Source organism: Nyctereutes procyonoides, unplaced genomic scaffold, assembly GCF_905146905.1.
Source record: "Nyctereutes procyonoides isolate TBG_1078 unplaced genomic scaffold, NYPRO_anot_genome, whole genome shotgun sequence".
NCBI lineage: Eukaryota > Metazoa > Chordata > Mammalia > Carnivora > Canidae > Nyctereutes > Nyctereutes procyonoides.
Genome location: NW_026575046.1, coordinates 52,276,134 through 52,331,482, shown reverse-complemented (window position 1 = coordinate 52,331,482; position 55,349 = coordinate 52,276,134). Strand labels below are relative to the sequence as shown.

Genomic DNA, 55,349 nt, shown 5'->3' with positions numbered 1-55,349 from the left:
TGTGGGCAGGGTGGTAGATGGGCAGAGGGAGAGGGAGACAGAGAATCCTCAGCAGGCTCCATGCTCAGCTGCCCCAACTCAGGGCTGGATCTTGTGACCCTGAGATCAGGACCTGAGCAGAAATCAAGAGTTGGGCTCTGAACCCACCCAGCCACCCTGATACCCCATAAGACTGAGGTTCTGTTCTCGAGGACCTCACATTCCAGAGGGAGATAAAGCAAGTCTCTTGAAGACTGTAGTGCCCTCATGGTAGTCCTGCCACCATCCCTGAGGCCTCCATGCACAGAAACATCATGCCCCCAGGAATCTTGCCCCCAGCCCCTTGACCACAAGTCTGCCTTAGCAGTCCATGCCAATAGCACATCCTGAACCTCTTTATGACAGTGCCACTCCGTCTTCACCATCTTATTTCCCTTTTTTTTTTTTTTTTCACCATCTTATTTCCAAGCATTCACCTCTGGCCACCTCCTTTATTCCTTCCAGCCTACTTCTTCTAGCTGGCCCATAAAGTTCCACCTCAGCTACACTGACCTCCATGACCCTTTCCTTCCCATCGGTGCAGTTGCTGTCTGCCATACCATCCTTGTCTGACTTCAATTCTTTGCCCCACCAATGGAGCAACCCCCTGATGTTCCTCTCTTCTTCTGTCTTATCTGTCTGGCAAAGTGCTCAGCCTCGGGTGAACCCAGCTCCCCTCCATGCCTGCACCCTGGCAACGGCCATGCCCAGAGAACTTCACATAACCAGGCTGACCATATTCTCTCAAGCTGTGATCTTAAAGCTCAGATAAACAGCCTCTCCCAAGAGACCCTACATCCCAGAGTGGGTTTTTCCCTTCCCGAGACCTTCTCACTTTCTCCTCTCCATCCCTACCCGTTCTCATCTCAAAGAAATCCTGGAGAAATCACAGCTGACAGAAGTGAACACCCACAACCTCCCACCACCACTTCACTGACTAGTGCACCAGCAGCCACACTGTCTCCCTCCAGCCAGACAATGACAGAAGTGTCTGCTCCACAGCTGGCAAGCCCTGACCCCAGTGCCTCTCCCAGTTTAGCAAACTGAGCCATCCCCTCCCCTCAGCCCATAAATCCCACCACCATCATCCTTTCCAGCAGCATGCAAACATGCTCCATAATTTCACATCTATTTTTCTAAGATTTTACTTATTTGATGGAGAGCGAGAGAGCAAGCAGGAGGAGAGGGAGAAGCAGACTCCCCGCTGAGCAGGGAGCCCAGATGATGCAGGGGCTCGATCCCAGGATCCCGGGATCATGACCTGAGCCAAAAGCAGATGCTTAACCACCTGAGGGCCCCCCGGCCCCCCAATTTCACATCTTTAAAGGAAACTTTTGACCTCTCCTGCTTCAGCCATCTCCCTGTTCCCTTTTCCTCATCACAGTGAAACTCCTCAAAAGAGTCGTTGATTGCTTTCATTTCCACTTTCTCCTACTCTCCCTTTAGCCAACTCAAGTCTCCCCATGGTCCCCACTGATCCATTACATCGCTCTTATTGGGATCATCAACTTGCTTCGTCCCCAAAACAAAAGCAACATGGCCTCCCCAACTTCTCAGCAGCTCCTGACATCCCTTCTTAAAACACCATCTTCACCTGATTTTCCTCCCTCCCCACAAATCTCTCCTTTCCAGCTTCTTCTGGCTCCTTGCCTGCTAGAGTTCTGCCTGGGGCTCTGGCTTCAGACACAGTGCAGCTCAACCCTGGCTCCACACAGAATCACCTGGAGCTTTTTTAAAAATACTCACACCTGGGCCTGCACTCAAGGGCTGAGATTTCATCAGTCTAGGTGAGGCCTGGGCACCAGTGTCCAGTTTTTCAATCTCCCAGATGATTCTGGCATGAGTCCAAGGTGGAGAACCATTGCCCTAAGCGAGGCAATTCTGTCTCCAGATCTCACAGACCATCTAAATGCTCACAACTCCCAAAGGTATATCTCAGCACAGACCTGTCTCCCTGAACTCCAGATTTAAGAATCCAACTGCACACTAGACTTCTGGAGGTCTGAAAGACTTCTCTCCAAATGCAATGTGTGAAAGGAGGTTGTGGGCAGTGGGGTTCTGTGCAGTGCTGACCACAGAGAGAAAAGTCTGGATGGATGTTGTTGTTAGAGTCATGGGAAGGTAGATTTTGGCCCCACTTAAGCGGGGGAGTGTCTTCTCTATGACAGGGAGAGTCTTCCCGTGATCTATCAGGCTGCCTGCCATAAAGCAAGCTGAGATCAGGAGGCTCCCCAGTCAGGTTGGCTGCAGCAAGGACCCCACTACCCCACAGGGCAAGCCAGCCCTTCACAGCCCAGTAAATCCCAGGACACACCGAAGGTCACCCAGAGAATTAGGGTCATGGCCAGAACTGGAACCTAGGACTCCGGGTCTCTGGTCTGGCATGCTTTTGTATTACAGATCTAAGCCCCTTTGGTTTATGGCAGTTTTTGTGAGATTCCAATCAGCCTATAAAAGAGAAAGTCTGCGGGGCAGCCTCGGTGGCCCAGCGGTTTAGTACTGCCCTCAGCCCGGGGTGTGATCCTGGAGACCCAGGATAGAGTCCCACGTCAGGCTCCCTGCATGGAGCCTGCTTCTCCCTCTGCCTGTGTCTCTGCCTCTCTCTCTCTCTCTCTCTCTCTCTCTCTCTCTCTCTCTCTGTGTGTGTGTGTGTGTCTGTCATGAATAAATAAATAAAATCTTAGAGAGAGAGAGAGAGAAAGTCTGCAGATCTCCAGGATTCTAGGGCCTCATCCTGGAGGTGCAGGTGTTGTGGACACTAGAGGGCACTGTGTCCTAGCCTGGGGCCTATTCCTCCCCTTGGGCTACTGTTGCAGGGAACATTGGTGGCTTCATTCAGGCCTGAGCCTTGCACAAGCCAAGGAATGGGACCCTAGGGTCATCTGCTGGAGGACTGCCAGGACCCCCAGGCTGCCACTTGTTCCTTATTCATTTGCTGTTTCACTTTCTCCATCCTCCCTTCATCTATTATTCACATCCACTGTGTACAGGCACTGGGGAAATGGCGGACAAGACAGACAAGTCCCTGTTCTAATGGGACTGACATTCTAATGAGGACAAAAGACAATGAAGAAACAAGCACCTGATATGTCAGATGGTGGTAAGTGCTACAGGGAAAAATAAAGCAGGGTAAGGGACTAAGTGCCCAATGTGAGTGACGTGTCAAGGGGCTATTGTTTTAGATAGGATGATCAGGGAAGGCCCCTTGGAGGAGGCAACACTTGAATAAAGTGAGAGAGCATGTTGTTCAGATATCAGGGGAAACTCTTCCAAGCAGAAGGAGCTACAACTGCAAAGTCCCTGAGGCAGGAACAGCAAGGAGACCAGAGTGACTGGAGTAGAGTGACCAAGGAGGAGAGTGGTAGGAAGTAGATCCAGCTTATTAATGTCATGTACATCTTAAGGACCTTAGTTTTATTTCAAGTGCAACATGAGCCCACTGGAATGCTAAAAGCTGAGGGTGTCGTGGTGTGATCTCCGCTTTAAAAATATCACCTTAGCTGCTGCATAGACTCTGGATTAGGTAAGGGTGGAAGGAGGAAGATCTTTTAGAAGACTGTTAAGGTGTCCAGCCACAAGACAAATGGCTAAGACAACAGTTTACAGCAGTGACCAGATATGGAACATATTCTCTAGGTAGAATTTGCAGAATCTAGGGTAGAACAGAGAAAGGAAAGATAATGTCATAGTTGATGCTGGATCAGGTGGATGGATGAATGGTGATGCCATTTACTAAGGTGAGGAAGAAGTTAGGGAGGTGGAAAATCACAGGTTTAAATTAGGATATAATGAATCGAGGTATCTAGACCTCTACACAGAGGTTGGATAGGATGTCGGATATCAGAGCCTGGAATTTGGGGAGAGAGGTCAAGACTGGGCATGTAACTTGGGAGTCCTTAGCATATAGATGTTATTGATAGTCACAGGACGAGATGGAATCCCAGTGAATGAATGTAGTCAGGGAACAGAACATCTCATGGTCACGTCAGGAGGCAGATGCGGAGCTGCCAAAGGAGGTGGAGAAGGAATAGCCAGTGGCACAAGGAGGTCTGAAGCCAGGGGCAGGGGAAAGGCACCTGAACCAGTGCTACTCCCAGGCAGGGTAAAAGGACAGCTGAGAAATCCCCACTGACTTGGTACCCTTGAGGTCACTGGAGACCCTGAGAAGAGGGAATTAATTCAGAGGACTGGTGGAATCAATGGCCTGACTGGAGCAAGTTCAAGAAAGAGCAGGAGGAAAGCAAATGCATACAGGGCTATAGACAACTCCTTTGAGAAATTTTACTCTCAAAAGGAGTAGAATAAAAGAGCAATATTTGGAGGGGAGGTGGAGTCAAGAGAGAATTTCTTTAAAGATAACTTTTTAAAAAAGATTTTATTTATTCATGAGAGACACACAGAGAGAGGCAGAGGGAGAAGCAGGCTCCCTGCGGGGAGTCAGATGTGGGACTCAATGGGTCAGGGACTCCAGGCAGGATCAGGACCTGGGCGGAAGGCAGAGGCTCAACGACTGAGCCACCCAGGCGTCCCTTTAAAGATAACTTTTCCAGAAGTTTGTGTAGTGGGAGGAATGACGCAGGAGGAGAGGATAATGTGATGACGGCAGAGTGGGGGGAGAAGAGCAGCAACCATGCCCTAGAGGGAGCTGAGGGGTCGACGCCCACTCACTCACCCACACCCTGCCGTTTCTGCTCAGTTTTCCCTGTCACCTGTGCTAGCTGCCCGGGATGACCATAGGGACAAAGTGGGGACTCTGACACCCCTGCTAAAGTCGTCCTGTTACATCCGCACTGCAGGCGCTGCCTTCTCAGGAATAGAGTACCGGGCAACAGACCATTTCAAGAGTGTGGGGTCGTTGCAGGGCTGCCCGGAGTCAGGAAGTGGAAGGGCCCAAAGGTCAGGCTCAGAGCCAAGCCAGGGGCTCCCTGCAACTCTGTCTGCCCCTGCCATTATTTTCTGCCTTCTGTAGAGGGTTCTACAAACCTAGCTTCCAGATTCCCCTGTCCCACCTCAACGGACCCCACCTCGAGACGCTCCACACCCATAAGTCACTCCGATTTAAAAATTCTGGAGTCGCGGATGGCTTGCACCTTATGCCAACCAATGCCTATCTTCACGAGGGACCTGCAAGGCGAGTATTATTGCCCCATTTTTCCGAGGAGGAAACCAAGATTCAAGATGTCCAGGTCTGTTTGATTTCCAAGGCCGCTTTCTTTCGGCTCTGCCAGAGGAGGCGCAAGCGGCTGGGCTCGCTGCTCGCTGACTCCCAAACTAGGCGAGCAGCAGCCCAGACCCCGCCCCACCAGGGGTCCCGGCCCGGGCCTTCCAGCTCGAAGCAGAACGGGACTCGGTGATTGGGCGGGGCGGGAGGGTTGGGCGGGGCTTCGCCGCCGCAGGAGGCCGGTCGCGGGCGGGACTTCGGCGGGGCGTGGCCTCCGACCCCGCCCCCTTCCGCGGGCTCAAAGCGGGCGGCGGCCGCGGAGGCGGGGTCAGAGCCCGGCGGCGGATCCCAGCGCGGCTCCTCGGGGCCGGCCACCGAGCGGCGCCTCGGCGGGGCGGAGCAGGTACTGGCGACCGCGCGGGGCGTCTCGGGCTAGGCCAGGCCGAGGGCGGGAGCCTGCGAGGGACCGCGAAGGGCAGTGGAGTCGAGGCCGCGCCGCGCTGCGCTTCCTCCCGCGAGCCTGGGCCCCCGCCCCCGCCCCCGCCCCCGCCTTCCTGTGGCGAAGCCCGCCGCGGCCCGGGCTGGCTGGCGCCTGCGCTGCTCCCTGCGCCCGGGACTCGGCCAATGCAGGGGCCTGGGGCGGGGGAGGGACGGGGGAAACTGAGTCACGCCGGGATAGTGTTGGGCCTGTGTGGGAGGGGCCACCCCCACAGGGCTCCTGATTGAATCCCCTCCCTGGCCACGCTCTGGGGTCCTAGACCTCACCGATCTCCACGGGGGCCGCGGCCCCGCCCGGTCGCCCCCAGAGCACAGGAGCCCTCATCAGCTTCCACCCGCCCGGGAGTGGCTAGGACCCGCTCCAGCCGCCTCCCTTCCACCCCTCCCCCTCGCGTCCCGAGCCCCCGAGCGTTCCCTCCGCCGGCTCCGCACAGTGTCAGCTTACACGCCTTATATAGTCCGAGCGGGCCTCGGCGCGGCCTGCCTGTCAAGCCCCGGGGGCGGGGGAGAGGACCGCCGGCCGACTCACGGCCGACTCACGGCCGACTCACGCGCTGTCTGTCCGAGGCTTCAGACGGGCTTTGAGGGGAGACCGTGTCAAATTAGCCCTGCAGCCCGTTTCTGAATGAAAAGAACTTCGACTGAATGAGGGGAACCCCTCATCATACCAGTCCCCGGGGAAGAGGGGTTGCCCCGACTTTTCCAGATTGAGGTCTGCCAGCCAGAAACCCAGCGACACCTGACAAGGTGCCCACCTACCGATGCCCTGGCTGTGTCCAGCGGCCGCTCGTGCCTGCCTGGCACCAGTCCAAGGCTGGTGTCTAGAGCTGGGCCTGCCTGCACACCCATCATGCTGTTGGCTTACCTTTTATTTCCTCCTAGGGGCAGGCGCCATGGATTCCTTCAAGGTGGTGCTGGAGGGGCCCGCACCTTGGGGCTTTCGGCTGCAGGGGGGCAAGGACTTCAATGTGCCCCTCTCCATCTCCAGGGTGAGCCAATGTTGGGGGAGGGGCTCCCCCGGGAGTCTTTGGGTGCTCAGGTCTCTAGTGGGGGATTGGAGGAGTCTGAGCAGGAGTGAGGCAGGTACAATAGAGCAGGAGATATCTAGGTCCAGAGATGTGCTGGACCTGCCACAAGATTCCCAACTAGGTTTGTATGGGAAGAGGAGTTCCCCACCACTGCCCCATACTCGATGCCATTCCACAAAGCTCGTGGGGCCACCTCTGAGGCCCTAGGGAGATGCCGATTCTGCAGGAGGTGAGCCTGAGGTCTCTGGGAAGTATCTAAGCTGCCTGAAGGAGCAATGCTTGGAGCCAAGCCCCAGCCAGGGCACTCCTGACTGCAGGATCTCACTTCAGTCTCACTGCCACCTAGGGAATAGCAATTGTCATCTTGTTTTTCCAGATGAGGGAACTCGGGGCTCAGAGAGGTAGAGGGACCTTTTCAGTGATTCCATGGCAAAACAGGGATTTGAATTCAAGCACTGGGATGGCCTGCAGTTTGGTGGGGAGGGCAGCACTTTCCAGCTTCTGTGAGATTTCTCCATCTTCATCCACTGGTCCTATTCAGGATGCAGTGGCCTCTGACCCAAAGCAGGAGTGTGGGATGGGGCTCTAGGGTTCTAATGTCAGCTCCTGAGGGCCTGCCCTGGTAGGGGCGGAGCTAGGGGCTGGCTCCTCCTTGTGTCAGGGGATTGCCTTATAAGCCCAAGAATGCAGCCCCATGCTGGGATGGCCAACTGGTGAGCAGAGTCCGAGGAGCCGAGAAAGGCTGGCTGTAGGACTCTGAGACTCAATTTCTTCATTGGTGGGTATGAGCAACATAGTAGCCTGAGGAATGGACTTTAAGATGTGGCCTGTTGGGGGCACTCTGGTCCTGAGCACCCTTGTCAGCAGCCCTAGCTGTGGGTGGGGCCACAAGCTGAGCCCAGCCCTGGAATTGGACCTAGGCCCTGGTGGGTGGGTGGGCGGGTGGGGTGGGTTTTTCTGAGCTGGTCAGCTCCTCCCTCTCCCCTGACCCCAGGAGGGAGGGGCTAGGGCTGGCTGTGGGCCCAGGCCTGGGAGATGAGGTAATGTCTGAGACTTGGGGGTTGGGCTGCTTATTAGAGCCCTCAGGCTGACTCACCCCTACCCCATGCAGCGTCCAACTCTCTGGCTTTCCCCCTTCTTGACTACTCAGGCTGCCTTGCTTCTCTCTCCAGCCCCCCACCCCACACCCAGGGTTTTCTCCTGCTTCTCTCTCTACCTCTCTGACCACTCCTCTATCCTGTCCTCCTCACTCAGGAAAGGAAGTCATCCCCAAATCCCTACCCCTCCCTTGGAGCCAGCTACTCCTGCCCACCCCCCAAGACCTCTACCTCAGGCTTAGCCCACACCTCCCAGGAGCCAGCTTGTGTGGGTAGGGAGTGGCTGGACCAGGTTTCCCTTCTACTGACTCAGCATGACCTTGAGTAAGTCACTTCCTTTCAAGGGTATCACTTCTCTATGCTCGTTATAAGGGGTTGTTGGATTGAACTAAAAGTGATTAAGATCTATGTCCCAGACCCAGCCAGGGGTTTAGGGAGTTGTCCTAGGTGGGCTGACCTCTGACTTGGGTTCCAACACTCAGCAGAGGTAGCCTAGTGTAGTGGAGCTTTGAGATTAGGATCAGACCTAGCCTTGCGTCTTACTGAGCAGCTTGAGGCAAGTTACATAACCTCTCTGTTATTCTTGTGTGCAAAATGCATATAACCTCAGACTCCATTTCACTGGTTTTTGGAAGATTCAGTATCAGTATGTGACAATACTAGGTGCTGAATAAATGTAAGGTGCTCTTATCATTTAGCAAAGAAGGAGGCACCCAGCTGGTTTGCCCTTCTAACCTCCCAGGCATGAAATAGAGCCAGCTCTCCCTTCTTGCCCTAGTGCTGTCAGTCTCTGCATCTGGTTTCTCTGCCTTCTGGAGATCTCTCTAGAACCTCCTATCTCCCCTCTCCCAGCCTGTACAGCTCAGTCTGTAAGCCTGAGGAGCCTCCTGAGGTCATGGACAGACAGTACCTTGCAGTCCTACCCCCAACCTACGAAATGTGAATTTGCCTTCCAGCACTTCCCCATAGAAGTCTACTTCATGCCAGGCCCCTTGCCAGATGCCGAGGCAGCTCTGTGGGCTTAGACCCATGAACAGCTGCACCACCCCTTTCTAGATTGCTGCCTCTGGAGTAGAGGGCTGAGAGCGCCCAGTGGGGTTGTCAAGGTTAGATCTATCAGGGGTCTGGGAAATACCCCACTGGGACTTTCAAAGGGCTGGTGGCCAAGTCCTGGTTCTTTCATGACAATCTCACTTCATGCTGGTGGTGACCATTACTGCCAGCCCTATTACCCCTCATTTGCCACAGGAAGCAGGGATTCCCAAGGCAGAGCCCAAAAGACTGGGGGGAGAGGGTGATGTGGCAATTGAAGGCTTCGGGGTGACACTCATTGACAGCCCCAGCTGACACCATGGGTCCTCTTCAAGTGCTTCACAGGGTCCCTGGAGATGACAGGGGTCTATTCCTGGCTCTCAGAGGGTCCTGGCAGATCCCTGCAGATGGCCACAGGACAGGGTGCTGGGAGTATGAGGTGAGAGCACCTAGCAGTATCATGGAGGAACTCGCCATTTACACAAGCCAGAGGATGGGTGAAACAGCTTGGGCAGGAGGCCAGCAGGGGGCTCAGAGGCTGTGGTTGGAGCTGAGCAGCTTGGGGCCCAACCTGAAGGTGGCTGCTTGGTGATGTCATAGCATTTTCTGCACTGTAGGGAGGAGGGTCATGGGAGGTGAACAAATGACTAAACAAACGGGGAGATTGGGGTATTTGTGAAATTCAGGTGAACCCCACCCCTCCCGGATTGTTTGAGTATTCAGCAGCTGCCCAGAGATTACGTTGAATGAAGAGGCCTCCAGGTTCTAGAAGTGGAGCAGTTTAAGCAGGGTTGACTAATGTTGGCCTCAGTTTGGTCTGCAGAGGCTTGGGGTCCCTGTGACCTTCCATCTGTCTGCAGCTCACTCCTGGAGGCAAAGCTGCACAGGCCGGTGTGGCTGTGGGTGACTGGGTGCTGAGCATAGATGGCGAGAATGCAGGGGGCCTGACGCACATTGAAGCCCAGAACAAGATTCGTGCCTGCGGGGAGCACCTGAGCCTGGGTCTCAGCAGGTACAAGGGCGCCAGCCTGCTTGGCGGGTGGGGGCACCCTGAGGCCTGGCCCACTGTTACCTCTTCCCCTTCTCCTCCAGGGCCCAGCCAGCTCAGAGCAAACTGCAGAAGGTAGGCCGGGGACATCTGAGCAGTCCATCTGGGCGGTGGGAAGGGTGGGATTGGACTGCTGGACTGACTAGGCCTCCCCCGGAGCAAGGAGCCTTGTTACCCCTATCCCTGGCCGGAAGTAGAGGGTGGAGGCCAGAGCTGGGAGAGTCTGGGAAACTGGGGGTTGGGCTGGGCTCTGCCGCACGGTCTGGGCACCACGCATGTCTGCCTGTCTGTCTGCTGCCTTCCGCTGGCCTGTGCTACAAGCCTCACTCATCTTGCCCCAGTTAGTCTGCCTTTTGGCCCGCGTGGGCTTAGATCATCCCTCCCAAATGGGCCCCTTGAAACCTGAGTCCTCCCTCCCCCATGCCTCCAGCCAGATGTGTGGGTGTGGGGGTTGGAGCACCGCTGTCCTTCCCACGCGTGGGGGGGATCCCCCTTGGGCCCAGAGTTCCCTTCGCACCCCCCCACACCCCCCGGCCCCCTGCCTGCCCCCACGTCCCCCCTCCCCCGCCCTGCCCGGCTCTGTCTCCGCCCAGGCCCTGGCCCCCACCGCAGACCCCCCGCGGTATACCTTTGCACCCAGCGCCTCCCTCAACAAGACAGCCCGGCCCTTTGGGGTACCCCTGCCAGCTGACAACGCCCTGCAGCAGAATGGGTACGTCGGTCCTGCCCACCCACGCCCATGCCGCGTGCGCGCGGCCCCCCACCCCCGCCGCCCCCCCCTCCCGCCCCTGCTGCCCACTGCTGCTCAGTCTGCATTGTGCCCCAGGCTGGCTGGAACCGTGCGGCAGCGACCCCTGGTGGCCGGGGTGGGGCTGCAGGCACTGGACCCCTCTGAGGGTGTGGCTCTTGCGCAGGCGCAGCCTTCCTGGGTGCTCCAAGCCAGGCAGCGCCCCCCAACTGGTGGCCTAGGTTTGGGGTGTGGTGTCACGTAACTGAGCCCCAGACACTCAGTGCAGCCTTGCCCCTGGCTACTCTGACCCCTTACCGTTTTTCTTCCTGTGTCTGTCCCTTTGTCCCTTTATCTGTCCATCTGTCTATTTCCTTCACAGGTGCAGACCCCTGACAAGTCAGTGAGCCCCCTCTGCCTGTCCTTCTCTTCCTTCTTTTTGGCATTCTGGGCGGTGGTCCCTCCCCACCCTAGCCACCCTCATTTCCTCTCATTTAGCTCCCTCACCCCCCCACCCCCCACCCCACCCCCCTCCCAGCAGGGCCCTGGCCTTGCCCTCTCCCACTCTCCCGGCACCATAACCCACATGCACCAATCTGGGGAGGGGCTGCCCCCACTGCCCACTCCTGCATGAGGTTCTGAGCCACACCCTCCCCACAGACAGCCGCTCCGGCCGCTGGTCCCAGATGCCAGCAAGCAGCGGCTGATGGAGGACACAGAGGACTGGCGGCCTCGGCCCGGGACAAGCCAGTCCCGTTCCTTCCGCATCCTTGCCCACCTCACGGGCACCGAGTTCAGTAAGTGCCAGCCCAGGGCAGGGCAGACTCTCCTGCTGGCCCCTGGCCTGGGCCTAGGCTCAGCTGGAGCCTGCTCTGGTGCCCTGTGACCTTCTGCCAGGGCTCAGGGCTGGGGTGGCCCTCTGTCTTCTCTCGGTCAATGCCTGCCTCTGCTCTCTCAGTGCAAGACCCGGATGAGGAACACCTGAAGAAATCAAGGTAAAAGGATGGACAATAGCCCTTCTTTCTCACCTCCTGCCTCTCCCATTCCAGCCACTGCCCTGTGTCTGCACCTGAGGGTCCGCCTCCAGGGCTATTTTCCTCCTTTCCTTCCTTCCTTCATCCCTCCCTTCCTCCCTTCAATCTCTCCTTCTACTTCTTCCTCCTTCTTTCTCTGCCCCCCAGGGAAAAGTATGTCCTGGAGCTGCAGAGCCCACGCTACACCCGCCTCCGGGACTGGCACCACCAGCGCTCTGCCCACGTGCTCAACGTGCAGTCATAGCCCGGCCCTCACTGGCCGGCTACCCTCTCTGCCTCTCTCTTTCTGTTCCTCCCACCGGGGCACCCCCTCCCCTGGCCACTGCAGCTTCTGCCTACCTCACCCACTCTTTTCCTGCCCCTGGACTGAGCCTCTTGCTGGCCTGGCAGAGGGCCTGGCTCTGTCTGACACTGCCTCCCCTCCTTGCCCTACAGTATTACTGTCTGCCAGGTCTGTGCTGGCTGAAGCATGGAAATAAACATTCTCAGCCTCGCTTTCTCTGCCTCTGCCTTCTATCTTTGTGGGCTTGATTTGTTTTGGCTCTGGGGGTATTACATGGTTCAGACCTGGTGTGGGCCATGCCAGTCTGGGTCTCAATGAGGGGTGGTACCTGACAAAGGGGACCCTGCCATCAGAGCTAGATCTCTGGGATGAGGAAGCCCCAAGAGCTGCCCCAGAAGGGAGCACACTCCCTCCATCTCCCAGCTCTGTACAATAGACCTGCCGGCTGGTCTAGGAGACACTGCCCTACCCCTACCTACTCCTCTGGGACCTGGAGTCCAGCCCAGCAGCTCTCATGCACCCAAGCATTTCCCATGGGGCCAGCAGGCCCAAGGTTGGGGGGTGGGGCCATGCCAGGAGCTTCAACCATACAGGGCCTTGAACTGCAGATCTTGCAGCCAGGTGCCCAGGACAGAAGCCCCAGCCCCAGCCTCAGCTACACCCCAGGAACCCTGGCCTGGTGAGAGAGAGTGGGCTTGGGCCTGGGGAAGGGTGGGTAGCCTCCAGGGGCATGCAGGTGGGGGAGGCCCCTCCAAGCTGACCCTGGCTCAAACCCTTGGCCTTTGGGGTCGCTGGGCACCTCCTTGGAACCACTTTCCTTGGCCTCGGCAGGCCCTACCACCCTCAGCCCCACCAGCCGCCCACCCTGGGCCGTGGATCCTGGATTTGCTGAGCGCTATGCTCCGGACAAGACCAGCACGGTGCTGACCCGGCACAGCCAGCCAGCCACACCCACACCTCTGCAGAACCGCACCTCCATCGTGCAGGCAGCCGCCGGAGGGGGCACGGGAGCAGGTGGTGGCAACAATGGCAAGACTCCCGTGTGCCACCACTGCCACAAGGTCATCCGGTGGGTGGCCTGTTCCTTTGCTACTCTGACCTTTTCCATCCTGAGGCCTGGCCCTGTCATCTTTCCGACCTCTGCGCCCCAGACTCTCTCCCCACTCATCTCAACTGTCACTGTGGGAGGATAAGGATTTAGTTTCCAGTTGCATTTGGGGGCAGGGACCTGGCCTAGGTCCTCAGATTCTGCATCGTTTCCCCCATCCCACCCCACCCCACGTCGGCCTCTATCAGTATTTGCCCTGCTGAAATGGAGGAAGTGCCAACAACACACCCAAGCTGCACCCCTAGAATGGCCGCTCTCTGGGCAGGGAAGGGCCTGTGTTCCCCCCCCCCCCCCCGTCCCCGCTCTCCCTCCTGTTCACCTGTTCTCTGCCAACCCTCAGCTCTCAGAGCAGACAGGCCAAAGGCCCCTCCCTCTCTGCACTATTGCCTTAGACCCATCAGGGTCATACAGTACCCCCGGAGTCAAGTGTGCTGGCTCCTAAGAACCTTGCTAGTTCTCAGCTATGGTCCTGCATGGCTCTTGACTCCTGTCAGCTCTTAGGCTCTGCAAAGAACCCCCTTCTTGAGACACCCTCATTTATGTGGGACCTGCCGGCCCCTCCCCAGGCCAGATGGACTAGGCAGGTGAGATAGGGTGGCACCGGGGTGGGCTCAGTTACCCCCTGGTGTTCAGATCCAATAGGCACTCTGGGCCTCCTGCCCCAGGGCACCAGTTCCTCTGGTTTGTCTCATTAGGCCCAAGTCAGCAGCCCCCACCAAGTGTAATCCTCCTTATTCCAACACTGCCTCTGTCACTCATTTCTTGTCATCAAAGCAGTGCAACTACATCACTGTGTCAACACTCGGGTCACCTCCCAAGCCTATTTCTCCTTTATTTGGAAAATGGGGAGAATGCATTTCCCTTCAAGGCTTCAAAATAGGTGTTCCCTAAACCCACTTGGGCTCTGGCTTGGCCCCCTCCCTCATTTGCCTACACTCCCTCTTACTGCCCTCACCTCCCCCTCAGGGGCCGATACCTGGTTGCACTGGGCCATTCGTACCACCCCGAGGAATTTGTGTGCAGCCAGTGTGGGAAGGTCCTGGAAGAGGGCGGTTTCTTTGAGGAGAAGGGTGCCATCTTCTGCCCACCCTGCTATGATGTGCGCTATGCACCCAGCTGTGCCAAGTGCAAGAAGAAGATCACAGGCGTGAGTGGGGCTGGTGGGTGGGTGGGTGGGAGGGTGAATCTGACTCTGTCAGTATCAAAAGATTACTACAGAGGAACTCAGGCCTTGGGCCTCTCCCCTCATGAGTCCTTTGGATTCTTAGCATCTTAATAAACAGGATGCAATATTAGCCTCATTTTATGTTAACCAAGATCCTCCTCACAAATAACTAAAACCCTACTCAGAGGGGCTCCAGCAAACGAGAGTGTCCAAGTGTCCCTGGCTCTCTGAAAGTAGAGTGTTCTTGTGGAAACTTTCACAAGCCGAAATAGCATAAAGTGAAGAAGCAAGTACTGTTAATTCATATGGAAGGAAATCTGAGTGTTCCCAGACCCAAAAAATAATCTCTTATACATTCTTCTGATACCTGAGGACACATCTTGCTCACAGATGCACAAAGTAAATTGAGAGAAAGCACAGATGCTCACAGACACAGCTTGGAGCTGTGGTGGCCTGGTGCTGGGTGGCCTGATGCTGGGGTGGTGCGGTGCTGGGGTGCTCTGGTGTGGGGTGGCCTGGTGCTGGGTGGCCTAGTGCTGGGATGACACAATGCTGGGGTGGCCTGGTGCTGGGGTGGCGCGGTGCTGGGGTACAGAGTGTGGCTCCCAGGGCACTTGCTCCGGTAAGGGGCACGTACCACCTCTGTAGTGGCTCACTGCAAGACAAATGCTGAACACTCTTTTTCACTTTTCACCTTTTTTTGGTAAAAGCAAAATTCCTTTTCATATTTCTTTCAGTTAATGGGTCTGTCACAAAAGCAAAGTGGTATAATACTTACTTTTGAAAAGTGGGAGGTATATGTGCTTGTTCAAACAGTCAGAAAGCCCACGGGGCACTACCTCCAAGCCCAGGTCATCGTGCAGGTCTTGAAGCCATCAGGACTTTTCTCATCACTTGCCTCTGCTTTTATCTGTGTTAGCTTCGTTCCCTGCACACTTTTCCTTGGAAGGTGGCAAAGATGGTGCCATGGTGGCTCCAGGGTTACATCTCCCCAGCCTAGCACTACAGAGAGAATAGAAGCACCCCTGTGCCGGCTGGCGCAGTGAGGGTCCCAGTGCTGGTGTTCACTGGAATAGCTTGTGTCACATGCCCATCTCTAAACCAAGACTAGCCAGGCCTGGGGGGCATCCACCAAAGCAGTGGTCAGGTGGTCCCACCCAAACCACAGACAGAGGGAGGAAGGATTGGTTCCCTGAAATAAAACGTTACCTGAAGAGGGTAGGTCCACCCTGATCATGGTGGCTGTCAGTGGGCTTACATTCATCTACAAGGATAAAACCTCAACAAAACAGGTTATTTACTTCAGTCACAAGCATTCCAGCTCAAGGATGTCCTTAGGCTTTTCCTGCTATTGGCTCCAAAATGCTTAGCAACTTGTAAAGCCTTGTCCCCAAGCCTATTTTATCTTGGTTGCCAGCCCCAGGCCTTATATTCTTGTTGCAGACAGAAAGGAGAGGGAAGAGCCAAATGGCATTATTTTAACAAGGTTTTGTTTTTGACTCTGGAAGAAAAACTGGGAACTTGCATCTTTATCCCAGTGTTTGGCATTGTTATCCTAGGAGCACCTGGACTGCAGGGGAAGTTGGCAAACCCAGTATCTTAGACTTCATCTCCTGTAAGCGAGGAAGGCAAAAAGGAAGGGGGTTGTGACAGGCTTTGAGGCTAACCCACAGGATCTGCCATTTCCAGTGCACGAGAGGACAGAAGATCTGAAAGATAACTCAGCGTTCCTGGAGGGCCTAGGACTATGCAGTGGTGAAGTCAGAAATCCAGACACAAATTTCTTTCTTTTTTTTTTTTTAGATTTTATTTATTTATTTATTTATTTATTTATTTATTTATTTATTTATTTATGAGAGAGAGAGAGAGAGAGAGAGAGAGAGAGAGAGAGAGAGGCAGAGACACAGGGAGAGGGAGAAACAGGCTCCATGCAGGAAGCCCGATGCAGGACTCGATCCCCGGGTCTCCAGGATCACACCCTGGGCTGGAGGCGGCGCTAAACCGCTGAATCACCCGGGCTGCCCCAGACACAAATTTCTGATCAAACTCCTGTTCTTCCCACTAAGGCTGAACACACAGCAGAGCCTGGCCATGTTTTCTGCAGGGCAACCTAGATGCTGGTGGGAACCAGGCTTGGGACTTGGGTCAGTATGTCATGAGCAAAGAGGGAAGGGCCATCTACCTTCTTCCCCCATTCGTTCTCTTATTAAATGTGGACGGTGTGCCACATAGTGCCCCATTCTCCAGGACACCTCATGAAGTAACAGGTTTGGGCCCCGCCCCCAGGAGCACCTAGTGGCGGGGAGGACTCAGAGGGTGCCAGGGGTCAAGGCACAGCCAGAGGAAGCAGGGGCAGAACAGGCAGGGCGAAAAGCTAAAGGAGTTCCTGTCGCCAATGTATGGAAACTGAAGCCCAGAGGGCCAGAAACTGCCCAAGGCTGCACAGGATGAGGGCTAAGCTGGTGTGGCCCCAGGACTGTTGACTCCCAGCTTGGGCTCTTCCTGACATTACTGCTTCTCCTATTTCTAGATACAGAGCTGTCAAATGTGGCCAGGGAGCCCCGTGGTAATGTTCATATCAGTAAGGAGAACCTTGACCACGAGCGGTATAAAACTCAAAACACTGGCTGCTTATTTCCCACCTAAGAAAGTGCAGAGGTGGGCATTCTGGGACTAACAGGCAGATCTGGTTTTCTGTATCTTGTTCCTCAGCTATTCTTAGCACAGGCTTACTTAACACTTATAGTCCAACATGACTCTTGAACCTCAACTAAAATTGCCACGTTTCAGCCAGCGGGAAGCCAGAAGGGGATGAAGGGATGGAGGGCCTATGGCAGCCATCTTGAGAAGATGCTGCCACCCAATGCTATGCTTCCATCCCATTGGCCAGATCTCAGTCACATGACCATACTGAGCTGCAAGAGAGGCTGGGAAAGACCAGCTATTTGGGGCAGCCATGTGCCCGGCAAAGAATGGAGATTCCATCAGTGGACAAGAAGGGGGGAATGGGTATTATCACAGTCTTTGTCATTGTAATGACAGTTTGTGTTGTGGGGCACTTACAGTGTGTGGGTATCCAGCTTCACAGTCCTATAGGAAGTCAGTTTGGTTATTTCCAGCTTCCAGGTGAGGGAATTTTGGCCCAGATCACAGTCATTTCCCTGCCAGCCTGGGCCACACCCTATTGGACTGCTCTAAGAGAATGGGCTGGATCCCAGGACCTTTCTTGAGCTGGATGTCCACAAATCAAGGCCATTCTGTTCGAGGACTGCCCTGTGTTACACTGCACTCTTGTCCTGCTGCACCTGTCCTGAGTGGACAGTGTTATCACCCAGGCACAGATGAGGAGCCAAGCCTTATTTATAGGGCCTGGCTGGTTCCCAGGTCCTGGAGTAAGCCTTGGATGGCAAACCTCTCCTACCCAGCCCAGGGTAATGTTCCCCAGAGGCCCAGGGGCCCCTAGCTTCTCCTCTTGCAGGGACTCACAGCCTGACAAACACTAGAAAGCCCTCACCTCATCCTGGGGGTAAGGTAAGGGGGAGAAGCCTTACCTGCCCTGCAAGGAGTGCCGTTCCCTGTCAGCACCCGGAGCTCAGAACTGTGCCTGCCCTGGGAAATCAGCATGGAACATGGGGAGAGAAACATGGAGCAATCAGATAGTTTCAGTGGAGTTGGAAGGAAGCTGCAGAGCGTGAGGGACACATTAAAGGTGACCTACCCTGGTTTGTGGACCATTAGAAACCCCATGTTCTTAAGGCTCACCTCTCACCACTAGCCCCTCTCCAGTGCTCCAGCCATGTGGGCCACTTCATTTTGCCACTGTGCTATTTCTCTTCCCACAGGGCCCTTGCAGAGTCTGTCCTCTCTAGGAATACTGTTTTAGCACCCTCTGTACCTTGTTCCTTCTCATGTGGGTCTCCTATCATTTCCTCAGGAAATGATATCCACCTTCTCTGATATCTACTCTTTCACCAGGCCAAGTCCCCCACAGTTTGCTCACTAAGCCCCAGTCTTTTGTCCCATCTTTCCCCAGGTGTGAACTCCATGTGCTGGGGCCAGGGCTATTTTGCTTTATATTGTGCTCCACATATAGGAGGCAATCAGTGAATGTTTGAAGGAATGGATGAAAGTGCTCTCTAAGCTGAACTTTATTTTATTTTTTTTCTAAGCTGAACTTTAAAAATTAGTAGGAATTAGCTTAGAGAAGGATCGGGAGAGAGTACTCCAAGCAGAAGGAATAGCTTGTGTCACAAGGTAACACCTGAGAAGGGTGTGAGATGAAGCAGAAGAGGTGAGTGGGGGCTGTGTTAGGAGTTTGGAGCTGAGGCTGATGAGGCTGATGAGGTCAGCTATGCTGCAGCAAGCTTCCTCTGGGCAAGGGGAGAGAGAAGGGGAACAGGGCCTGGGTCAGGGCTGTGGAGATAAGAGAGGCAGATTTAGGAAATAAGGGCATCAAATAAATATTGATAACTGGCTTCCAAGTTCTTCAGAATACCAGCAGAAAGCTGCCTCTCTGCTCACACATACACTGGACCCACCTCTGGACACCCCAAGTTTTTGCCCAAGCCCCCTGTCCTACCAGCTTGCAGCCAGGTTCCTGTCCCTGGAGCTTTTGTCTACTTCTTGAAAAGAGGCAACATCAGGCAACAGGAAGAGCCAGCTTTGGAGTAGCTGGACTTGAGCATAGAACCCATTTCTGCCATCTGTTGACTATGTAACCTGGTGCAGTTCGTTTTCCCTGGGCCTCGCTAAAATGATGTCAGTAACTTCCTGGCCAGGGTGATTGTGAGGTGTATGTGAGATATGACATAGATGCAGAGGGCACAGATGGGCCATCTGAGAGCTACATGCTGCCCATGTGTCTTGCTTGGTATACAGTTTCATTTTAAATTAATGGGCAGTATTTGAGAATCAGATTTCACTTCAACAGCTAGATTTCAACCTGAGCCTTCCAGGCTTCGCTCTATGAACTGGTCACCACCATCCCTACAGGCAGAAACAGGTGCTCCCCAACTACACCTTGCCCCATTGAGTCCACTACCTGCCCTCAGCAGGCATGGAGTCTGAGACCCCCAGCCTCAAATCTAGGGCCATCCTTACAACAACCTTCAAGGCTGGGATTAGGTTCCCAGTTCACAAGGGAAGGAACCAAGTGTCAAGAGAGGGTGATGTCATTGGCCAAGTTACCTAGCTAAGAAGCAGAACCTGGTGGGACCCACAGATCTGGCCCACCCTGAAGCCCCACACTGCCCTCTGCCTGTTCTAGATCTGAATACTCCCGGCCCTGGTTGGCTCAGAGGTCCCCAGGATTGACAGCCCAGGCCCAGGGAGTACACAGAACGCCCCCACCCCCAGCCTCTGCTTCCTCCCCAGTCCAGTGGAGCAGGTTAATTCCCGAACATTTGTTGATGAGCACCCCTGGGGATAGGCACTGTTGCACTATATCAGCTCCTAGAACAGTCATGTCTCATTCCCTCCTGGACCTTACATTTGAGTAGGAAGAAGGGAAGAGAGGAAGACGATAAGCAATAGATACAATAAGTAAATCATCTGCTGCTGTGTTAGTAAGAGCTGTTAAGCATTGAGAACAGAGTTAAAGGTGTTGGGAATGTGGCATTGGAAGAACAGATTGGAAGTATTAACTGGTGGTGTCAGAACAGGCCTCATGGAGAGGGGGACATTGAAGCAGAAACTTGAAGGCAGTGAGCAGTGAGACTTGGGATGTAACAGGGGTACACAGCCCAGACAGGGGGGACAGCCGGTGTGAAGCCCCAAGAGTGGCATGCTGGGTGCGTCAGCCATGGGCAAGAGGCCACGTAGAGAGAGCAGAGGATACATAGGCCAGAGGGAAATGTAGGGTAGGCAGGGATTCAAGCAGAGGGGAATGTGGATTTGTTCTGGTTGATATCTGTCTGAAGGGGCAGAAGGAGGAGCTCAGAGGTCAGTTTTGTACAGTCACTCAAGCCAGGGATCTGAGGCCTACCTCCCACATGAGGGAGGCAGTGAGAATTGGTCAGGTTTGGATGCATCTTGAAGGCGGACCCAACAGGAGTTCCTGGCAGACTTGTTGTGGCATATGAGATAAAGAGGGGCATCTCAGCTGAGCAAATGGAAGCATGGAGTTGCCATCAACTGAGATAGGAACAGCTGTGAGAGAGGCAGGTTTGGGGTGTAGAGGTTATGAGCTGAGCTTTGGACATGGCAAATCTGAAAGACATGGTGGACATCCATGGGGAGACCTCAGCGCCAGAGATAGAGTAGGAATGGTGGTTGTGCAGATGTAACATTTACCATGGGAAGGAAGAGGGCCCACGGCCAGCCTTCCTGTGTCCCCAGCTCTGGAGAGGAGGGGCCAAGCTGCCTGGTGACTGTAGCGTCCTCCTAGGAGATCATGCATGCCCTAAAGATGACCTGGCACGTGCATTGTTTCACCTGTGCGGCCTGCAAGACACCCATTCGGAACAGGGCCTTCTACATGGAAGAAGGGGCACCGTACTGCGAGCGAGGTAGGGGATGGTTGAGGGGGGCACAGGTAAGGGGTAGGGTGCGGGGCAGGTGAGAACCTAGCCCCCCCCCCTTTGCCTCCATCCTCAGACTATGAGAAGATGTTTGGCACGAAATGCCGGGGCTGTGACTTCAAGATCGATGCTGGGGACCGCTTCCTGGAGGCGCTGGGCTTCAGCTGGCACGACACTTGCTTTGTGTGTGCGGTGAGTGCCCCCAACCTTGGACTCGGGTCCTACCCCCTCGCCCTGTGTTCCTCACCAGCCTCCCTCCCACTCCCTGCCTCTGGAATTCATGAGAGTTGGGAAAGGGGCTCTACTGCCACCCCCCATCCCCACGTGGCTTGACCTTGGCTGTCCTCAGATATGCCAGATCAACCTGGAAGGAAAGACTTTCTACTCTAAGAAGGACAAGCCCCTCTGCAAGAGCCATGCCTTCTCCCATGTGTGAGTCCCTCCTGTCCACTGCTGCCTCATCCAGCCCAGCCAGAGGGAGCTCCAGTTCTGGAGTCATCGGCCCAGATTTCTGGATAGGGCTGGCAAAGGTCACCCCAACCCCAACTCCTGGCCTGAGCCTGGGGTTCCCTGGGCCCTGCCCCATCCCCTTCATTTCCCCGCACTGCCTCCATTTCCTCCCACTCCCTCCACACACTGGTGCTGACCACACCAACCCCTGCTCACATCCACTGCCACAATAAAGCTGTATCCAGCTGTGTCCTGCATGTGCCTCTACCTGTGCATAGGAGAGGTGGGATTTGAGGCACACAGCAGGGTGGAGGTCAAGCTGGTTTTCCCAGGGCTGGCCACCCTGGTCACCCTAGTGATGGGGACTTGGATAGCACATGGTCAGTGGGAAAAGATAAAGGGAGATCCCCTTTGCTGGGCCCCAGCACCCACACAAGTGGGGGTGCCTGATATGGACTGGCTCGGAGGTACATCTGCAGAGATGGGAAGGGAAAAACAGTGACAGCCAGGGTGAAGGCCCAGAGGCATCAGCCCAATGCCACAGCAGAGCACCCCCCCCCCCAGCAGAGCACAGCCCCCAGGTCCTGGGAGGCCACAAGTGACCAGCGAAGGAGCTGGACTGTATCTTGTGGGTGGGGTGGGAGTGGCAGGGCACAGAAGAGTATGAAACAGTGAAGCAGCCAGTTCAGATCTGTATTGTAAAAGAGCTCTGAGAGCTGTGAGCAAGGAGGACAGAAGGAGAGGGAGTCGGAGGAAGGGCAGGGGCCACGGAAAGGGAGGAAAAGAAAGTGACTTGGTAGAGATGGGACCCGGTGACAAGTCCCAGGGGCCTGAAGGATGAGGGGTGAGGAGGGGCATGAAGGCAACTCTGCTCTGCATCTGGAATATACCAGCCATTGCTCACATCATCTCATGCCATCCTCCCAGCCACCCCGTGAGGCATCTACCCTTACTGTAGAGATGGCAGGTTAGGAGACCTAAGTTTTCAGAGCTCCTGAGCCACTAGCCAGGCTAGATGCCAGACCTGCAGATGGCCACATGGGCCTGGACTGGCTGGCACTGAGCACCCTTCATCAGCAAGTGCCCCTTGGAAGCTCCCTTCTGCCTGCTGTCTCAAAACTTGGAGGCTCTGGTGGTGGCCCTATCCTTCTCTGGAGCTTCCTGCTGCCGCCTGATGCCCCCACCATCATAGGAGAATTATCATCTCTCTCTCCTCAAGCGTGGACAGGAGAGAGACTCAGGAGAGGGCCCCAACTCGGGCCAGGACAGCGTGGCCTGAGGACCTTTATTTAGCATGTCTGAAGTTGCTGGCGTTCTTTTTTTTTTATTTTTTATTTTTTTATTTTTTTAGTTGCTGGCATTCTTAATAGGTCCTTGGGCACGTCCTTCTCAAGGGAAGAGACAGCCTCTTGTGTTCTGAGGACCCCCAGAGCATGAGTGCAGAGCTCTCTGTATTCTTTTCATCACATCTTGCCAGAGCCTAGAACAGCACCTGGCACAGAGTGGATGCCCAATGAATGTGACTGGGTGGGGTGGGACATTTATGTGACAAAGACAGGAAGCAGATGAAGATTCAAGTCCATGTTCACCTCAGATTCAATTCAGGAATGAGTTTGGGACAGGACCAGGGAGGCCACAGATGCTTATAATTGATGCCCAGGGAAGAGAGTTGAGGAGCAGGGCCCCAGCAGGTCACAGCAGAGGTAAGCAGGTAAGATGCGGTTTCCTTTCAATGGAGACGTCCCTAGCATATTAAGCACAGTATCTTTCACTTCCACAAAGAAATGTACTCTCTCCCACTTCTCTTGAACTGTGAAGCCCTCTCAGTCCGTGCTTGGTTTCCATGGATACAGGTGAGCAAGAGCACAGGGGAGGAGGGTGAGTGCTGCTGGGAGCAGTCTGAGGGGAGCCTTCTGGGGGCAGCCACTCTCGGCCCCAAGCAAGGACCACCATTCAGGAATGCCCAGCTGTGGCAAATCTCAGTTTACCAACAGCATCCAGAGATGCGGACTTTTATGTGAAATCTGGTTTTTGGACACTGACAATTAAGGTTGATTCTTTCTTCACCTGTTAAAAAAAAAAATGAATGTGGAACAAATTCCACATGAGGACAGCCAGGGAAGAAGTGAGAGGCCAGGAAGCAGCAACATCACAGCAATGTGGGGACAGAGGAAACAAATGACAGCCCCTTGCAGAGCTCAGGGCAGGGGGGCAGGGGCAGGGCAGGAGTGTTTCCAGAAGTGCCAACAGTGTTATCCAGGCAGATAAGGCCAAGGAGTCCCCACCGCATTTCCAACAAAGCAATGTTTGCCAGATCAGTGTAGCAGAGAGCTAGGGCAGCGGCCAGGGTGAGAGGGACAAACAGAAGGGCTGGTGAGATGTAGAATGAGAGGAGAGGAGAGTGTAGACAACTCTTTCAAGAGGCTTGGCTATGATGGGCTAGGAGGAATCCCGGCCACTGGCAGCCACAGTCAAGTCAGTGGACAGCCCAGATGTGTGGAAGGAGGAAGCTGGGAAAGGTGGCTGAAGACGGGGAAGTTGGGGGAGGGTGGACAGGGAGGGGAAGGTGAGCAGAGAGGTGGAGACCGAATTTCAGGAAAGAGAAGCTAGCCTGGATGGAAATAAACACAAACAGGGGGCACCTGTTCTTAATGCTTCTTCTGTCTGCTCAACCACAGAGCAATAGCTTATGTATAATTTAATCAGAAAACCACTTAGGTCATTAATGGCCTGTTTCAGAGGAGGGGAACTGAGGCTCAGAGAGTGAGAGTGACCCAGCCAGAAGGGCTTGGGGATCAAAGGCTGAGGTACTCCCCAGTGCTCCTCCCAGCTTCCCCCCCCCACCACCACCACCAAAGAGCTGCAGGGATCACGGTGTTCCAAGCTGGGGTGTGAGGCTGTGCGGGTGGAGGCTCTGAGGACTGGGAAATGTCCTTGTGCCAGGCAGGGGAGGCCATTAGCGCCCTTGGAGAATGGTCTCCAACCAGGGTGGCAGAGCCCACGGCGGGGGGGGGGGGGGGGGATGAGGGGGATGAGTGGGCAACTGGAGAGGCAGCAGGCAGGGGAGGGGCTCTTGCTGGCTCTGAGCTGTTCGAGCTCATTTGAAGTCAGCGGGGAGAGAGGCGGTGCAGGGCGAGAGACTTCCACGGGAGTACAGAGTACAGAGAACCGATGATCCCGGGGCTGCCTCCTCACCTGCTCAGTGCCAGCTCCCACGTGGCCCCCTCCAGGCAGCCCTGCCAGGGAAGGGAAGCTGTGGGCCAAAGGACTGGGCCCCATGGCGCACAGGGACCAGTGGCCAGGCGGGGATTTTGGAATCCCAACCCTGTGAATGGAGGATAGGTCCCCCTGGCCCCTAACGGGGTGCGGGTTGGGGCTAGGGTTCCAGGGGCCACAGTGGGGCAAGAAGCTTGCTGGAAGTCTGGGAAGAACTCCCAACCCTGGGAGATCCTGTGGGGAGGTCACCACAGAGTGGCCAGGGGGGTTGTGGGGGGCAGCGCAGGCACTAAAAGGCCAGCTCAGCTTTCACCCTGTCCTGCTGCTGACAAGAATGACTACTGCTTGGGGATTAGGCAGATTAGGAAGGACTCTTCCAGCTGCCATTCAAACTAGTTTAAGCAAAAGCAAGCATAATTTGTCTCATTTAACCAGGAAGGTTGACAGCAGGAGTCTCTCCGAGCTTACTTTCTCTCCATCTCTCAGCTCTGTTTTCCTCATGCTGGATGGCTGTATTCTCAGGTGGGTCTCCCGTTATTGGCAAAGATGCCCTTCAACCAGCCCCAGGCCCATATCTTGCCAGCTCAGTAGCCCCAGAGGAGCCTTTCTCGGTGGTTCCAATAATCTCAGAGCTGACACCATTGGATTGACTCGGGAGATGTGTGCATCCCTGAAGCAGTCTCTGCATCTGACCACGGCCTGGAGTGGAAAAGCAACCTGGAGGACAGGAACAGAGATACCTAACCTTGGACATCCACAGCACTGGGCACATTTCCTCCCCTCCAAGCCCAGACCCCTGCCCTGACTCCCACTGTAGTCTCCACAGCTACAGCCTTAAGAATTACTTCTGATGGGGTGCCTGGGTGGCTCAGTCAGTTAAGCATCTGCCTCCAGCTCAGGTCATGATCCCAGGTTCCAGGATCAAGTTCTGTATTGGGCTCCCTGCTCTGAGGGGAGCCTGCTTCTCCCTCTCCCTCTGCTGTTCCTCCTGCTTGTGCTCTCTCTCTAATAAATAAAATCGAAAAAAAGGGGTCCCTGGGTGGCGCAGCGGTTTGGCGCCTGCCTGCCTTTGGCCCGGGGCGCAATCCTGGAGACCCGGGATCGAGTCCCACGTCGGGCTCCGGGTCGGGCTCCGGGTGCATGGAGCCTGCTTCTCCCTCTGCCTATGTCTCTGCCTCTCTGTCTCTCTGTGTGTGACTATCATGAATAAATAAATAAAATCTTTTTAAAAAAAATCGAAAGAAAAAAAGAAAAAAGAAAGAGAAGAAAGAAAGAAAGAAAAAGAAAGAAAGAAAGAAAGAAAGAAAGAAAGAAGAAAGAAAGAAAGAAAGAAAGAAAGAAAGAAAGAAAGAAAGAAAGAAAGAAAGAAAACAACTACTTCTGACCAAACTCTAGGCAGGGCCACACCCCTGGAAATGAGGGTGCTAGGAGGGGAAACAGGGAGAGCCTGTGGTGTGACGTGGCATGGGACAGACCTGGGTTCCCATCCAGACTTTGTCATTCACCAGCTGCACACCTCAAGGCAAGTCATTGCCCCTCCCTAAATCTCAGTTTTCCCATCTGTAAAACAGTAAAAAGGGCCAACACATCAATAGCACCTACTATGTGTGGTTGCCACTTTAAGCACTTTTTATTTTTTATTTTTTTTATTTTATTTTATTTTTAGATTTTATTTATCTATTCCTGAGAGACAGAGAGAGGCAGAGACACAGGCAGAGGGAGAAGCAGGCTCCATGCAGGGAGCCCAACGTGGGACTGGATCTCAGGTCTCCAGGATCACACCCTGGGCTGCAGGCGGTGGTAAACCGCTGCGCCACCAGGGCTGTCCCACTTTAAGCACTTTTTAGATTTTTTTAAAAAGTCTTCAGACAGACCCTATGAGGTAGGCACCGTCATGATCATCCCATCTTATAGTTGAAAATGAGTAAGACAAGAACGGTCTGGCAATGAGTCTAGGGCAACATGGTTGGCAAAGTCTGTACAGTGACAGCAATGGACAGGAACAGAGCTAATGTGGCCCAGTGGCTGGCTCTGGACCAGGGGCAGATGCCTGGGAGATGCTCTGAGCACTGAAATGATGCTGGGCACTCTTGAAAGTACTTGGTTCAAACTTGGCAGGGGCAGGATCAGGGCAGAGAAGGCTCCACCTGCTGATCCTGAAAAAGTGCTGAGGCTAACATGCCAGTCTTGAAACCTTCCCTGAGAGTTGTGGAGAAGCACAGAACAGGAAGATGGGTGTGGGAGGTAGGGAGAGCCAGCCTTCCAGGAGGAGGGAGGGGTTTCTCACCTTTGAAGCCCCCATCCAGTCACATTTTATCCTTATAAATCAGCAAAGAGGAGACTTAGAGAGGAGAAGCCTTTTAGCCAAGTTCATACAGCAAGTGACCAGCTTCTGGATCTGAATCCTCCCTCTTTTTTGTCTCTTCTACTCCAGGGACAGAGAAGTCACTGGACCAGCCTCCCAATGTGGAGGGGAGCTGGCACTCTAGGGATGGGAGAGATCCAATATGTTAGTGATTTGAAGGGTGATCAGTGCTGGGAGTGGTAGACACGAAAGCCTGGTGGGAGCTCCAAGGAGGCACTGAGATCAACACCCCTCCCCCCGCGCCCCCCCCCCCCGTTGTCCCACCCCCACCAGGCCTCAGCTGGCAGGCCTGTGAGTTTGTTTCATGGGTAACAAGTGGCTGAAGAAAGGCAGATTCACAGAGGGTGATTGGTGATCACCTTCCTCCCACTGGTAAAAGAAGGTGAAGATCATGATGGGGCCACTAAATTTGGCAACTTAAGAGTCACCAGTGACCTCACTAGTTGTCCCTGAAGCAGTGCCAGGGACAACAGGAGCAAAAGGAGACAGATTGCAGATTTATAAATTAGATTTATAGAGGGCTAAAGGGTAAGAGGACCAAAAGGAGTAGGCTCCAGGGCATGTAAGCAGGGAACCCTCTTTCTCCCCTGAAAATAGAGAAAACGGGGCATGGGACATATGAGGACTCTGTGCTATCTTTGTAATTTCTCTGTAAATTTAAAACTGTTCTAAAATTAAAAGTTTATTTAAAAATATAGATGGCAAAGAGGTGAGAGTGGGGTGGCTGGAGACAGTTTGTAGGTGGCTGAGGGGAAGAAGGAATTTGAGGAAGGGAGAGCATGCTCATTGGACTTCTGTTTTTTGGATGTGAAATTGAGTGAGCAGGAGGCTGGGGAGGAGGAGGTGGTGGGGAATTCTGAGCTGGGACACGTCAAAGAAAGTAAGAGGGGAATGAGGCCAGAGATGCCTCTACCTACTCCTCCCAAGCACCCCTCAGCCCTAGGGTGGTCTTCTCTCTCCCCAGAATCCCACTGACTCTGCCCAGGGCCTTGCTCCAAGTGGCAGCTGTGGAGAAATTACCAGGGCCAGGGGTCCATGGCATACTAGGTGCAGAGTACCCGAGGGAGGTGTCTGTGAAACTTAGGGGGTTTGAAGAGGTTATTCCTACTTGAAAGCACTGGGACTCACTGCTAATCAATGCACACTGCTCTCCTCCTCTTGGTGTAACTGATTACCCATCTCAGAACTCAGAGGCCCAACTGGGGGCCCCCTCCTTTTCCATCTCCCAGACTGGACCAAGTAAAGCTTGCTTGATTCTGTCACCTCCCCCAAGAAGATGGGGGTGGGAGGCTGTGTAAGAGGTGGAAAAGGCTTCTTCAAGCTGGGGAGAGTTTCAGGGTCCCACTTCAGCAAGGAGTGGAGATGTTCCATGAGGCCCTGGCAGTGGTGCCCACTCCCTTGTAGGGGACTTCTGTACTTGGAACCCTGCCCTGGGAGTCTGGGGTTAGATGCTGCTTCTGGAACTGTACTTGGGATTCCTCTGTGAGGCCTGAGGCTTGGGAGAGAAGGCAAAGGAACTGGAGGCTGGACCCATCAGAGACAGCCCTTGGGGGCAGCCAGGAACTGAGAGAGTGCTCTAGAGAGAGGTGGGTCAGGGATGGGAAAGAAGTTGGGAATCCTGGAGTACTGAGCTAAGTTGGGGCTGAGCACAATCAAGGAGGCAGGGAAGGAGGGGTGTGGTTGGGAACTGGGATCCCAACGGGAATAAGGTAGGCAGGCTGGACCGAGGAGGGTGCTGCTAGCGAAGGTGGTTATTGTGAATGTGTGGAGGTGCGCACTGAGGGCGTGGTTGGGAAGTAGGCTGGGAAAGAAATGGGTTGGATGTGGGGTAGGGACACAGATGGCAGTGAATAATGATGGGGGTGGACTAGGAGTGGACCTTTCAGAGGTGGGTATGGGCTGCATACGGGCCAAGGTGGCTGGTCCAATTGGGCTGGGGTTGAGGGTTGGAATGGAGATGGGTTTAACCTGGTTTGGGATGGCAGGGGGATGGGGCTAAGGCTGGGACGGAGAGAAATTAAGCACGGGGTAGAGCTGTGCCAACCGGAGCTAAGTGGATTTGGGCCTGGGACTAGGAGCTGGAAAGGAGAGGGGGGAAGCCGGGCCTGGGTGGTGGCCGCAGACGGGAACCCCGCGAGGTGGTGCCGCTGCTGGGTATGGGGCTGGGGAAAGGGTGAGCGCCCACGCTGTGGACACCGTGCGCGAGGGCTTGGGACGCCGGCGAGACGCGGCCCGGGTGCGGGAGGGCAGAGCCGCGGGCGGGCGCGGGGCGCGGGGCGGGGGGCGCCCGGGGCAGGCCGGGAAGGGGGGCGGCCTCCCCCTGGGCCCGCCGGGCGGCGCTAGGACCGGGCGCGCGCAGGGAGCGAGCCGGGCGGAGCCTGCGCCCCCCGCCCCCCGCCGGCCGCTCCCCTCCCCCGGCCGCGGCTCGCTGGGCTCGCGGCGCTGCAGAGGCTTCGCGGCGGCGGCGGCGGCTCCCTCTTTCCTTGCCTCCTCCTCTGGCCGTCCGTCCGTCCGTCCGCGCGTCCGTCCGCTCGGCCTCAGTCCGGCCAGCAGCATGGCCGGCGTCAGCTTCAGCGGCCACCGCCTGGAGCTGCTGGCGGCGTACGAGGAGGTGATCCGGGAGGAGAGCGCGGCCGACTGGTGAGCCCCCGCCCCGCCCCCGCCCGCGGCCCCTTTGTCCCCGCCGCCGCCGCCGCCGCCTTTGTTTCCGCCCGGCTCCGCCGCCCCGCAGCCGGGAAGGGAGGGGGCCCCGCAATGGTGCAGCGGCCCGGGGGGCTCGGGAGGGGCTGCCTCGGCGCGCGCCGGGGGAGGGGCCGGGCCGGGCGGGCACTGCCGGCCCCGGGCGCCCGCAGGCGGCCCCGGCCTCGCGCCGCAGCGGTGGCCGGACGCTCCGGGGAGGCGCGGGGTCCAGATGCGGGGCCCGGGGGCGCTCGCCCTGCGGGAGCCCATCCCCCGCCCTCGCCCTGCCGCCCCGAGCCCCGGGGACAGGTGTGCACGGGGCGGCCAAGGGCACCTTCGCCACCTTCGGGCGGGAGCGGGCCGGGCGGGGACGAGGCGGGGAACCAGCCAGCGGAGCCAGCGCAGCCCGCCTGGCCCGGCCCGGCCCGGCCGCAGCACAAAGGAGAGCTGGGGCGGGGGAGGGGCGGGGCGGGCCGGGGCCGGGGCCGGGGCGCCCCGCCCACCGGGGGCCTCTCGGAGCCGGGGTGCGAGGGAGCGGTGTTCCTCGCCACCTAGCCGCGGCCGAGCGACTCCTGTTCCCCTCAGGGGTCGCGGAGAAGGCCGAGCTGAGACCTCCTCTCCCCGATCCGGAGGGGACTGCGGGGACTAGGCAGTGGGGCCGGGAGCTGCCGCGGGGACTGATCTGCCTGGCCAGGTGGCCAGCTGGGGTCCCTGAGAGGAGGCTCCCAGGCACACAAGTGTGGAGGGAGCGCCCAAACAGGAAGGAGAGAGTGAGTACATCCATTGAGCCCAGAAGCCTCAGGCTCAGTGGTCAGCTTCCTCGTGGCAGATAAGCTGAGCTACCTTCTCTCCCTTTCCTGGCTGTTGTCTTGCCCTGAGCTTGAGACGGGATGGACCACCTGCTCTCTCTGGCTGGAGACCCCTGGGTGGCAGGAAAGCAAAGGGGTCCCACACTGCCCCATTCAGGAATCCCCTTCCTCCAAAATACTCTCTCCTGGGACAGGTGCCCATTCTGTTCTCTAGGCCTGGTCTTTTCCTAGCAGGAAGGAAACTGAGGCACAGAGTGAGGATAGGTCTGAGGGCCCTCACGTGGGCTGGCCTCACCCTCATCCTAGGAGGGCAGTTAGGTAGGGACACTGACCCGGGGGCTGGAGGAGGGGCAAGATGGCCAGGCGTCCATGCCATGGTACTGCAGCACTGGCGGGCAGCCAGGCCTGGAGGGATGGACGAGGGAGAAAGCTCTCAAGTCCTGCAGGTCAGTCACAGGAGAGGCCAGCACAGGCTGAGCCGGCAGGAGGCCCACCCATTGTCCCAGCCCTGCCCCATGGGGGCTGAGATCATGGGAGGAGTTCAGGGCAAGTGGCCCGCTTGGCCTGGTGGAGGAACTAGGCTTAGGATATGGGCCTTGCCTGCAGAGGCACAGCCCGCCTTAGAACACCCTACTTGTCCTCTGGTCTCCTGGTTACTATATACTACCACCCCGTTTCCCTCTAACCTCCCAAAAGCAAGGTTCTGGCAGCCCAGCACAGGGGTACACAACCACTGCTGGACCACATTCTGTTTAGCAGAGGCCTGGGCTCCCACCACCCAGCAGCATCCATGTGGCCAAAGCAAGTTATTCATCATTGGCATGCGTCACCCCCATCTGGGTTGTGTGTGGGACACACATGTACACATGCACCCTCGTACATACAGACATTTGCCAACTCCCGAGGGCCTAGATAGCGTTTTGTAAAGAGGGTGTGAAGATCACATCCTGCAGAGTAGGGCATGAGTGCCCCCAGTCCCAGTACAGAACCAGGAGTATAGTGGAGTCTCAGGACTTAGGGGCAGACCCTGCACTCAGAGGCCAGAGGAGCGTATCTTGGGTACAATTGCTGTCTTGGTCAAGAGGCATGGTACTGCCTTCACTTACCTCTGAGGGGGATCTTGCTCCTATGTGGCAGAGCCTTTGAAACAGACTGTTGCCCTGGATAGGACACTACTCACTGTGTTGACTACACACAAGTGTCTGCTCCTCTCTGGTCCTCTTGAAAAGAGAAGGAGGGGATGGGACTCCACCATATCTGGGACCCCCAAGGCACCTTCCAGCTCCAGCATCCTGAGAGTGGAATTGGACTGAGGGTTCCTCCATCTGCCTTTGGTCCCCACCTCAACCTAACTTGGGATCTCCCTGGAGTGGCTACATCCCAGGCCCACCTCACCCTAGTCCAGTGTCTCTGGCCTTGGTGGCTTCTCAGAGTTTGTGTCAATATCACAGATACCTACTGGTTCTTGCCCTGTGCTGGACCCGGGACCCAGTGAGTGATGCATGTTGATTGAATTGGATGTCTCCATTTCACACAGCTTACAGTTAGAGGCGTTGTCTGTTTCCAGGGGTTGAAGCTGAAGAGACATGTAGATCCCTGGGACCCCATCCTGATACCTGTGGTTTCAACAGCTTCCACCCTTTCAGGCCTGGCTATCTCTGATGTGTTTGAGAAGTACAGGTCTAATGAGATCTAGGATAGGCTTAGAGGCTTCTTGCCATCCCTTATGGGGTATGGTAAGTGCTCTAAGGAGGTGGAACTTAGGACAGGGCTTCCTTGGAAGCTGGCATTGGGTCCCTGAAGGATTTCAGTCAGGGCTGGCCCATGGGATGGATAAATAGGTTCCCTCCTGTGGAGGGAAATGAATGTGCAGAGGCTCCCGGGTGGGAAATATCTAGAATTGAGTTTGGGATCCAGAGGCCATCCAGTGCATCCCAAGTGTTTGGTATGGAAACGGAGGTCTGGCTGGAAGGGCAGGTGGGGGCAGAGCTCAGGGTTGAAGGGCTGCTGAATGCTTAGGTATGGTTTCTGCCAGGCAAGGGCTGTGGCTGTAGCAGGAGAAGATGGCCAGAGGTGGGTAGGCAAGGGTTGAGAATGGAAGGGGTCTTTGGCAGGGCAGGCATTCCTGGGCCCTGGGAGAGGCTGGCAAGTTGTCCCACAGAGGTGTGATATCTAGAGCAGTGTCTGGCCACCAGGGTTCTTAAGTTCTGCCTCTGTTCCTGGTCTGTGGAATGGAGAGGGGCAGACCCCTGTTTCTCTGAGGGCCCTTTGTTCCCAGTGGTGGGTTAGGGTAGCCAGACAGGTGGTGGGACAGCTGTTCTGAGAAGCAGCTGCCAGGGTTGGGGCCCAGGGAACAGTTGGACCGGGAGCTCCCAGCCCCACAGCCCACCTGTGTCCCTTTCCGGAGGGAGAGGTCTAGGGGGCCCTGTGGCACTGGTGGTGACTTGTGCTGACTTCATGAGACTGGGCCAGGGCCTCCTTCTTTTCCTCCTCCCTCTCCCCTCCCTTCTTCCTCCTTCCCTCCTCCCTCTCCCCTCCTCCTTCTCCATCCCCCCTCCCTCCTTCCTCTTCCGCTCTCCCTTCCTCCCCCTTCTCTCCCTCCCTCCCTTCCTCATTTTCTCTTCATCTCTTCACTTCCTTTCTCTTCTCTTTCTTCCTCCTCACTCCCTGTTTCTCTCGCCCTTTCTCTTCTCCATTACCCTGCCTCCCTGTCTTCTAGCCCACCCCCCACCCCCACCCTCGCTGCCTCCTCCACCTGCCCTGGAAATAGGGAAAGGAAAGCATGGGCTTAAGACCCCCTGAGCTGCCTTCTCCCTTGCCCCACTGGGTTCTCAGGAGGAGATGTCTCTGTCTTCCCTTCTGTGAAATGGAGGCTGGGCCACTACCTCTAGGGAGAAAAAGCCAGGGCAGAGAAAGCTAGGGAGGAGGAAGAAGGAGGAAGGCTGTTAGGGTTGGCTTTCTGTTGAAGCTAAGGCAGAAGGAAAGGCTAGCATTCCCTGGGGGCCAGGGCCTCAGCTCTGGCCCAGGCCTAGAGGCAAGGCTAGAAGGCTAGGAGAACATGCCCACCAGGGGTCTGAGTCTGGGCAAGAGTGACAAGAGTGACCACGGTAAACTCATCCCCATCCCCATTTCTGAGAGGCAGAGATTGAGGCCAAGGGCATGTCCCTGGGGTCTTTTGTGTTCAGGAGAATGTGGCTAGGGTGGGCTCAGTCATGTGCCAGTTGCCAGGTTGCCATGGTTACTGAGGGATGCCCAGCGAAGAGAGCACCAGGTTCTCTCTCCTCCCCCTCCCTTGCCATGGGGGAGGGGTGGTGGGTACTGAAGAACATGCCAGGTAGGTTCCCAGCGCTGGCCAATGGAGGCTGAGGATTGTGGTAGCCAGGGAACGGTAACCAAGGAACCGTCGCCTTGGAGTTTCCATCTCACACCCGCTTGTAGGCTGCCAGGGCCTGAGCTCTGAGAACGGGACACATGGGCTTCCACAAAGCCAGGGACCAGGCAGTGATTTCTGCCCCCTTGCCTACTGACCACCTGCCCTGGGCCTCCCTCTACCAAGTCCCAGGCTGCCCCCTCACTATGCCCCCTCCCCCTGCCCAGGCTCCAGCCAGAATTGGTGCCTAGCCCTGCTGTCATGATGACATGGCAGGGCTGGACCAGAACCCCTATCCCTGTCCTGCCTCCTCAGAGTCCCTCCTCCTCCCCAGAGCCATCCCCACCCAAAATTGGCAGCCTGGGCCCTGACAGTACTCTGAGGCACCCCTCCCTCTCCCCAGGGCTCTGTACACATATGAGGATGGCTCAGATGACCTCAAACTTGCAGCATCAGGAGGTAAGAATTCCAGCCATTCCGTTGCCTTCCTCTCCGCCCCCTCCTCTGGTTTTCTTCCCCACCCACCTGGCTCCAGGCCATCTCCCTGCCTGCAGCCAGCCGACCCACACTTGTCTGCCTGTGTCCTTCCTCCAGCCATCCCTCAGATCCCCAGGGCAGGGAAGGAGGAGCCTTATTTGCTCTTTGATTATGAGAAGACTGAGCCTCAGAGAGGGACAGTGACTTGCCCAAAGCCACACAGCTAGGAAGGAGGGGGCCTGGCAAGGATGGCCCATGTCACATCTACTTTCTCCAGAGCCAGTGGGTTTTATTTTACCTAACTGGGCTCTAGCACTGTGAGAGGTAATGATGTGCGAAGAGTGAGACATGGGATGTGTGAAAAACAAACACTTCCCGAGTCCTAAGTCAGGCCCTGGGAGATTCAGAGACAAAGCTTGCCCCTGCCTGTTGACTCTTTCTCACACCAGCACAGAACTGTGGGACCTCCAGATCTCTGGGTGAGCCTGTAGAGCCCATAAGAGGAGTCTGCCCTTTGGGTTCCAGCCCTTTTGCAGGGTAAGGGTTCAGGAGATGAAGAGTCTTGCTTGATAACTCTTCGATTTCCCCCAGATGGGGGTTTGCAGGAGCTCTCTGGCCACTTTGAGAACCAGAAGGTGATGTACGGCTTCTGCAGCGTCAAGGATTCCCAGGCTGCTCTGCCAAAATACGTGCTCATCAACTGGGTATGCAGCTATGGGCTGGGGAAGGGAGTAAAGGCCCCAGAACAGTGACCCTCCTCCCCAGGTCATCTACTGACACTGTTGGGAGAGAGCACCGCTAGCCCCCTGGGAAGAGAGCCCAGGGCCTCAGGCTGCTGTCCCCTCTTGTCCTTTCCTGACTCCCTCTCTGTTGGGTACTTTGCAGGTTGGTGAAGATGTACCTGATGCCCGAAAATGTGCTTGTGCTAGCCACGTGGCTAAGGTGGCTGAGTTCTTCCAGGTAGGGGTGGGGCCAGACCTGGGACAGGGTGGTAGGGTGGGGGCAGGGTCTCTATGCTGGGGGCAGTCATGGGAAGGAGCCAGGCTGTCCCAACACACCTTCTCGCTTCAGGGTGTTGATGTGATTGTGAATGCCAGCAGCGTGGAAGACATAGATGCGGGTGCCATCGGGCAGCGGCTCTCCAACGGGCTGGCACGGCTCTCCAGCCCCGTGCTGCATCGCCTGCGGCTGCGTGAGGATGAGAACACTGAGCCGGTGGTCAGTGTGCCTGGGACAGGCTGGCCTGGCCAGGGCTTCACCCTTTGTGAATGGGAGCTCCCAGAATGCTCAGGAGGGAGCCCCCCCAACCCCCTCCTTGTCCCCGCTCATGCCAACCTGTTTGACTCTGCAGGGCACCACCTATCAGAAAACTGATGCAGCTGTCGAAATGAAGCGGATTAACCGTGAGCAGTTCTGGGAGCAGGCCAAGGTGTGGACCCTGGCCCCAGCTTTCAGGCTGAGCTGTCCCTCCCTGGTCCTGTCCCATGGCATATAGCTCTGGCCTCTGTCCCAAAGTCCCCCGCTTAAGCAGTGTGTCCCATCTCGTGTGCTACCCCAGCTGAAAGAGGGAGCCATTTTGGGCTGAACTTCCCAGAAACAGAACCTCCCCAATCTTGCGTTGGGGAGGGGCTGGAGGGGCAGGGGTGGGCCCCAGCTCAGGGCCTGCACTGCCTTGGTGTGGGGGGTTGCAGAAGGAGGAAGAGCTGAGGAAGGAGGAGGAGCGGAAGAAGGCCCTGGATGAGAGACTCCGGTTTGAGCAAGAACGGATGGAGCAGGAACGTCAGGAGCAGGAGGAGCGGGAACGGCGCTACCGAGAACGGGAACAGCAGATCGAGGAGCACAGGTTGGCCCTGCCCCCACACTAGGCCACTTGCTCCAGGCTGCATGTGGACCCACCATGTGGACCCACCGTGAGGTATGCATGCCGGCTTATCATTCCAGGAGGAAACAGCAGACTTTAGAAGCTGAGGAGGCCAAGCGACGATTGAAGGAACAGTCTATCTTTGTAAGTTTTTGTTTGGGGCTCCCAGTCTCCTGGTTAGGGGAAGTGAGAATAGTCCCTGTGTTACTGGACCTCTGTCGAGGGGGGTGGGCCTGGGAGGAGCTGGTTATCAGTGGCTTGACGACTGTTCTGGGTGTTCGGAGTACCTCTGCATGGGCATGGGAGTGTCACAGAGTGTCAGGCCTGCCACCCAATCATGTGGGTCTGTGTTCCTGGGCTGTGGAAAGAGACTTCCTTGGAGAAGTTTATTTTGTAGACTGAAAGAGAAAATCTATCTTGACCCAGTCCCTCACCGACCTGCCCCTCCCCCCCAGCCCCTCCTCCCAGTGAAGCTTGGGATGGGTTAGATGCACTTCCTGCACTTTGGAGGGGCTGGAAACCTGGTCCCCACCACAGTTGTGCTGCAGAGCCACACGAAGGAGTTTGGGCCAGTGTTCTGAGCGTCTGTGCACAAGTGTATATAGTTCTAGGGGTGCTCTCTTACCTCTACACACTGGAAGTGGCCCACAGAAGCATCCTGGGGTTGAGTCTTCATGCTTTGAATTGAATTTTGTATTTCAGAAATAGCCAAGGTCATTTAGAGTGGAGCATGGTAGAGTTCTGAGTGGGAGGTGGGCAGTACTCATGTGAATTAGTGATGGCCAGTTTTGCCATGAGGACCCAGATGAGCTCCAGGAGGGTCACCCCCGCAGGAGGCTGGGAGGGAGGAGACCCGACAGCCATGCCCACTGTGGTATGAAGTGGCTGTCAGAGTTCATTGCAGTCACATCAGCCCTGGGGGTGGAGATGTGTGGTTAGTGAGCTCCAGCTGCAGTTGTTCATTCAGCACACCTTTGCCACCTGCCGGGTACCAGGTGTTAGAAACAGTGGAGAACAAGATGGGCAAAACTTTTTAAAAAAGTAATTGATGAATCAGTTTATTTTGAATTGTGCCAGAATGTCCACAAAATGTGCCATCTTAACCATTTTTAAGTATACAGTTTAGTGGCATTAAGATTCCCAACATATTCACATTGTACAACTATCATCACTGTTTATCTCCAATTTTTTTTCATCTTTCCATATTGAAACTCTGTCCGCATTAAACATTAACTCCCCATTCTCTTCTCCCCCAGGTCCCTGGCAACTGCCTTTCTACTTTCCGTGAATTTGACTACTCTTAAGTACCTCATTTGAATGGAATCGTAATATTTGTCCTTTTGTGACTAGGTTATTTCACCTAGTGCGGTGTCTTCAAGGTTCATCCATGTGTCAGAAGGTCTTCCTTTTTAAGGCTAATAACATTCCTTTGTACGTATACACCGCGTTTTGTTTATCCATTCAGAGCAAGGTCGTTTTGAAAAAGCTTGTTTTATAGAGAATTTCACATACAGACACACAAAGGTAGAAAGAACAGTAATAGTGCATCCCCCTGAAGTGATCACTCATCTACACCAGTTGTCAACGTTTCAGGCAAAGTCTTATACCCGGCCCTTCAGGTGTGGCTCATGGGGTAGTGACAGGGGATATTCAAGCAGGTCAGTGTGGTGACCCTACCACTTCAGGCCCTCTAAAGAAGGTCTCATCTGAGAACTTTGGAATTTAGAACCATAACATGCTGTCTCTTTGTTTAAGCTGTTGTTCTGCTTTCCCATCTCTGTTAAGAATTGCGTTCCTTGCCTAGGTTCCCTTTCTGCCTGAGCGGTCAGGGAGCCCCCACGTATCTGAAAACACTCAGGCACAGCAGTGCTTCTGACCATGTGATTAGTGTGTTGATCTCGCTTTTCCTACCCAGTACCCGTAATTTGTTTCAATCTTTTTTGCACGTCATTGGTAGTTAAAGCTTTTGTGGTGAGCTTGCCTCTAGTCCTTTTTTTGAATGAGGCAAAGGCATCTAGTGAGGTCACGCTAGGTGGTGCTGAACACCAGCAAAGGCTGGTGGGATGTAATTTATGGGAAGGCAAGGAGCCTGGCTGGAGCCCAGTCAGCTGAAGAGCGAGGGAAATTGGATTGGAAAGAGAGCTAGGTCAGAGGAGGACTTGAGACTTCATTCTGGAAGAACGCAGAGTTGTGGTTGGAATGACAACCCTCTTGAGGGGGATGCTTTGATGGGCCATTCTCTTAATGTATCCTGAGAGCAAAGTTTGAGTTTAGATTACATGAACAAAGCAGAGAAGCCCTGTAAGTCCCCCACCTTACCTGCAGCCTCTCCTCCCCTCTGCACTCAGTCCCTCCTGCCCCATCAGCCACAGTGGCAGCAGGATCAGCACCAATTAAAAAGCTTTGATGTAGTGAGTTCAGTTGAGCAAACACATGCCAGCAGAACCTTGTGCTGGATCTCACTTCTCGTTCTGTGTCACCCACAGAGGATAGGGGCAGTGAGCCCAGAAGAAGGAAGTTATGATACTGTGTAATCTGTGGTGTGTGCCTAGAATACCTCATGGAGACTCCAAAATGACCTGAATGGGCGAGGGACCACTTCTCTAGGAGGCAGTGTCCAGGCTGAGGATGGAAGTGGGAAGAGTTGGACCTGGGCTGGGAGATGGGCACTTGGGGCAAGAGATTGATCTTCCATGCAGAGGCATGGAGGGGGAGATGATGCGCACATTCCAGGAACTCTGCATCGTGTTGAGGACTTTGTGGTTACATCTTAAAGGGTGTGTGAGTGTTAGAGAGGTGATGGACTAGATCAGACAAGGGGAAGGGGAACAGGGGACACGCAAGGAACTCCTGTCTATATTCCTGGGGTCGCAGCCTCTAAACTGTAGTGCAGCTGGCTGGTAAAGTGCACTAGGGAGTGCACTTGTGGTGGGGACTGCAGCAAACGGGATAGCACTAGCATGTGCCTGGGTTGAGGGCTCCTGCAGTGCTGCTCTGGCCAGTAGTTGCTTTGGGGCATGTCCATTGTTGCCAGGGCTTCTGGCATTTTAAGAGAAACTGGAGACACAACACAAAATCCTTCTGTGGGCCTTAGTCAACTAGTACTCACTATACTCATGAGAAACCCGCCAAGGGATAATTCATGGTCTGATTTGGATTTTGGAAAGATCCTTGTATGAGAGAAAAGCAAGGAGGCAGGTGACTAATAGGAAGCTCTCAGTCATGATGCGAAGATCAAGGCAGCAATGATAGGCATGTGGCTGGCTAGGTACTGGGGTAGGAGATCCAAGAACACTTAAGCTACAAAGCAGGGAGCACTCATGAGTGGCCCTGGATCTGGGGATGCAGGAGTAGGAGGAGCTGAGCTGGGTACCCAGGGGCCCATCTGAGCCAGAGATGAGGTGGCCAGGGCCTTGCAGGTGGAGAGGAGACTGGGTAGTGAAGGGAGCAGAGATGCCACCTCCAGGCCCCTTCCTTCCAGGTTGTGGAGAAAATCTGGGGCCTGTAAGAAGGCCAAGAGCTCAGGGGGAGTGCGGTACCCAGGACCCTGTCCCTTTGGTTTCCAGGGTGACCAGCGGGACGAGGAGGAAGAAACCCAGATGAAGAAGTCAGAATCAGAGGTAGAGGTGAGAGCTGGGGAGAGGGCAAGTGAGGTGGGCAGGGCTCGCCTCAGCCGGGCCACACTGACCCTTTCTCCATGCCCCTAGGAGGCAGCAGCCATTATTGCCCAGCGGCCTGACAACCCGCGGGAATTCTTCAAGCAGCAGGAACGAGTTGCATCGGCCTCAGCAGGCAGCTGCGATGCCCCCTCACCCTTCAACCACCGGCCAGGTAGTCCTAGGTCCCAACCCCACCTGAATCCTACTCCTCAGGTTTGGGGCCTGAGCCTCTCTGTGACTCTTTCTTGGAAGGGAAGCCTTGCCCAAGGAGCCCTTGGAAAAGGCAAGGCCATTCCTCACGTGTGCTCTCACCTGCCGGCTCCCAGGTGGCAGAGCTGAGAGGGGCTCAGGCTGGGGTTAGGGGTGGCCTTGGCTGAGCGATGGGGGAGTACTGGAGGTCATCTGGGCAGCCCCACCTTGGGCTGAGGTACCCCCACTGGCTGCAGGGAGTGGCCCCGCTCGGCTTGAACGAGGTCTTGCTGAGGGATGTGGATGCATGTGGGGCAGGCTCTTAGCCTGACCCTGAGTTTGAGCCGCCTGGAACCTGCACCCAGTGCTTGCTGTTGAGACTCTCCCCATGTCGCTTCTACCTCCCTCCACGAAGCACCCTTCCGCTGTGTCCGCTGGCCTGAGTGTTTGCCCTGGCTGCGTGCTTGGCCCTGGGCTGGGGCTCCAGGGATGGGGCACGCTGTCGCGTGATGCTGAGGCTGGCTTGGTGTGGCAGGCTCATTGCTGTGCGTGCCTGGTGCTGGTGGGAGTCCTCTGGTGGCTTGAGGCTGTGGCCTAGCTTGGCTGATTGTGCGCCCTAGCTGAGGGTACTTTGGACTTCTAGGGCCAGCCTTTGGGGTGGGTGAGGCCTCAGGGCAGGGGTGGGGGAGACTGACCCTCTCTTGTCCTCTGTCTCTCTCTGTCTGTCTCTCTCGGCAGGTCGTCCGTACTGCCCTTTCATAAAGGCATCGGACAGTGGGCCTTCCTCCTCCTCCTCTTCCTCCTCCTCCCCTCCACGGACTCCCTTTCCCTATATCACCTGTCACCGCACCCCAAACCTCTCTTCCTCCCTCCCATGTAGGTAGCAGCCCCAGGCCACAGTGGTGGGGGGTAAGGAGGGCCCCGCTTCCCAGCAGTGCGCCCACCCTCACTCTCCCAGCCTGACTGCTGATCTCTGGTATTTGTCCCAAGAGCAGGTACTACCTGCCTCTTTCCCCTGGCCCTGAAGGGGCTCTGGCCCCAAGGTGCCTGGCTTATAGGATCTGGAGCTGTGGTCTGGCCCCCAAGGGGCCTGGGGGGCTTCCAGCCCCCACCCAGACTCCACACAGGAGGTGCTGGCCAGACCCCAAGGTGGACAATCCTGGTACCTGGCCCTCATTGACCAGCCTGGGGGTTTATTCCACAGGCAGCCACTTGGACAGCCACCGGAGGATGGCACCTACGCCCATCCCTACCCGGAGCCCGTCTGACTCCAGCATGGCTTCCACCCCTGTTGCTGAACAGATTGAGCGGGCTCTGGACGAGGTCACATCCTCGCAGCCTCCACCACTGCCACGACCGCTCCCTCAAGGTGAGTGAGGGGCTATACCTGAGCTGCACCAGGTCCCCCACCAGTCCCTGGGCTGGGAACTCCACGTGGCCATGCTAACAATTCCTCAGGGATCTAAGCCAGCTGTCACCCAGATTGTACTGCCCTGGCAGTGGTGATGGCAGGGAGGAGCCTTGGTGTTGCTGTCAGACCTGTCATCTCTAAACCTGACTGTGTCTGCCTGAACACTAGGAGATAAAGGGGCAGCAGGGCCCAGGGGCTATGCTGGAAGGTGCTCTGCACAGAACTCTTAGTGGAAACCTTCTATCCTGAAGCTACTGACTCCCCAGTGGGTGGGCAAATAGAGTAAGGTGGCTGCCCCAGGCCTGCATCCTTTCCTGAGGGAGCTGACCACATGTCTTTCCTTCGTTGGTGCTATGACAGAGACCCAGGAGCCTGGGCCCGGCCTGGATAGTGAAGAGACCAGCAAAGAGGCAAGAGCAGCAACCCCTCAGGCCTGGGCTGGCCCCATGGAGGAGCCTCCACAGGCACCGGAACCTCCCCCAGGGCAAAGCAGCCCCACGGAGGACTTGATGTTCATGGCATCTCCAGAGCAGGCTGTCCTGGTTGTCCCTCTGGAGCCTGCCATGGCCAACTCTGCCACAACTGACACCCCGGCAGCTGATGCCAATGAAACCGACACTGCCACTGCTGACACCGCTGTTGCCAACACCATCACCCCTGCCGCTGCCAGCCTCATCGACCTATGGCCTGGCAATGGGGAAGAGGCCTCCACACCCCAGGCTGAGCCCTCGGGTGCTGAGGTCACTCTGGCAGAGGTACCCCTGCTAGACGAGGTGGCTGCGGAGCCACTGACACTGGCAGGCAAAGGCTGTGCCAACCTTCTCAATTTTGATGAGCTGCCTGAGCCACCAGCTACCTTCTGTGATCCAGAGGAGGAAACAGAAGGGGAGCCCCTAGCTGCCTCCCAGGTCCCAACTCTGCCCTCGGCTCTAGAGGAGCTGGATCAGGAGCCAGAGCTGGAGCCAGAACCAGAGCCCCACCTGCTGACCAATGGCGAGACCACCCAGAAGGAGGGGACTCAGGTGGGGCAGGGACAGTCTGGTGGGAGGGGTGGTGGTCCGGGTTCTAGCAGAGGCACCCCCTTCCTCCTTCCTCTGTGACCCACATGATTGGAGGGAAGCTCCGTTCCCTTCTCCCTCCTTGGGCCAGCTCTGCTTTTTTGCTCAAAGCAGACATGTTTCCCTGGAAACCACTGATGGAATCACTGGTTGCTGGGGAAACGGAGTTCAGGCCTGTAGGTCAGCCCTAATCCTCCTTGGTGGGGCCCAGTGACCTGGAGCTTTCCTCCTGCAGGCCAGTGAGGGGTACTTCAGCCAATCACAGGAGGAGGAGTTCGCCCAATCGGAAGAGCTGTGCGCAAAGGCCCCGCCTCCTATGTTCTACAACAAACCTCCAGGTAGTACTGGGATGGGTGATGCTGGGGTGCTGGGTTCAAGTGTGTTTGCATACACACACAGCCACAGCTCCCAGGGGCTGGGGGACACAGCCATGGGCTTGCTGGGCCATCTCCTTAACTCCCCTCCCTTCCCGACATCACAGAAATCGACATCACCTGCTGGGATGCAGACCCAGTACCAGAAGAGGAGGAGGGCTTCGAGGGCGGTGATTAGCGGTGGTGCCTGCCCTCAGGCTGCCCTTGCCAAGGCCGCCCACCTGTGTCGGCCTCTGGCCAGACGGCCCGCCGCGCCTGCACTCGCAGCAGCTCCGCCTGGCATCCATTCCGGATTCCGGCCCTGACCCAGGACTTGGCCGCTTCCCTACCCACAGGGCCCAACTTTTACAGCTTTTCTCTTTTTTTTAAAGTTGATAGGAGACTTGTACAGTTGACTGGTTTTCCTCCCGTTGGTAGTTGAGACGCTGTTGCAAATTCTACCCCTTCCCCTCCCGGTCCAGATTGTAGCTCTTAGCCCTCCCTGCTCACTCAGCTGGCCGGGGTGGAGGCCTCACCCTACTTGGGGCCTGGTGTCGGGGGAGCTCTGGGTGGGAAAATGTCCCACCTCTTTTCCTAGTTTTATGTTTCTTGGAAAAATATCACTTTGTATTCTCTGTCCAGGGCTTCAGATATTTTGCACGAATTTTAAAACATGGCAATAAATGGCTCGTGGGCTCTGGCTCCCTGGGACCCCCTCCCCACCCTTCCCTTGACCCCTCCCCGCCTGGCCCAAAGGAAGTAGGCCCAGATGGGGCCCCTCAGCTTCCAGGCCCTTTCCTGCCCCCCTCCTGCTGGGCAGGTCCCAAGCTGGAGGCCCTAGGCGCGGATCAGGTCAGGGCTATCAGTGGGGCCCGGGGCTTGGATGGCCCCTCCCCAACTCCTCCCTCTTTGCTTGGGTTCCTTTTTCACGTTCAGTAACTGTTTTTTGGAAAGCACAAACTTCTGTAACGGGTCGTGCTGATGTCTGTTAATAAAGAAATCCAGATCCCTTTGGGCCTGCTGCTCCGGGCCTCCAGGGGCAGATCTGGGGTGTGCCGCCTGCCCTGTGACCCCCAATTCCCAACTCTTCCCACCTCCAAGGTCACAGGGGGTGCCCTCCCTGTGATCTCACGGGCAGGGAAGGGCTGGGGCTCCCAGGGGAAGCAGCCTATGACGCTTAGTTCCGCACCCTCAGGCCAGTTTGCAGCCACAAGGCGCACTCAGGTTCTGTCCCGCCAAGGCCCAGGCACACCTGGCTACCAGAGCCTTGGGCGCAAGCAGTGGGTGCCCCTCCTCTTGTACCAAACCAGATCACACACCTTTATTATCCTCAAAATGTAACAAACGGGGTAAGAAATCCCTCCCTCCCCACCCCCCCACCCCCCGTCCAAGGGAAGCATTTAAAAAGCCCCGCAGTCAGGCCATGAGTCCGCGGGTGGGGCGCAAGAGGGCGCCCCTCTATACGGCTGTAGTCCTCCCGAACAAGGGGATGGAGACCGGCAGGCGCCAAGCTCCATGCTCCAGCGGCTCGCGGCTGCTGAGCTCCGAGTCGGTCCAGCTTGGGAAGACCCGGCGGCCACGGTCGGCTTGCAGACAGAGCGCAGGGCAGGGTGGCGCGGGCCGCGGAGCGCTGGGCAGGTGCAGCGCCGACGTGTAGCCCCGGTCCAGGAAAAGTGGCTTGTAGCTGGGCGGCGGCTGCTCTTGCTTCTCCGCGCTGTCGCGGCGGCTCAGGAAGGGAGTGACGATCTTGCGGTAGAGGCCGCGCGTGTCCGTGAGCACCTCACTGTAGGGCGGCGGCGGCTCGGCCATCAGCACCGCCTCTTCGTAGCACGGGGGCTTGGACATGTCCGATTCCGCTGCAGGGTGGGGAGCGGTGCGAGGCGTGAGGCCACCCGTCCCCGGCCTCCCGCGGAGGCCTCGGCCAGCGGCCAAGCACACCCGCCCCCCCCCCCCCCGCCCCGTCCCCTGGAAGCCTCCCGGCCAGCAGCGCTCCCGCCCACCCTGGGGCCCACGCTGCCCCCGCGGAGGCCCGCACTCACCTTGGCGCGGGTAGCTCCAGGGCCGCGGCGGCACCGGGAGGTGCACCGGGGGCGGGTGCGGGAGCGCGTGGTGCGGATGCGGGTGCGCGTGCGGGTGCGGGTGCGCGTGCGGCTGCGCCGGCCCGTGGTGCAGCAGCGGGTGGACGTGCACGTGCTGATGCGCGTGCGCCGGCGCCTCGAGGCGGCCGCGCTGAGGCGGGGGCGGCGGCGCCAGGCCCGGGGGGCTCCCGGCCAGGCTGCCCTCGAGCTCCAGCGGCTCCAGCTCGAGGGCGCGCAGGTTCTGCTCACGTAGTCGCTCCTCCTGGCGCCGTTTGAGGCGGCGGCGCAGGAAGCTGCAGAAGCAGCAGAGTAGGACGATGAGACCCCAGATGAGCCAGAACCCGGCGAAGCACGTGAGGAACGTGTAGGTGCCCTGGGACATCACCATGGCGGCGGCGGGTCCTCGGTTGCTTCACTAGACACTCGGCTCCTCTACTCGGCTGCGGGCCCGCGCCACGCTCCCGGGCGCCGCCAGTGTCGCTCGGGGACCTGCGGCCGGGGGCTGCCCGCGGCGGGGCTCACGTCGTGCGCGCGCCGGCGGGGGGCAGCAGCAGCGGCGCCCGCTCCTTCCCATGGCGCCGGCGGGCGCGGGGCGGGCCTCACCCCGGGCCGCGCGGGACCTGCAGGGCAGACGCGGGGCGCGGTGAAGGCGCGCTCCAGCCCCGGGCGACTCCCCTGCCCGCGCCCGCGCCCGCGCCCTGCGCAGTTCCGGGGAAGCCTCCTCTGCGGGAACCCCCGCACTCCCCGGGGCGGTGACGTCACCGAGGATGACGTCACACCCCGAGGGTTCCCCGGTAGGGTTTTCCCGGATCTGAGCCCCGGCCGCCGCCGCCGCTGGGCCGAGGGGACTCCGGGCCGGCCAGCAGGGGGCGCGCGAAAGCCAGCCTCAGCCTCAGCCTCAGCACCAGAGGTTCAACACCCCAGAGGGTACCCCAGTTCGGAAGGGGTTCCAGAGGCGGGTGGTTAACCCCTGGGCGCTGGAGAGCGTCCCGGGGCGGTTGCTGTGCGACGGGGAAAAGGTGGCCACCTCCTACAGCCCTACTAGCAGCCCACCGACGCCCGGCTTCAGCCCAGTGCGTGCGCCGCCGCCAGGCAGCCCCCGACGCTCTAGGCCCTCTAGGCCCGTACCCGCGCTTCCCCCCGGCCGCCCGAAGCGAGGAACATCCAGGCGCGCACTGCGGCCTCGCGGCCGTCATCGCTCTGGGAGAAGGGGCTCAGGCGGCGCTTCAGGCTGGTACCAGTAGCACGGCAGCCCCCGTCTGCACCGCACCGCCCGCGGGGCGTGGGCCGTTCCGTCTTCTCCTTTCCTCTGGGCCCCTGCGCCCATCAGATCCCAGCTCAGCCTCGGGTTCCCCAGCCTCCGACCAACTGGCAGCCCCACTTGGCCCTACTGCTCTAGGTCCTGTGTGCCTTACTGCTTCTCCTCAATCCCTTTCCGTTTTTGCAAAAGGTAGGAAAAGGAGCTCGTCTGCTACTGTATCACCTGGTCTTTCATCACTCCAGATGGGCAGATGGGCACGTCTAGTTCTGCCTCCTCCTCACCACAGCCAGGGTTTAGAAGGGAACCTTGTATCCTAAAATATATGTAGGAGGGAACCCTGCCTGACTGCGGAGTGAGGAGTGGCAGGCGACTGTTCGCCACCCCCTCGAACAGAAGTGTGCCCTTCATGAATGTCCTAACTACCCAGGTCTTTCGCATACAACCCTTTGGGGTAACTGCTGTTATTCCTATTTTACAGATGAGGCAGGGAGCAGTTAGCTGTGTAAATGGCAGATGGCAGTGCTTTAATTTGAACCCAAGCCTGGCCACAAAACCCTGGCCAGGGGTGGAAGTGCTGCTACTTGAGCTATCTTGTGGGCCTCTACCACCAGCCTCATGGACACCCCCCCCCACACACACACACACACACTTCCTCAGCAAGTCCAGTGCACAACATTAGGTCTGGGGGCAATGTGGGCCTGGGCCCTAGGCTCCACATCAAGCTGTCTCAGACTGTTCTGGCAGCAAGCTGGGGGGAAGCCAGGCCAGGGGCCACCCCACACTTCTCCCCAGATGGCTCCTGTCTGATTCTGTGGCTGCCTTGTGCCATGTGCCACTTGGTCCCTGTGCCAGTCCCTTTCTCCTGGGCCTGTGTTCCAGAACAGACAATGGTAAGAACAATAGCTCCACCCGCCCCCTCCACAACCCTGCCATGAGGCTGCCATGGTGACGCAGCCAGATAAAAACACGATGCTGCCAGTCACTGGGAGTTAATTAAATCTGTTGTTCTCCTTTTCCTGAGCCCACAGGAATTTTCAGGAATGCTCTGAGAAGGCTGGCACTAACTAGGGGGCCCCTTGGCCTGCACAGCAGGAACAGCTCCAGATCAGAAAAGGTACTTCTGAGGTTGGAGGTGATGGAGTTTAGCTGAATTAGAAATAGAAATACCAGGAATCCCTGGGTGGCTCAGTGGTTTAGCACCTGCCTTCGCCCCAGGGCGTGATCCTGGAGTCCCGGGATCAAGTCCCACATCAGGCTCCCTGCATAGAGCCTGCTTCCCCCTCTGCCTGTGTCTCTGCCTCTCTCTCTCTTCTGTGTCTTTCATGAACAAATAAATAAAATCTTAAAAAAAAGAGAGAGAGAGAGAGAGATAGAAATACCTGCCAAGAACTGTCTACTGCATGTCAGGCCTTGTTCTAGGCACTTTCCATTCAGAATCTCGTGTGCTATATAATACCACCTGCTCAGGCCCATTTGATAAATTAGGAGACAAGCTCAGACAGAGAAATGACTTGCCCCACGTCACACAGCTAATAAAGGGAAGAACTAGGTTTTAGCCTGAGTCTATATCCAAAGTCTGTCACAATATTTTCCCTTATGTGGCCCCTGAGATGTAAATGAAGAGCCTGGTGCATGTGAGCACTTTGAACAAGAGGACTTGGCAGCAACGGAGACACTTGGTCAACTGGCCAACTTGTAGCCAAAACACACCTTCCTGTTCCTTCCCAGCAAGACCCTGGCCTCCAGCCCTCAGGTCAAGAATAGGAAAAGGCTATAGGGTGAATGGAGAAACAGGAATGGCAGCTCCAAGGTCAACAAGGAATAAAGGACACTCTCTGCCCTGAGTGGCCTAGCTCAGCTGACTGGGCATTAAGGTGAATGGGTGCAGGCCACATGCAAGACCCTTTAGGTGCTAATGTGGCTCCTCAGCCAGGAGGCAAGAACCATTGCCATATTGTACACATTAGGCCGCTGCAGGTCTGAGAAAGGTAGGCTCTCTGATGTCACACTGGTACCAATAACCAATTTGAGTGGGCAGGGGTTTGATGCTAAACACTCCCTCCTGGGCTATTATTTCACTCAGTGGTGCTCTGGCAGGTCAGAGGACGTGGGTCCTGCCTGAGGCCTTCTTCCTGACTTTGTCTAGCCCACAGGAATTGCTCAGTACGTCTCATCTAATCCACAGTAGGTGCTCAATACATAAATGTCAAGAGAGACATTCAGACCTTTCCAGAAGCTCTTCCTAACAGGCCAGGCTTCTTTAAGTTTCCTGTATATTCTGTGCATGCTCTTGCCTGTGTCTGGGGAGCCCTCTGCAGACTCTGCCTGCAGCTTCTTACTCACAGCTATATACCCTTCCCCAACCCCTCCAGACTGTCCAGAGTAAATACTGCACTTGTCCAACTCCAATTGTGTGCTAGGGGTGGTGCCTCCAGATGGCCTCATCTTTAAGTCTGCCATTTTATGATTTGTTTCTTCATTCTGTTTTCTTACCTTCTTACAGGTTATCTGAACATTTTTTAGGATTCCATATGGATTTATTTGAATTTGTGAGTGTATTACTTTGGTTTTCTTAGGCCACACACTCACTAGTTTAGCAGGGGGACAAAAACAAGACCCCAGGGGGTGAGTTTCTTAACTCCTATGATGCCAGCTTCCTCATCAATGACCATGGTGACGACTGAGCTAGCTGTTCATGCAAAGGATTTAGCTTTAGTGCTAAGATGGTGGCTTCTGAGCTGGGGATGCAAAGATGTGTGTGTCCTTAAGGTGCTCCATCACAAATCATTCTCAGGCATCCTACAAAGGAGGTTAGCATTCCTCCCATTTGACAGATGAGGGCACTTGGCTCAAAAGGATTAAATGATGGGACGCCTGGGTGACTCAGTGGTTTAGCACCTGCCCTGCCTTAGATCCAGGGCGTGATCCTGGAGTCCTGGGATCGAGTCCCACATTGGGCTCCCTGCATAGAGCCTGCTTTGCTCTCTGCCTGTGTCTCTGCCTCTCTGTGTCTTTCATGAATAAATAAATCTTTTTTTTAAGGGATTAAATGATACCCAAGGTCACACAGATTTCTTATTCTGGGGCCTGGTACACTGCTGTGGGCACCTACCACATTGCTACTCTGCAGGAAGAACTCCAGTCCCAGGACTCCAGTCCTAGACCCTAAAGATTTACTGGAGCTTTTATCTCAGTAAAGGGCACACCAATCACTCCATCCACTAAATCCGTGCTTTTTATGGGGCACCTGGGTGGCTCAGTCGGTTAAGCATCCTATTCTTGATTTCCAGGTTATGATCTCAGGGTCATGAGATTGAGCCCCACGCTGGGCTCTGCTTGAGACTCCCTCTCTCCCTCTGTCCCTCCCCCTGCTCACACACTCTAAAATAAATAAAATCTCTTTTTCTTTTAAAAAAACTAAATCCTGGGGTGCCTGGGTGGCTCAGCGGTTGAGTGCCTTTGGCTTAGGGCCTGCTCCCACGGTCCCAGGATCGAGTCCCACATCGGGCTCCTTACATGAAGCCAGCTTCTACCTCTATGTCTCTGCCTCTCTGCCTCTCTCTCTCATGAATGAATGGATGAATAAATAAAATCTTTAAAAAAAGGTAAATCCTGTTCTTTTTACCTTTGTCCACTTCCTTTGGTCCCCCTGCCACTCCCTTGGCCCAGCTACCATCATCTCTCACCTGGGCCCCTATACCACCCTCGCCACTGCTCTCTCTCCTTCCATACTCTGTGCTGCCCAGCCTACCCACTTTCCACATTGCCTATTCCCCCTAGGCCTTCTCCTGCCTGAGCCCTCTAGCAACTCCCCACCTCTTCAGGAGGCAGCCCTGCTCTTTATGACAGTTTAGACAGGTGCCTCTCAAACTTGAATGAGCATCAGAGCCACAGAGAGGGCTTGTTCAAACAGACTGCTGGGCTCTGCTCCCAATGTTTGCTTCAGTAGGTCTGGGGTTGGACCTGAGTGTTTGCTTTTCTAACAAATACCCAGCAGATACTGATGTTGTGGTCCAGAGAGCACACTTTGAGAACTGACCTAGATCATGGCTTCTGGGAGAAGTTCCTGCCAAGGCCTCTTCAGCCTCACCTCACACTGCTCTTCCCACTGTAACCAGCCTGTATTCCCATCCTCAGCTACTGAGAGTCCCACTTTCTTTCCCAGAGGGGCCTACACCACGGCCTCAAAGCTCTTGCCCCCACATTTATTACTCAGCTTCATGGCCTGTCACTTTGCTGGACACATCAACTCCAGAACACCTCACTCCCCAGGGCTCGATGAGAAGCCCAGGGATGTGACAGCGTGCTGTAGCTGCCTGTGTGCAATTCCAGAGGTGGCATCTGTCTTGTCATCTGGCATGCAACAGCTCCAAAATCCTTTAGGGTGACTGGAGATGTCCAGTTCCCTGTTTGGTCTTTTAGCTGTAGGACAGGGAACACCTCAAGAGCTGGGTCTGCATCCCATTCACTCCTGGGAAATGTCAGCCATTCACCAAAACATCACCAAGAGAGAAGCCATCACCCAGCTGTTGGCCCTCACAGGGTGGTTTATAAATGAGATGAGGATCCATATATTCATGTGAATAAGAGGAAATGGAGGCATTTGTCAGGGGCTCTCAAGTGGACAGAGGGAATCCAAGACAGCAGGGGCTCTGGGTCATAAGGTTCCCTGGATACAAGGCCAGAGCTGCTGATCAAGTGAAGGGACAGGGACTCAGAGCAGGGGATAGCAGAGGGAGGGAGAATGTGGTATACAGAGTAAGTATGGGGTGGGAGAAGTTACTACTAACCTGCATACCCAGCACAAACCAGGCCCACTGCTGGTCTCTTCACAGTCATTATCTCAGGGACACCTAGAAGGTGGCTGCTGCCACCCCATTCTACAGATTAGGAGCTGAGGCCGGTTCAGGCCCACATTGCCAGGAGGTTGTGAAGCCCAGGTGACTGCAAAGCCCACTGTCCTGGCAGGAAGGGCATTTCAGGCAGGCACTGGTAGCAATTTTATACTCCTTCCAGACCATGACAGATGAAGTGAGGCCAGAGAGGACTGCTGCCACAGTCCACCAGGCATAGAGCTGACCAGAGCCTCATTTCCAGCTAAGCCAAAGTACTGGCTTGGCACTCTTGCCTACGGGTAGCACCTCTGTAGCCAACCTTGGCACTGGGCCAGGAACCCAGGGCTTAGAAACTGCAAACAGGACAACAGAGACGGGTTGCAGAGAGCTTGTGGGCAGAGAGGCCCTATGTGGCTCAGTGTCTACTGAACTCCTCTCTGTCCTTCCTAGGGAGTTGGCCACAGCTCAGGTGCTGGGGGGGGAGGTGAGGATGCCCTCTTCTGAGAGGCAACATGGTGTAACACACAGAGCACTGCGGGGAGAGCCCAGGGTGCAAATCCTGCTTCTGCCTTGATCAGGCTGTGTGCCCCCTGTCCCAGCAGTTCCCATGCCCGAGGTGAAGTTTCTTTGCCTGTAAAACAAGGATGATGAGATCTGCCTAGCATTGCCAAGGGAGGAGCAAAACTGATGAAGTGAAAATACTTCAAGACTGGTGTACACAGCCACACGTGACAAACCAAATGCCAGCACTTTGCAGCCCCAAGAGGCTCAAATATGGAAACCAGCCCATGGCACTACATCTACACTACAAGGGGAGTGGCCCAGCAAAAACTGCCATCACTTTACCATGGACCAGAGGTCATGGCCTTGTGACTCTCAAGCTGGACGCAGTTCATGGTCATGTTTTGTTGCCCCACAGTCAATTTTTTTAAATACTCTGATTAGGGCAGCCCGGGTGGCTCAGCGGTTTAGCACCACCTTTAGCCCAGGGTGTGATTCTGGGGACCTGGGATGGAGTCCCGTGTCAGGCTCCCTGCATGGAGCCTGCTTCCCCCTCTGCCTGTGTCTCTGCCTCTCTTTCTGTGTCTCTCATGAAAAAATAAATAAAATCTTTTAAAAATAAAATAAAATAAAATACTCTGATTAGTCGCCAAATTTAAAACCCAGGAGATTTTACATAAAAGTCTGAATTCCTTGTTCATCTTAAAAAATTATCTGCTCATTCCAAGTCCACATTCTCATGTGGCGACATAGACAGTAGCTGAGTAGTTCCTGGCCTACCTCACTCGTTCCATTGCTCGCAGGGCCCTAGAGGCATTTGGGTTTCTACTCCCTGAGCTACAGTAAGCACCCAGAGCAGCCAGCACTACATGGACTCATCTTTGCTGAATTCTACCACAGCCAAGGCTGCAAGCTGATCAGGCCACAGAGCCCCAAAATCAAGAACCAGGGTCTTAGGGGTTTCCCAGGTAACTGAGGTAGCCCTCACTGCTCAGGTTCACCCAGAGAAAGAAAATGGCCCCAGCCTAGCAGCATCACAGTCCTGTAGAGCGTCTGGGTGAGCAAGAATCTAGCTGATTTTGCTGGAAGAGGGAAAGGTGTACTAGGGCTTGCAAGACATAGGGAATTTCCTCACTGGAAGAATATGAAAGAAAGTCAAGAATGCTCCTCTATAAGGCCCTGTGGTTATTCTCTGTGGTCACAAGAAATGGTGTGTGGCAGGCAGAGAGCAGCTGTGCCAATAGAGAAGCGATCACTGGAAACCTAGCTCCACCACTTCACTGGTTGTGTGACCTTGAGGAAATTAACATTACCTCCCTGAGCCTCGGGAGTCTTCATCTCTAAAATGGGGATAATAAACTTACCTTGCAGATCCTTGAAAGGAACAGGGGACAACAGACATCCTGAAAGGAATAGGGGACAATGGACGCAGAACACTCAACAGAGGTCTCACACAGAGCAGGGACAGAATGAAAGGAGCCTGTGAATAATTCCAAAGGGACCCCTGCCTGCAGGAGGGAGACTCAGGACTGACTCAGGGCAGCACTCATCTAAGGGCATCTTATGTCAAGGCCTCAAATGTCTGGGGTTATGGTCATCTCTGGTGCCCAGGACACTCTGCTGGATGGGAAAAGAAACCCAAGGGTGGTTGTGGTCGCTGGATGTTGAGTCTAAGGTCTGCGATTGGAGGTTGGCATCTGCTGAGTCAGGTCTGGGAGAGCTGGCAGGAGGACCATTTCTCTCCCAGCACCCTGCCGCTGCGGGCTGGGGGAGGTTGGGAGAGGAGCCAGAGGTCATCTCCTCTGATTCAGCGGCCACTCTCCTCTCAGAGGAGCTCCCCTGGAGGACAGAGCATCTCCATGTGGTGCTGGCCTGCCTGCCGGCCAATCTGCATGCCACCCAGCACAGTCTGGGCTTTGTGCTCAGACAAGAGACACTTGTGATCCAGACAATGGGCCAGGGCGCTCCCATTTGGCTTCCCTGGGCCAGCAATGTCCTTGCCTCTGCTCCTGCCCACTCTGCTCCTACCACTCGCGGGAGAATGGGGGCTTGGAACGCGGAGCAGAAACCCACAACCGGTCCTAGCCACGGCCGGGCACATGCCCTGACCATGAGGAGCAGGGATGTGAGCTTCTTTCTTCTCCCCCGGTAAGGGACATCGCCTCTCTGGCACCCAACTTGGGTCAGGCCGTTTCGCTGGGGAGTGGGGTAGTGGTGGGGGGTGTTGGGGCGCAGACGCTGGACCCAGCCTCCAAGCCGCCTCCTCCTCCTCCCAAGGCAGGCCCAGGGGCTGGGCCGCCCCCACGTTTGCAGCCACCCCAGGAGCCCTGCTGCGACGACTGCAGCCACGTGGGAGCCAGCTCGTGCCCACGGGGCCGCTCGCCCCCCACCCCCATCCTCGACGAGCTGTGGAGGCAGGCACGCCCAGACTGGCGACGCTACCCCCACCGCTCAAGGGGGAGTCCCCGCACCCCCTTTCCCCCCGCGCCCCTAGGCTGTGGCCCCGCTCGGGGTGGGGGAGGAGTGGGAGGGGGCGTCGCCGCCCGCAGCAGCGTTGCCGGGGAGCGCAACCCCGTTGCTGTGGCAACCGTTTCCAAGCGAGCCGGTGGCGGCTCGCGCCCGGCTTTGGCTCCGTCGCTCACTGGCGCCCTCCCGCTCTCTTCCTCTCTTCCTCCCTCCCTCCCTCCCTCCAGACAGGCTGGGGGAGGGGCTGGCCGGGCGGGGGTCCGGGGCGGCGACCCGGGGCCTGAGCGCGGAGCGGCCCGCGGGGAGGGGCTCAGCCCCGGGTCATCTTCCTCCCGCCTCCGGGCCCGCCCGCCGCCGCCGCCGCCGCGGTACTCACGGGCCCAGGCATCCTCCTCGCGCTCGTCCTCCTGGCTCGGGGCGAGTGGCGCGGGCCCCGCGGACGGAGCCCCCGGCCCGGGGAGGCGGCGGCGGCGCCGGGGAGCTGACTGTGGCGGCGAAGGCGGCTGCGGGCGCTGGGCTGGAGCCGGGGGCGCGCGCACGGGCTCGTACACGGCGCGTACCGGCCCGGCGTGCGCGCCGCGGCAGCCGGCAGAGGCCCCCCCAGCCCACTCGCCGCCGAGGTGTCCTGGGAGCGGAAGGCGGAGGACCCGGCGCCCACCTGCTGCGCAGCGCACAGACGCGCTCGCGGGGCGCCGGGTGCACCGGGCCCGGGAAATGCACGCGCCGCGCCGCACCGCTCCTGGCAGCAGGCTGGCCGGACGGGGGCACGCCCGCCGATGGGGGGGGTACAGTCGGCCGAGTGCACGGGTTGCTCAAAGCGAGCAGCCGAGGTCAGAGCCCCTGACACACACTCATACACAGTTCAACCCGGGAAGCACACATATGTTCACGCCTGGCCACAACCCGAGAGGCACTGCACACATGCGGTGGGCAAGAGTTGGGGCAGGCAGGCACCCCAGCGTTGTTCTAACTCACCAAATGGGGCCCCCTCCCAACTTACAACCCCTCCCAGTGTGTCTCCAGGGAACATACATCACCACAGGTCTACTAAGAAGTAACACAGGAAGAACGCAGTCCTGGATCCATAGCCCAGGCTTTCACGGACCCTGTTCATCCCCAGGGAATAGGGGTGACTCCTAGTAAGGGCCCCACTGTCTTCGCTAAGTCAATAATCTGGCTGTCCATTGGTCTCTCTTAATTGGGTTCTGTTTCCAGTCTAATTTTTCTATCACGCTTATGGTGATCTTCCAAAAAACACCACCACCACATCAGCGGGACATTTTGGTTTGCAAGTGACAGAACCCCAAAACAAATAGTAGGCTTGGGCCCAAAGGTGTTCGACACATGTAACTAAGTCCAAAGGTAGATTTTAGCTGTGATCACAACTGGTTCCAGGTGTCCCAACAATGGTATCAGACGTGTATCTGTTCTCTCCACCCTGCTTTCTTCTGTTTGCATCATTCTTGAAAATTCCCAGGTGGTGGCAAGGACAACACCCACAGCTCTAGGCTTATATCCTGCCACCCAACCCCAAAGAAGAGAACCTCAATTCTTTCCTAGTAGTTCTAAGCAAGCCCCCAAAAGACTATTTTTG

At 56.4% G+C, this 55,349-nt stretch overlaps 3 protein-coding genes across 16 annotated transcripts; 2 read left to right on the top strand and 1 right to left on the bottom strand.

The window, feature by feature from the left end:
• The first annotated feature begins 5,460 nt into the window (after nt 1–5,460).
• PDLIM7 (PDZ and LIM domain 7) lies at nt 5,461–21,417 on the top strand. 8 transcript variants are annotated; one of them, XM_055325212.1, is made up of 13 exons: nt 5,461–5,582; nt 6,560–6,666; nt 9,695–9,846; nt 9,927–9,957; nt 10,476–10,594; nt 11,270–11,406; nt 11,568–11,604; nt 12,535–12,605; nt 12,758–12,995; nt 14,001–14,181; nt 20,585–20,705; nt 20,794–20,909; nt 21,067–21,417. In XM_055325212.1, exons 2-13 carry the CDS (start codon nt 6,571–6,573, stop codon nt 21,151–21,153), a joined length of 1,386 nt encoding a protein of 461 aa, XP_055181187.1. In that variant the 5' UTR covers nt 5,461–5,582; nt 6,560–6,570; the 3' UTR covers nt 21,154–21,417. The 8 variants fall into 8 exon arrangements, with proteins under 8 accessions (XP_055181187.1, XP_055181191.1, XP_055181189.1 ...); XM_055325216.1 differs by lacking the exons at nt 5,461–5,582; nt 10,476–10,594 and adding exons at nt 6,227–6,424; nt 10,992–11,008 and having other exon boundaries at nt 12,544–12,605; XM_055325214.1 differs by lacking the exon at nt 5,461–5,582 and adding an exon at nt 6,228–6,424 and having other exon boundaries at nt 12,544–12,605.
• Nucleotides 21,418–29,155: 7,738 nt separating this feature from the next.
• On the top strand, nt 29,156–43,302 carry DBN1 (drebrin 1). 6 transcript variants are annotated; one of them, XM_055325694.1, is made up of 16 exons: nt 30,229–30,673; nt 33,447–33,456; nt 34,010–34,065; nt 34,675–34,787; nt 34,969–35,043; nt 35,155–35,301; nt 35,435–35,512; nt 35,775–35,926; nt 36,025–36,088; nt 39,511–39,570; nt 39,652–39,775; nt 40,531–40,668; nt 40,997–41,161; nt 41,564–42,225; nt 42,497–42,599; nt 42,743–43,302. In XM_055325694.1, exons 1-16 carry the CDS (start codon nt 30,592–30,594, stop codon nt 42,811–42,813), a joined length of 2,100 nt encoding a protein of 699 aa, XP_055181669.1. In that variant the 5' UTR covers nt 30,229–30,591; the 3' UTR covers nt 42,814–43,302. The 6 variants fall into 6 exon arrangements, with proteins under 6 accessions (XP_055181666.1, XP_055181665.1, XP_055181667.1 ...); XM_055325691.1 differs by lacking the exons at nt 30,229–30,673; nt 33,447–33,456 and adding an exon at nt 29,156–29,388 and having other exon boundaries at nt 39,511–39,564; XM_055325690.1 differs by lacking the exons at nt 30,229–30,673; nt 33,447–33,456 and adding an exon at nt 29,157–29,388.
• A 704-nt stretch (nt 43,303–44,006) lies between these two features.
• Nucleotides 44,007–54,253, bottom strand: PRR7 (proline rich 7, synaptic). Of its 2 annotated transcripts, none has more exons than XM_055325921.1 (3): nt 54,132–54,253; nt 44,654–52,692; nt 44,007–44,470 (listed from the first exon to the last, which is right to left on the bottom strand). In XM_055325921.1, exons 2-3 carry the CDS (start codon nt 45,078–45,080, stop codon nt 44,073–44,075), a joined length of 825 nt encoding a protein of 274 aa, XP_055181896.1. In that variant the 5' UTR covers nt 45,081–52,692; nt 54,132–54,253; the 3' UTR covers nt 44,007–44,072. The 2 variants fall into 2 exon arrangements, with proteins under 2 accessions (XP_055181896.1, XP_055181895.1); XM_055325920.1 differs by having other exon boundaries at nt 44,654–45,312.
• Nucleotides 54,254–55,349: the final 1,096 nt, after the last annotated feature.

Excerpts from the sequence above, each read along its gene's own strand:
- DBN1 (XM_055325694.1), top strand. The coding sequence starts at position 30,592 with ATGGCCAGGCGTCCATGCCATGGTACTGCAGCACTGGCGGGCAGCCAG. Across the intron at positions 39,776-40,530 it reads ACCCTTCAACCACCGGCCAG|GTCGTCCGTACTGCCCTTTC; the intron begins GTAGTCCTAGGT and ends CTCTCTCGGCAG. Across the intron at positions 41,162-41,563 it reads GCCACGACCGCTCCCTCAAG|AGACCCAGGAGCCTGGGCCC; the intron begins GTGAGTGAGGGG and ends GTGCTATGACAG.
- PDLIM7 (XM_055325208.1), top strand. The coding sequence starts at position 9,154 with ATGGGTCCTCTTCAAGTGCTTCACAGGGTCCCTGGAGATGACAGGGGT. Across the intron at positions 11,605-12,534 it reads GAACACCTGAAGAAATCAAG|ATCTTGCAGCCAGGTGCCCA; the intron begins GTAAAAGGATGG and ends CTTGAACTGCAG. Across the intron at positions 12,606-12,757 it reads ACCCCAGGAACCCTGGCCTG|GCCCTACCACCCTCAGCCCC; the intron begins GTGAGAGAGAGT and ends TGGCCTCGGCAG.
- PRR7 (XM_055325921.1), bottom strand. The coding sequence starts at position 45,080 with ATGGTGATGTCCCAGGGCACCTACACGTTCCTCACGTGCTTCGCCGGG. Across the intron at positions 44,471-44,653 it reads CTGGAGCTACCCGCGCCAAG|CGGAATCGGACATGTCCAAG; the intron begins GTGAGTGCGGGC and ends CCCACCCTGCAG.